This window comes from Chionomys nivalis, chromosome 5, assembly GCF_950005125.1.
Source record: "Chionomys nivalis chromosome 5, mChiNiv1.1, whole genome shotgun sequence".
Taxonomy (NCBI): Eukaryota; Metazoa; Chordata; class Mammalia; order Rodentia; family Cricetidae; genus Chionomys; species Chionomys nivalis.
In genome coordinates this window covers 54,622,597-54,682,198 of record NC_080090.1, presented here as the reverse complement: position 1 = coordinate 54,682,198, position 59,602 = coordinate 54,622,597, and the positions used below count along the sequence as shown (strand labels likewise).

The window sequence follows — 59,602 nt, the reverse complement described above, 5'->3', positions numbered from 1 at the left end:
AAACAAATAACCCGGAACTGAAGTTACAGATGGTATTGAGCCACCATGTGGATGATGGGAATGGAACCCAGGTCTTCTGGAAGAGCAGCCTGTGCTCTTAACCACTGAGCCATTTCTATAGCTCCTAGAAGTGTGTTTTGATTACAAGATTTTTACCTTATAGATTTTTAATGTTCATTATATACACTTTTATGTTTTAAACATATTGCATTGTTTTCTTTTTGATCTTCATTTTAAAGATAACATTCTTCTGTGTGCACGCCTATGTCATCAGAGCATTCTGAATCTGAGTAGTTAATCCTACCAGCAAGTTTCACACCTTCTGATTCCCCACCCCCCCCGTTACTGTTTCTGTCTTTCAATGAGAAGATTCCCATTAGCATTTCTCAGAAGACTGAGTGCAAATAAATTCTCTCAGCTTTGTTTGTCTAGGGATGTCTTTACCTCTCATTTCTGATGGATCACTTTGCTGGGTAGGCTGGAAACTTTTGTCTCTCCACACACTATGAATATCTCGTTCCACTCCCTGCGGTCTGGTAGGGTATCTGCTGAGAAGTCTGATGTCAAGGGAGTTGGAGCACACATGTAGCATTTGGGAATTGTCCCTTTTTCTTTGTGCATATGCTTGTGCATGCAATGTGATCATGGGTGTGTGTACACATGTGATTATGTGTGTATAGGCATAGGCATGCATGTGTGTGCACATTTGATTTTTGTGTATACGTGACCATGTGTGTACAGTCATGCATGTGTGTGCATATATGTGTGTGCACATTTGATTGTGTGTGTGTGTGTAAACCAGAGAATGACACTGAATATCTTCAGATGCCATCCACTTTTTTTGATACAAGGTCTCACCGGCATACAGTTCCTCCTGTAAGCTGGGCTGACTGGCCAGTAAGCACCAGGAAATTGACTTCCCAGATCTGGGATTAAAAGCATCTGTCACTGCACCAGGCATTTCTTTGCATGGGTCCTGAAGATTGAACTCAGGTCTTTGTGTTTAAAGGCAGCCACTTCACCAAGCGAAGCACCTCCTACGCCTGAACTGAACTAGCTACCTGTCCCACTGCGCTGTCTAGGTGTTTGCACTCTCCTCTACACTTGGGAAGTTTTCTGCCATCTCTTTGCATGAGCTTTCCATCCTCTGGCATTCTCAAAGCCCTCTTGAGAATTCCAGAAATTTGAATATTAGTTCTTGTATTTTTGTCCCGTAGCTCCCATAAGATTTATTCAGTCTGCCTCCTTCATTTTTGTTTTTCAATTATGTGTTGTCAAATAGATTGTCTCTGAGCTCACTGATAGTCTTCTCCTTGAGTCTGATAATGGTGTCTGATGTAATGTTTTTATTCAATTTTGAGTACTTCTCTGCTTGAAGGTATAATTTAAAAAATTGCTATCTGATGTCTCTGATGAATGTGTGTGTGTGTGTGTGTGTGTTTTATCTGCATGTACATAGGTACACCATATGTGTGCCTGGTGCATCAGATTCCCTGGAACTGGAGTTACAGATGGCTGTGAGCTGTCATGTGGGTTCTGGGAACTGAACCCAGGCCCTCTGCAAGAACAAGTGCTCTTAAACCCTAAGCCATGTGTTTACTTAACATTTGTTGAATTTATTATAAAATAGCCATTTAAATTCTGAGTTTGCACTTTCTGATCTGTTTTTGATGCCTCGTCTGTTAGGTAGGGTCATGGTCCTGTGAGAGTTCTTCGAGAAGTTAGGAGTCTATTCCAGAGTCCACAGTATGGATTTATCTGTGCCTCTAACCATCCAGAAGCTCTACAGACTGTCCCCTGCCTCAGTTTATTGTCACTGCTCTTTCTCTAACACTAGATGGTGTGCTCAGTACAGATTTCCTAAAACCATGGTTGGTGTATTATCAATGTCCTAACACTAGAGGGCAGCCCAAATCTATATTTGTAGCAATCAGAAGTTAGAGTCGTTTTTTCAGGATACACTGGTTGCTAAAGTGATTTCTACTTACTAATTTAGACAATTTTAAAGAGGGAATTCCTACGCTGGTGGGATGGCTCAGTTGGTAGAGGCTTTTGCTGCCAAACCTGACCACCTGAGTTCCATCCTGGGACCCACATGCTAGAAGGAGAAAGAACCTACTCCCTGAGGTTGTCCTCTGATCCCGCCCCTGCTCCCCCTACAGACGTGCACACATGTATACACACACACACACACACACACACACACACACACACTAAGTGATTGTAAAAGAAATTAAAAGAAGGGATCTTCAACTATTAAAAAATGACGCCTTGGTTTCTAATCCAGCTGTCACTCAATGTGAGAAGCTGTGTGAAGTGAGCGGCCCATCACCAGCTTATCTGAAACAAGCTCTTCAGAGGATCGTAGGTAACTCTCTATCTAAGAATCCCGGCTCTTCTCTCTTAACCACTCATTTTCGCCTAAAACATTTTTATAGTTGAGCAGTGTTGTTCTGCGGTGTCGACAACGTACTGCCAGTCTTTAAGTTCTTGTAAATAGCAAAAACTCGTTGTCAGGCGAGTTCTGTTGGACTCACAAGTGGCCGCGGCTCTTTGCAGAGGCGGAGGTTCCAGCCTCCTGCAACTGTGCTCTGTCCAGGGTGACAAACCGCCAGAGAAGGCGGGAGAATTGAGAAAGGAATGGTGGCATCTCATAGCCCATGTCACAGAGGCTGTCATCATCACTGCTTTACTGACAGGAAATGGAAACAGAAACAGGAAGTAACGGATCTGGGCTACTGATGGCAAGATTAGATTTATTCAAAGAAAGTTTTGTTTGCTTGTTTGTTTTCCATTTCTCTTTTATAGCTGAAATTGGCACATCACTGCTTGCGGGTGGGGTGACTCAGTAGGTGGCTCTTAAATCCTCCTTGTTTTGGGTCCTTGTATTATCATCTTAAATTTGTCAAGACATTTTAGGCTCCTGAAACATTGCCGAGCAATGTAAAGTACTGAGTTTATGCAGGATATGACATCCCTGCTTCCCCTGCCTAGGGGTTTTCCCCATGTTGATCCTGGTGAGTCAGATGTACAAAGGCTTTGAAGCTTTGAAGTCTTAAGGCATCTCAATATCCAGGGTTTTTTGTTTTTGTTTTTTGTTTTTTCTACTGTTACAACAATCCCACAAAGTACGTGTTACTTTTGCTGCTTTATGGATAGGAAGTCTGACATGTTGGTAGATTATGTGGCCTCCCTGTGGTAACACCAAACAACACGAGGCCAATGTGGAGCTGAAATCCAGTCCCCTGGCTGCCCTGCCCCTCAGGAGCTGCTGCTCTCCCTGGGAGGTGATGCTTTCTGCACCTGGGGTCTCCTCTCTCTTTCTCATACCCATTTCCCTCCTTTCTGCATCTGGGGTCTCCTCTCTCTTTCTCATACCCATTTCTCTCCTTTTCTAGGTTTATACATTTGAGAAAGGCGCCTTGGAAAACAAAACAGCACCATTACCTGAGCACACGCCCCTCAAGCAAGGAAGATGGTTGAGGGTTTCATCTGCTTTGCAAACAAAGGCTGGGTCTGGGAGCTAGATGGGAAATTCATAGTAAAAAGGAAGGAAACAAGCGATAGAGAAACTCTATTCCTTACTTCTTTTTGTAACCCCCTCCTCCTCCAAATAATGTGAAAATTAAAATGAAGTTGTTAAAAATAATAAGGATATTATTAATAAAGTGCATAGTACTTACAATAAAAGGCTCTGGGTTTTAGCATCAGGTCCACCAAAGGTCTAATCCCCACTCTGAGATTTTGGTCGTGGGGAAGATTACCCTTCTCCTTTTAAGCTTCACTTCTCTCTTTTGTGCAAACACTAAATGAGTCAGTGTGTCCAGAGTGCTAAGCTTCTTTCACACTCTGCAACACATGGCTACTCCCTGGGAAAATGCAGGAAATCAAGAGTAAGATACAGGGGGCATTAAAAATGTCCACCGAGAGGCTGCTTTAATGGGAACTATGTCCACTCTATAGTGAATGACGTAGTTAACTATTTAACATGTTACCCTGAATTTTGCTACTTTTATATTTTCAGACGCATCTCAATTATTTAAATTAGTGATTTTTCCCTTGAAAGCAATAGCCTGCAACACTCCACAGTCATCAAGAGGAAATACATCTTTCCCACAGAAGAGGAAGTACACATGCCTCGTATGTGAGCTCCACACAAAAGAACACTTTCTGTCCTTGCTGCTCTTGGTCTGCAGACGGCTCAGCAGAAACAGGAGAGCAGGAGAGGCTTCTTGATACAGGTGGGGTTTGGTATGGATTTGAGTGCAAACTGCACGAAGACAGAAATAAAGAGAAGGAGTGGATGAAAACATCTCTACTTATCCTGCATTCAGATCCGTGATAAAGGTCTATGGCTATCGGAGCCTAAGACAGAAAATACTGTCAGCGAGACCTAAGGATACCTCAACAGAAGTACTGGAAAAGAGGCCATTCAGTGTGAACAATGACAGTTACATTCAGTATGAACCGTGATAGTTACATTCAGTGTGAACAGTGACAGTTACTACATTCAGTGTGAACAGTGACAGTTGCATTCAGTGTGAACAGTAACAGTTACTACATTCAGTGTGAACAGTGACAGTTACATTCAGTGTGAACAGTGACAGTTGCATTCAGTGTGAACAGTAACAGTTACTACATTCAGTGTGAACAGTGACAGTTACATGCAGTGTGAACAGTGACAATTACAGAGCCATCAGTAATGTTTGAAAGCTTAGTTAATACAAGTGTTGTAGAACTCTGTCCTCTGGGCATGACAGGGCCACTGCTCCTTGCTACGCCTAGCACAGCCTGGATGCCGAGACTGGTGGTGGGTGCCGGGATTAAGACATGGAGGCTTCTTTACAGGTGGAAGAACAGCAAGCTTTATTTTGCCTCAGCTAAAACCTTTTATACCTCTACCACTTCTGTGGAGACCCACTGGCCAGGAAGAACACAAACATCTTTGTCAATTACAGACCACAAGGAAGTTCTGCTGTCAGTCGTGGGGAGTGAGGGCGGCTGGATCACAACACTACTGAAGTCAGATCAGCTTTGATTATCATGATAGACCCTCACAAGAGTGGGCTCATCAACAACATTTCATTGTGGAAGGGCCACATGAGGCCTCACAACTCTCAAGATACAGAAATAATTAACAATTGTGGGAGGCAGAAGTGGCTGTTCTTTGGGGACATCAATCTACAAGTTGCTTGTGACTTCTAAAGAAACCCTAATAAACTCATTGATTCGTCAAGCTAGACTTGATAGACGTCACTTTTTAAAAGTTTGTTTATGCTGGGCAGTGGTGGTGCACGCCTTTAATCCCAGCACTCAGGAGGCAGATGCAGGCGGATCTCTGTGAATTTAGGCCAGCCTGGTCTACAAAACAAGTTTCACAATAGCCAGAGCTGTTACACAGAAAAACCCGGTATTGAAAAACAATGAAAGCAAGCAAGCAAGCAAACAAACAAACAAGTTTACTTACTATTTAAGTGTGTGTGTGCTATGCACGTGCTCACGTGTTGCAACGTGCTTGTGGAAGCCAGTGGACAACTTCTCAGAGTTTGTTTTCTCTTTCTACTATGTGGTTCCCTGGTACTGAACTCAGGCCATCAATGGCAGCAAGCACTTTCTCCTGCTGAGCCATCTCACTGGCTCTTGAGTGAAATCATTTCTTTGGTCTATTGTGGTTCTGTCTGGAGTGTAAAAATAATGTTTATTTACATTGAGCAATGTCATAAGCCCGTGAGCCATTGTGAAATTCACTAGAAATGTTGAGATAGGGAAATAAAGTGTGTGTTGGGTAGCTCGACTGCAGCTTGACTGTTTCAGGGAATGAAGTGGGAGCCTCTAGTTTCCGTTAATAATGGATTAGCTCAGGGAATTCTCAGGAGCTGCACAGCACCACTGTTACCCTTGAAAGGAAAAATGGAGAATAAGGTCAGCCCCCAGAGAGAAACATGCCTTCTGGGAATTCTGAGCATCTTGGTGACTGCGCTTTGCTGGGTGAGTGCAAAGAGGGCTGTTAATGGCTACCACCCAGCATCCTGAGGGGCAAACTCCTGAGGGCCACATGCCCCACGCAGTGACAGCAGCAATGACGGTAGCAATAATGGTAGCTGACTGACGGGAGCAGACAGCCCCCTCCCGACTTCCCATTTCTCCTGTTCTCCTCCCTACTCCTGAGATGGTCTTGTCCTAACTAGCAGGTGACTTAAAGGCACAGATAACTTGACTAGTCTAAGAATTATACCTTACGTACTTTATTTCATTTTAATTTTTAAGTACTTTGACAGCCGTGGCTCATCAGTTTGCTTTCATGGCAAACCATGGGGGTGAGAATCAGGTGCTTGGACATCTATAGGAAAAAATAGGTTTGGAGTTATCCAATGGGAAAGGTTCGCTAAGAAAATAAATACATGACTTTTATTTAGCCACTTAAAAAAGAAGAAAAATTATACAAAATCTAGTTCCTCTATACATGTTAGGCTAGTGGTGGATATCTTAAGATCTATCATTGACTACATTGTTTCCCCGCAATGAAGTTGAAGAGATGTTTTGTGGAAGACAGATTTATATTTATATTTTTTTCTTCAATATACGGGACAACCAAGAGACATTTATTACCAAGTGGTTTCCTTTAATATTAGCCCCAGACTGAAGGTGCAGAGAAGAATAGAAGGCAGATGGAGCCGTGTCTATGGATTAGGAATCCTAGAATTCACTCTTCCAATAAAATAACCGACTCTCCCTGAGATTCAGGAACTGTCATCCATCACCCTCTGTGAGCAAGGGCAGTGAATAAACAGTGAAAATGGGACACAGAACAGAAGTTAACTAGGAATATATATGCGTATATATATATAATGTATATGATGTAATAGAATATGAATAATGCTATACAAATGGAACAGGTTATATATACATATATTCCTAGTTAATTTTAGTTCTGTGTTTTATTCTCTCTATATATGCATTAAAATAAAATTATTGTTCATTATGGTTTGCATGTAAAATATCTACAGAATCTCCTGAACTTGTTTCCCAGATAGTGGCACTGTTTGGGGAGGTTGTGGGGTCTTTGGAGGAAGTGAATCTCTGTGGGTAGGCATGAGGTGGGAATGTAGTGAGGGTAGGGATGGTGGGGAGGTATACCTCTCTCTGCTTCCTGACCTTTCCAGATGTGATCCAGCAGCCTCATGTCATTGCTAATTTGGTTTTGGTTTTTGTTCCTTGGTTTTAGATGTATTTACTTTTCTTAGTGCTTGTGAGTTTTTTGACCGCACGCACGCATGTGCGTCGTGTGCATTTCTGTTGGATCGCCATGTATGTTCTGGGAGTCACACCTGAGTCTCCTGCAAGAGCAATGAGTACTCCTAACCTCTAAGCCACCTTTCCTGCTCCCAGCATGAGGCTAGGCGAGAGCTATTCTAGCCACCATGCCTTCCCCTGAAGAGTGAATGCAGATAAACCCTCTGTCCCTTGAGTTGCTTCTCATGAAATCCCTTACTGTAAGAAGGAGGACAACGAGTCTTAGTTTCTCAGCATTAGTGGTGAAGTGGGTACCTTGGTCTACAATAATGCGTGTGGTATCGTGTCCTGATACATCATGTATCCTCTAAGCTCTAGGAGGGATGGTGGGACGAGGAAAGTAAACCACATCCAGACAACTCAGCAAGGACAGTCTACTGCCTCTTCTGCAGACAACAAGGTCTGATGTCATCAATTCGCTCGCTTGTGAAGAGCTTGCCCTCTCCTTCAGGGGTGGTGCCACATCAAAGCCGAGGTTGGCCTCTGTTACCAGCACACTGAACATCCAGCAGGAGCAGGAACTAGACCTGTGTGTATGGAAGGGGCGCCACTATTAGGTGAATGGGTAGCACCCAAGCCTGACTCAGTTTTCATCACAGATCCATTGTACTAACAAAAGGGTGGATAAGGAAGGAGCCTACCCAGTGTGTGTGTGTGTGGGGGGGGGTTTGCACACATACCTAGTTTGTCATCATGGTTTTTAGAACTTAGCTTTTTCATACTATGGGTGTGAAGTGGATTCCATGAGGAGGTAGAGGAATAGAGGGGCTACAAATGAACATGCCAGACGGGATGGAGAAAAGTCCACAAGGCCTCAACACTACACAAAGAGCTAGGCAACTGAAGAACTCTGGGAGCAGGAGAGTGGTCTTCCCCAGGGAAGAGCACACCAACTTGTTGTCCAGTGCCAAACAGTCAGCTCTGAAAACATACATATATATAATAGTATACAAATGGAACAGATTATATTTATATATACATATATGCATGTAATAACTAGTGAAAAAAGGAGGTCATGAACTTGGAGAATGGGAAGGGGCTGAATGACAGGGTTAGGAGGGAGGAAATGGAATAGAAAAATGTAATCAAATTATAATCTCAAAAAGAAAAAAAAAGGATGGTTATGAAATACTCTTACCAGGGGAAAATTCAGACAGATTGTAACAATATTACAACCCACCGCATTCCTGAAGCTTTCTTCCACCCCTCCCCCATCGTTATCTTTTTCAACATTACCTGCCTTCTACAATGTACAATTTGCTGCATAAGTATAGCTTTTATACTATTTGATATATATATATATATATATATATATATATATATATATATTTCTCTTTCCAGTACACTGAAAATACGATGCTTTATATTTCCCTTAAAATTCTAGCGCAGTGCTAAAAGTTTAATAAGTGACTAAATGATTGATAGCATCTGCATGATAGGATCACTAGCCACAGCTTCCATCGGCAGCTCCATGACGCCTGCAGATGTGGAAGGACACATTTGCCCATTATTATTTTATTGACATGAGAAGCTGCCCTTTTTTTTGTTTGTTTTTTTGAGAATGTTCTATAGCCCAGACTGTCCTTGAACCCCATGGTCTTCCTAACTGTGCCTTTGAGTGTTGAGATTATGCACAAACATCACCATGCCCCAACTGAGCGAGTTAGTAAGTTCAGAGAACAGTTAGTTCTTAGAAGATGAAAGAAGGCTCCTTGATGCATTCAGCACATATCTGTGACATGCATACAGACACCCCTCCTGCACAGAGTGCATACAAATCCTGGGTGTATTTAATTATCAGAGAAAAGACTTAGCTATGATCTCAGTTTTGGGAAATTGCATAGTGGGAAGGCTACCACAAGCGTATATCATCTGATTCTGTCATAATATTGGGGTGGAAAGTCAGCTTAGATTTAGTCACCCGGTGTCAAGATGCTGTATTCAGACTTTGTGTTTATCAAAACTTCCCAGTCAGTGGTGACCAACAGGTGCTTGGCAAATGAGACCACTGGGAAATAATTCCATTGTTTTTCCACCACTGGGTATTTCTTCTTCTTCTTCTTCTTCTTCTTCTTCTTCTTCTTCTTCTTCTTCTTCTTCTTCTTCTTCTTCTTCTTCTTATTCTTATTCTTTTTGCAAAGTGCATTCATGAAAGACTAGTTTTTCGATATAGTTATTAGAACTCAGCTTTCTATTATGTCAGCTTGTAAAACAGCCTGTTAATTAGATGCCAATGTTGGATTTACTTCTGGTGAAGACAGTAAGGGTCGGGAGCCCCTGAGCTGCTCAGGTGTCCTAGGACCACAGCAGGTACTGTACATGCTCCCAGAGGGGTTGGCGAGGCCTCTGAGACTATCAGAGAGGATGCTGGAGCTCTCAGATCTACCTGACTTGCTCACTGACCTTCAACAGACACAGAGGAAAGATAAGTGTGTTTCCTTTCTCATACTCCTCTCTCTAGTTTCATAACTGACACCCACATTCACAACCACGTGTATAAACATGAATTATGAGATGGGATCAGATGTGAGAAAATACATGCAATTCTTGCCTTTCTGAGTCTGGGTTACATTACTTCCTATAGTAATTCCTAGATCTATCCATTTCCTGAAAGTTTTATAGTTTCATTTTCTTCTTGGATGAATAAAATCCAATGTGCCAGGTTTGCATTATCCATTAATCTATAAACTATGATTTCTGAGGTTTGATCTGGTCATTCCTTCCTCATCTATCCAGTCCATATGGAACATGGGTAATAATAACAAAAAGATTTGGAATTGGATCCAGGCCCCTCACCCTTTACTAGATGCAGGGCTTCAGGCAAATTACAGTTTCCTGTCTGCAATATGGGTCAATACCACTTTAACTGCCAAGGGCTGGCCAGTGGCTGAAGTGAAATGCTGTTTGTAACTCTGCTTCCATATCCGTGAGGACATCACCTTGCAATGACAGTCAGCTGATAGTCCCCTTACTTTTTACACCAATCGCTTTCCTGGACAGGCCAATCTTCTTGCTGTTCTCAGATATGGTTTCCGCATTCACACCTTTGGATAGCGAAGGACTAGGAACACATCAAGGAGAACGAATGTCCTTTTCTCAGTCTTCATCTATGAGTCCACAGGACACCGGATTATGTCATGGACTTGAAGTGAATACCCCAGTGAATCTAGCCCAATACTAGGCATATGGAGATTCAGAATATTTAAGGATTTGAAGTAGAACTAACTCAGATAATGTGTGTGCACATACATACACCTGTGCGTGTACATGCACATGCACTCACACACAGACATTGTTTCAGTTAGCTATAATTATCAACGTGAAAGCCTGTAGTTGTCTGAGAGAAAAGCCTTGGTTGAGAAATTGTCTAGGTCAGATTGGCCCATGAACATGTCTGTGTGTGTGTGATTGTCTAATACTTTTTTTATGTGTATCAATGTTTTGCCTGCATGCATGTTTATACACCACATGTATGTCTGGTGTTCACAAGATGTCTGAGGCCATAAAAGGGAGTTGGATCTCCTGGGACTGGAATTGCAGACAGATGTGGGCTGCCAGGTGCGTTCTGAAGATTGAACCCAGGAACTCTGAAAGAACAGTCAGTGCTCTTAACTGCTGCTGACCGTCTGCCCCTAGATGTTCACTCCAGACCCCACCTTGGTTATTAATTCACACAGGAAGTCCTAACCCACTATGGGCAGCAACATCCCTAGGCAAGTGGTCCTGGTAGCTAGGTAACCATGAGCCTGTGCATGAATGAACCAGAGAGGAGACAGCAAGCAATACTCCTTCGTGGTTCCTGCCTTGAGTGTCTGCTCTGACATCCCCAAATGATGGATTGAAAATTGGAAGTCTAAGCCTTTTCCTCCACAAGCTGCTTTCGGTGAGAGTGTTTTATCACAGCAACAGAGAGGGAGCCAGAGTATACACACAACAAGTAAACAGACAAGTAATAACAGCACAATGCATGTCAAACAGAATTTGACAAGGCAGACTTTTTTCTTTCTTTTGTATGTATTTATCTCTTTTATGGTTTTTGAGACAAGGTCTCGCTCTATAGCTTAGGGACCCTGGAATTCACTATGCAGCCTAGGCTGGTCTTGACCTCCTAGTGATTCTGCCTCAGCTTCCTAAGGGCTGGGATTACAGATGCAGTCGTCACCACCATGCCTGGCTTGTACAATGTTTCCTATAAAGCATTTGATTTATTTTAGCCATTAGAATACACTCAGTGGGCTTTCATTATGCTTTTTGAGATGGTTCAATTTGTCCCCTTTTCAGCCATGATCTCGTGTGTCAGAGAATAGACACTCAGAGACAGCAGACACCACCACTGGCCAGAACTAGCAATGCTTGCCAACTTAGAGCTGCCAAGGGGGATTCGAAAATAGACTATCTGCTGTGCACCCTGGTGTCCTTCCTCCTCTCACCAGGTCTCAGTGATATTTCCTCAAAATGGTGAAGCATGTTGAGATACTTATTCAGGATCCTAAAATCAGGAAGATTTGAACATCCCCTGTATATTCCAATATCCGTTTACCGTGACATTGAATTTCTCAGTTGCCACACCGTAAGCAGCATCTGTCTGCCCAGCTATGACAACCGAGTGAGCCATTCTTAGCTCGCTTTCAGAGGAAAGAGGAACAGCTGTGCAGATCTGACTCCCTGGCCAGCCTAACATCCCTAAATGGCAACAAAATGAGTCGACATGTCATGCTATACAGAGCATGTTGGAAATTTCTGAACTCGAAAAGCTGCGGTGCAGTAATATGTTAGTAACACATCCGTTTTCTCTTCATCTTTGTAACCTGTCTCTCTCATTCTGTCTTTCTTCAAAGTTTTATAACTCTCAGAAAATTTAAGTCTGGCACCTGCTGATTTAAACTGAATGGCTTTTATTGCTTTCTGTCACTAGGTTTCAAAACTTGATCTAATGTTAAAAATGAAGCATTGCCGTTCAAGTAAAATCAATACCACTTGCATTTATGTAACTGTTTCAAAATAAAATTTCCTTCAAATGTCAGGTCTTGGCATAACAGATATATGGATAGATAGAAATGGACTGATATCTCTCTTATGTGTATATACATGTCTATATAAAACATAAAATGCTTTGGTTATATTTTATGTGGTTTATTTTTTATTTTTTTTTATTTTATTTTATTTTATTATTATTTTTTTTTTTGGTTTTTCGAGACAGGGTTTCTCTGTGGTTTTGGAGCCTGTCCTGGAACTAGCTCTGTAGACCAGGCTGGTCTCGAACTCACAGAGATCCGCCTGCCTCTGCCTCCCGAGTGCTGGGATTAAAGGCGCGCGCCACCACCGCCCCTATTTTTATTATTTTAACATACACACACACTGTGGTTTGAATGTATTCTCTTTTCAAAAATTCAGCTGTTGCTTAGGTGATAATGTTCAGAATTGAGACTTTTAAGAGTCTATTGAAGCCATACAGTCTTTTTTCTAGTTAATGGGGCTAAAGCCCATGGAAAAGACACTTCATTTAACATTTGTCTGGTTGGCCCTTCTGCCTACCACCATACAAAGGCACAATATCAAGACACCATCTTGGACGGGGGAGAGGCTATCTCCAAACAACTGTATCTGTCTGCATCTTACCTTGGATTTCTCACCCTTCAGAACCATGAGAAATAAAACTCTGCTGTTTATGAATGTTTCAGCCCATGGCACTTCTGTTAGAGGAGCCTGGGCTAAGACAATACATGTATGATAGTCTTTAGTCATGGCATTCCATAGCCAGTGAGCTGAATGTGTCACTGGCCCTTCCCCACCGGGCACAGAACTCATCATTGGAGATGTCATCATCTGTGGTCTTAGTTTTGCTCATAATGCAGAGGAATCCATAGAAGAATGCTCAGGGCTTTGTGGTCAGACAGCTCTGTTCATAATGCTGACTCTGCCTGTTACTAAAAGCCTTGTTTTTCCTGTTAGGAATGAAATGAACTTAGCACTCCCTATCTATTGCACTGTTGTGCGGACGAAATGAAATATTCATGCAGAGTGTTCGGTGCAGGACCTGTCACCTCTGGTAGTAATTATTAGTAGCATTACATCACTGTATCTTTGTCTTTCCTTTCAGATAATGTATCTTACAATTTGGTGATGGATTTTCTATTCATCTTTTCCATAATTATTGTGCCCTTTCTTGCCTTTTGTCCATTAGGCAGTTTTCTGATATTCCATTTTCTCTTCTCTGTCATATTTTGGTCAAATTGGTCTACATTATTATTTTAGTAATTGCAGTTGAGATCACAACTTACATTCTTGAATTTTATAGTTTACCATTTGTGTCTGCATGTCGTGTCATGTGTGTATCTATGTTCTAATGTATGTGTGTATACATGTATGTGTATGCACGTGGAGGTCCAAATTTGATGTTAGATGTCTTTCTATACTGCTTTCTATTTTGTTTATTGAGGCAAAGTTTCTTGATTCACCTGGAGCCCACCAATTCTGTCTATTCTTGGTAGCGAGCTTGTTCCAGGTATTCTGTCTCTACCTTCTGAGTGCTGGGGTGGTTAACTTCTCTGCCTGCCTGGCTTTTACATAGGTCCCGAGGATCCGATTCCTGGTGCACATGCATGCACAGCATCATTTTAGCCAGTGAGTCATGTCTCCAGCTCCATTCTACCTTAAATTAGACATTTGTCACTTTCTAAACAAAGGGATGATTCTATAGTAGTTGATCTGTTTCTTTCCCTTCCACACTTTGTGTTACTTTTTCCTTGCCTCACTTCTGTCCTTTTTATTAATACCACAAGAAATAGTTACTCTAACCGCTTTCCACGGTATTTAGTTACTTTTCTGAGGATGTAACAAAATACCATGACCAAAAGCAACTTATTAAAGAAAGCGTTTGTTTTGGTTTACAGTTCCAGAAGATAAGAGGAGGGATGACACCAAGTGGCAGGCGTGGTGACAGAAGAAGGGAGCTGAGGGATCGCATCTTCAGTCACAGACATGGAGTGCAGAGAGAACTGGAAGTGGGGCAAGGCTGTAAACTCTCAAAAGCCACAACATACTTTCTCCAGCAGGGCACTATCTCAAGATTCCTTATTCTCCGCAGACAGTGCCACCTACTGGGGACCAAGTGTTTACTACACCTGCCGGTGGTAGACGGTTCTCTTTCAAACCCTCACAGGCTTCAATCAGAATAGCATTACTAAACTAATGAAGTGCAGAGCAAATACTAGGATCCAGCTGATATCTTCCATCAGGCCAGACATTAGGGGTTTTGCAAAAATGTAAATCAATGCTAATCTTTTCATTAAAGTTTCTTTGTTCTGAACAGGAAAGTGTTTTCCTAAAGTATGTTATTTATGCCCACATACATTGCACTATTATTTTTAAATGAGCAAGTACTAGAAAATCTTTAAAATGTCCACTTAACTTCCAATTATAGTACATATCAGTGGGCATAAGTCACATAAAGAATGTTCTTTTATGGTCTTTGACAGCTTCAGGAGCATGAAGGAGTTGGAGAGATGTCGTTTACTAGCTGGCTAAAAGTTCAAATTGGTTTTTATGTCATTTAGAAAACTTAAATAGGTATATATATGTATATATACATAGAACATTTCCTTTGTGCAGTAAATTGCTCTATAATTAGTTTTGTAAGAAATATTACTCATTAGGGATAGCTTCTTAAGAATATGTTTAAATATTGATAGCGAATCACTACAAAACAAAACACATCAAAGCTAGAAAGGAAATAAAGTAATTTTCTACATTTTAGACAAAAGGGAAAATAGACACACAACATCCATTACCAAATTCCCAAAGGCAGAAATTCGGATTTCGATGACTGCAAGGCAGGAAACGCTAAGAGGGGATGCATGTGTTTTATATAAAGTGAGCCTCTGTGCTCATCGAATGAAATCTGGGACATTAACAACAGTCGTTTTACTGATTGTAATTGCTGCGAGGCAGAAACAGAGGCAGAAACTAGGAATTTCTCGTCGTAAATATTCATGCTGTAATGTGTTACCTGCAGTTCAACTGTGCCAACTGCTCTCATCTGAACTGTAAAACTGGATTCCAGTTAGGGAATGTTAATGGGAGTAGCACCTTAAACTGGAGCTCAGTGGGTTCTCTGATATCCCAGGAGTCCAGCTGCTGTTGACACCGTCCTTATGAGTCATTGGTTAATAATAACTAGGTGAAGGGGAAGGTTTTGATCTTCCTTTATTGCAATGCCATAAAGCAAACACATTTATGATGCGAACTGTAAGTTCCACATTTACTGCATTTACCACATTGTCTACTTTTAGATTTTTAACACGATTTTATTTTTATTTTTATGACATGTATGTGTGGGTATGGCTTGTGAATGCGGGTCCTGTGGAAACCAGAAGAGGGCATTAGACATCCTGGAGCTGGAGTTGAGGCAGCTGTGAGTCGGCTGATGTGGGTGCTGGGAACTGAGCTTCTTTGTGCAGTAAATTGCACAAAGAGCAGCATGCTCTCTTAACTGTGGAACTACTTCTACCAACCCACACATATAGATTTTAAAAATCTCTCCCTGTCTCTCTCTCTCTCTCTCTCTCTCTCTCTCTCTCTCTCTCTCTCTCTGTGTGTGTGTGTGTGTGTGAGAGAGAGAGAGAGAGAGAGAGAGAGAGAGAGAGAGAGAGTGAGTGTAGCAGTCAGAGGAGAACTTTCAGGTTTCAGTTCTCTCCTTCTACCATGTAGGTCCTGGGATGAGACTCAGGCTCTTTCTTGGCAGATGGTGCTTTTACTACTGAATCATCTTGTCGGCCCTATGTTTATATTTTAGAATGAACCCAAACCGATTTGGGGTGACTTTGTGAGTGTAATTCATCTAAAATTTCCAAAACCTTTTGGAAACATGTCTACACAAAGCTCATTTTTACACCAGGGGCATCATGCAATTAATCTTGACTAGAAGAGAAATGTACTCCATTGTATTCTATTGATAAAGAATTGATAGGAATCGGAAACAAAGGGCTGAGGAAATGAACCGCATCCACTGGGTGATAGCATGTGTGAAAACCGTTTAAGCGGGCATTGGAAAGTTACCGTTCAGAGAGGACAGTGTGGCTGGGGGTGAGAAAATGTAGCCAATTTTAAGAAATCTTCCTCTCTCTTGCAATGTACAAGTCATCTGTCACAAACTAAGTAGGAAGGATATTATACAACTCGAAACAAATTATATCCAGTGAGTGATATATTACCCTTCCATTTTTATAGCTAAAGATACTGAGACATAGTGTGTTTAGTTCGTATTTGAGGGAGCTGCTCTGATGGGGTCGAGTAGGGTTGGTTTTGGAAACTTATGTTCCAGAGTTTCTCCCTGGGAACGTCTTTATTGATATATTACTCACACAGCTCTGTGATAGGGAGCTTCTGAAGAATTAAGGACACGTCAGGGTAGATGCCCAGAAAGAGGATGAATGTGTAGTCAGTCCTCAGCTGATGGGGCAGGAAGTGGTTAGATGGAGTTCATGTATTCGGTGTCGCAGTCTCTCTGTGACGAGTGATGGAACCAGCAGAGAAGATGGCTATTTTTTTCCCGCAGGTATGTTCTCTTTTATTATATTTTTATTTTTTAAATTTAAATATATGTTGATTATATTCTTTCCCTACCCCAACAAATAGCTCAGGAACCTATTGAAAAACTAAATAATACTGGCCTAAAAACATATTAATAAGATGACTTATAATGATATTTCAATATACTCTATGGATCAGCACCTTGTTCAGCCACCATCAGAGAAGCTTCCTCCTGCAGTAGATGGGAACAAATACAGAGACGCACAGCCAAATAATATGCAGAGAGTGAAAGACCTTGGAACACTCAGCCCTAAATGAGATGTCTCCGTAAAATTCATGCCCTCAGAGCTCAGGGAACCCCTAGAAAAGGAGGTGGGAATTAGTATAAGAGCTTGAGGGGCTGGAGGACACCAGGAAAGCAAGGGGAGGACTGCTTTTAAATAAGAATGTAGACGACGCTCTGGCTATATAAATAGAAATTTATTCCAATAATGGTTAGATGTGTAGTTTTGCCATATTTTCTCATTTGTTACCAGAAGTATAATTAGTTTTATCTGAAAGAATTGAGATTTTTATTTAAAACGACATCTATGTTTTTGGATGGTTAATAACAAGACCTTTAAATTATTTGCTGGTCTTTGGGCATGCTCTAGGACCGGGCTGTGTGCCCTTTGTTGTCTCTCAATTGCACCGAATGAACTTTCACTAAATGAGCATCCAGGTACTGGGCTAGGCGCTGGAAACACAAAGAAGATGGTGATTCATTCTTTCCCATTTGTAATGACATGACTATTTGGCTGTCTTATAGCTGCCCAAGGGAGGAGACAAATATGTCCGGGAGAAAGGGTTTATTTTATCTCAATTCTGTCAAAGCAAAGAAGTCAAGGTGGAAGGGACGTAAGACAGCTAGCTGAACCACAGGCATGGTTAGGAGAGGAATGAGTGCTTGCATGCTTCTGAGTCAGCTCACTTTTTCTGCTCTTGCGCAGTTTGGGGAGTAGTGTCACCCAGTGAGGCCTGGTTTTCCCCACCTTAACTAAGACAAGCAAGACAATCCCCTACAGACACGCCAGCAGGCCAGCCTGAGCTAGGCAGTCCTACACTGAGACTTCCTTACCAGGTGATCTTTTACATTCTGTCAAGTTGAGAGTTGAAAGGAACATCACAAGAGACTAGCTCTAAAGAGCAAACTGTCTTGCTTGAGAGAAGCTCTGACACTGGAGGATAGCCTGACTGCTGACAGGTTCCCATGTCGTTAAGACACTCAGACCACGTCGGGAAAAACCGAAGGCTGCACAGAGAGACAAAACAAACAACAGCCCTGTTCCTCCAGCTCTGCCCACCATCTGACTGTAATCTAATGAGAAACTTTAGCCAGAGCCTTCTATTGAAATGAGGAGAGGTAACACAATTGTTTTCAGGTGCTAGGCCCTGGGTTGATTTATCATATAATAGCAGCTAACTCAAATAAGCACTACTCATTTTTCAAACCTTGAATTATTTGTTTTTGTTTTTAATCCACTGGACTAAAGATCATTTAGGAGAATCATTTTGGTTTCCGTGTCTTTCCCTTCCCTTTTTATTTATTTACTTTTATTGTACCTGAAGAGAGGGTACCACACGGAGGGGAGAACTGTAGGGTGCCCCATGTAGGATGCCCCACATAAGTTGTCCTTATTGCCTCTGCCATCGACATGTGAAAGTGACTAGCTGGCTGCTGTCCCTGTCCTGAGGCTGACATGATGAGTCTGTTATGGTGAGAACGTGATGTTAATCCTCGTGCAGCTGTGAGTCATTGTGGCTCCTGAGGCCAAACTACTCAATACGTTAGTTTTATTGCTTCTGAGATGATAAACAGATACCAGAGCTTGTCAGCATGTGAGGTCTATGATACAGGACAGTCCCTGGCACCTCACGCGTAGGAGCAGACTCTTTGGCAGAGAGGGAAAAACCACAAACTCACATTAAATCCAATGAAAAGGTTAGTTCCTCTAGGCACACTAGTCCAGCTAGGACTCATTTGGGCTCTTGGTGTCATGGTGGGAGCATATGGTATTGTTACCGTGTACATAACAAGGGACCCAGAGTTCTGAGTGGCCAGCTTGGAGAAGAAACCTCAGCACCCTCTTATGGAAATAATAATCACAGTAAAGACTATGAGTTCACAGTGTCTGGTGGGGTGAGGCCCATTCCACAGCAGGGGAACACAAAGGAGAGGACTTGGAGGTAGGAGGGGGACTCTTGGAGAGTGTCCTTTCTTTCTTGCTCTTGTTTCCTGTCAGCGTGAGGTGAGCAGCCTCTGCCTCTGACCCTGCTGCCCAGATGTGCTCACCATGGGACCAGGGTTAGTGGAACTGAGGACCATGGGCGGAAACACCTGAAACCGCGGGTGAACACGTCTTTCGGCTGTAGTTGTTTATGTTAGGTCTTCTGTCAGAGGGATACAGTTTGACTAATACCTCTGCCTTTTTCGAAAGTGCTCTTTTCCCGAGGCAGTGCTAGCCTCTCTGAGCACACAGAATGCTGTAGTCAGCAGGTACACAAGTAGAAATTTGGTCTTTGTAAACCTGTCAGTTTTACCTAAGTAAGCTCCCATCAATCATTTTTCTTTTCACGCCAGATTTTACTTAAACATTGTAGCTTTCAGATCTTTCTTGTGTGGCTAAAGTTGTATTTTTTTGTTTTCTATTTACCATGCCCTTTTGTGGTTGTATTTTCCTACTTTAGGATGGTTAATTTTTTTAAAAAAATTAAACAAATAAAATACAGCCTTTTTTATTCTTTGAGAATTTCACATATGAATACAATATATTTTTATCATACCCCCAACATCTTCTGTCTCCTCTCAGACCACTCAACATCTTGCTTCCAACTTCACACCATCTTTAAAAGCAGTAAACTATTGATTCTGGTTAGAGTTATCCACCTGTCATCCATGAAGAGTGGATAATCTAGAAGAGTCCACGCCCTAAAGAAAACTGACTCTCCCAGAAGTGCGATGGTTAAATTTAATTGTCAGGTAGACTTTGAACCACCTAGAAACCATACCTATGAGCATTTCCTTGAGAGTAGGCATGTGTGTGTTTTTAATAAGATTTATTTATTTTTAGAGTATTGGTGTTTGGCCGGAATGTGTGTCTGTGTACCATGTGCACACAGTGCCAGGGAGGCCAGAAGCCATCATTGAATCCTTTGTAACTGGAGTTACAGATGGTGTAACCAAACCTGCTGGGAACCAAACCTGGATCCTTTGGAAGAGCGATACGTGCTCTTAGCCTCTGAATCTTCTCTCCAGACCATTAAGAGTGTGTAACAGGTTTAACTGAGAAGATCCACCTTGATTTTGTGTGGTTTATCCGTGGTTTGGGGCTCTCAGGATGAATAAAAATGGAGAAAGGAGAAAAAGGCAGAAGATCAGTGTAGTTATGAGGTGAGCAGGCCTGCTTTTCATCCTGCTCAGCTCCTGCATGGCTCACTTTACACCCAAAATAACAACACACAAATTGTATTCATTTAAACACTGCCTGGCCCATTAGTGCTAGCCTCTTACTGGCTAACCCTTACATCTTGATTAACCCATATCTAGTAATCTGTGTATCACCATGGGTCATGGCTTACTGGGAATATTCTAACCTATGTCCATCTTGGGCCGGAGCTTCATGGCGTCTGTCTGATTCTGCTTTCTTTCTCCCAGAATTCTGTTTGGTCTACTCCGCCTATCTAAGCTGCTGTCCTATCAAAAGGCCAAGGCAGTTTCTTTATTTAACCAATGAAATCAACACAAAACAGAAGACCCTCCTACATCAGATCAGAGGCGTTCTCCTTTCTTTGCTTCGGGATCTATGTCCAGGTGAGCAAGCTCTCATCACCACAGGTTCACATCATCAGCCCTCTGCCATGTGTTTTCTGTCAGAGTGGATCATACCCCTAAATAATCAGACAAGACAAATTCTTCATCTCTAATGTTTTATGACAGGCATTTTATTATAATTGGAAAAACAATTAATACAGAAAAAATTGGTTTTGGGGGTGGGGGTAGGGCTATTGCAATGGCAAATTGGCTGTAGAGTTTTTAGGTCTTTAGATCCAAAAATAGGAACTGTCATCTTGGCTTAGTTTATGATCAGTATATCAAGTGCCTAATCAGATCTACTTGCATTTCAGATAGATACATTTTGTACCTAAGATTAAACAAGAACAAACAATTAATTTCTATCCTAATAAATTTTTAATGATACTATTAAAAATAATATTAAATTTTGTCTTTTATAAGAAGTACTATCATATTAAGAACTTACATGTTTATTTTTTTGTAGGTGTTTATGTGCATACATGTGTGTGTTTATATGCACATGTGTGTACTGATGTGAATGCACATGTATTTATGTGAAGGCAAGAGGACTACTTTGGGTGCTATTTCTTAGGCATCATCCATCTTCTAAAAATCATATTCTTTTTGAGACAGAGCCTCAGTATGTAGCCCAAGCTGGCCTGGAATGTGCTCTGTAGACCAGGCTGGCCTAGAACTCACAGATATCTACCTGCCTCTCTTTCCTGAGCATTGGGATTAAAAATGCACACACCAGACCTGTAATATCCATCTTCTATTTTTGAAACTGGGTCTTTCATTGGCAAGCAGTCTAGGGTGAAAAGCTATCCCTCCGGATCTCCCGGCATGCATTTCCCCAGTGCTATCCCTCAGGATCTCCCGGCATGCATTTCCCCAGCGCTATCCCTCAGGATCTCCCGGCGTGCATTTTCCCAGCACTCTGATCACAAACACATACTCGATTCCAGGCCAGCCTGGACTACATCATGAAGTCCTGTCTCAAAAACCATTTTTGAAAGATGGATAGCGTCCAAGAAATGACACCCAAAGTAGCCCTCTGAACTCCATGTACACATATGTACATTCACATCAATAGTCCATGTGTGCATAACCTGCACATGCCTGCACGTTAGCCTCAGGCTCTTAACCAACTGAGCCACCCCCAGTCAGTCCTACACTGAGAACCGATTACATCATGACTCCTTTGCACTGACTTCTGAGACGGGAGACAGCTTAGATGAGGGACTGACGACTTGGGGGACGTTAAATTAGGTATCACAATAAACATGGAGTCAGAGGGCCAATATTGAGGCTTTTTCTTTTTCACATTCTCGCTGGGTGTCCTTAGGTCAACCAATGCATCACTCTGATTCATTGATCATGGCTTATCACTCTGGGGAACACGGAAGGCATTTAGTGTACAGAGGCCCTCATGGGCTTGTCATTTCCCCTCGACCCAGAGGATTTTGTGGGTTATTGACACAGTAGGATGTAGACTTTGTGTTTCCTTCTGTTATCCTGCAGTGACTAAACTGCCTTTCAAGGAGATAGGGAAGCCGTCCTCCCACTACATCATAATGCTTTGCCTCCTTTAAGTTCAATGTGTGTTTGCAATAGATTTATTCCCAGTAGTAAGACGGGTTTTGTTCTGTTTTCCTCCTGGAAACACTGAAAAAGTGAAACACTTACCCTCTGCGCTACCAGACGAGCTTTCCCCTAGCATGTGTGGGTAACAGCTCCCGCCAACAGGGTCTTCTGAAGTAGAAAAACACTGTTGGAGCAGCTGCCTGAGGAACTCAGGGTCTGGCCACAGATAAAACCCTGTGATGGGTCCCTCCCATCCCTGGACCCCGTGTCTGTTCTCTCTCTGGTCAGATTGTTCTATACCCATGGGAAATAGCCTAAAGCCTGTGGCATGGATGAGGACATTATTTTCATGGAATCTCTATGCTGATTTTTTTTTTTTTTCGGGCTAAAGCTCACTAGTACTGCCAATGTTGGAAGAGAACAGCTTTCCCAATTTTAATCTTTTAAAGTAGTGTGGGAAGAAGGATTCTCATATCCATAATCCTTATTCAAAATGTCCTGGGCTTCAAATGATCAATAGTATCTTGGGATATAAGAATAATTAATAATTCCAAGCAGAGAATACCAACACAGAAACATTTTAATTGGTACATGGAAGGGCGCTTGAATATATAAGGGAACTAAAAGCCCAGGGGGATTACTTGTACAAAAAGAGGACTGTTCTGAAGACATGGTTTTGTGGCTTGGATTTCAGGGATATATCTACTTTTACAAGGCCTGGATCCTTGATGGTGAGAACAGAAATGTGGAGAATATAAAAAATGAAAACAAATTATGGTCAAGACAGTTCTGATTTTGTAGCTTGGGAGTGGATATATTATTCGATATTTATTTATTTATTCATTCAAAAACTATTATACATATGATACATGTAATTGAAATGGACTCATTTTTAGAGCTGTTTGAGCTCCACAGAAGGTGCAGAGATTTCCACATATTTCTTGCCTCTACACATGGTTAACTTTCCTGATTGTGACAAGCTCCCACTAGACATTGGATTTATGTATAAAACTGATGGACCACTGTTCAACTCTGGAAGTTAAAACCATAGTATCAATGTACTGTGGCTATTGCAATACTTAGGATAGTGCCATGGCACAGATGCTGTGTAAATATTGCATGTGACCCACTTTCAAAGGAGCAGTGGTTCTTGATATTTCACTCATGATGTGTGAAACAGAAATATCCTGAGGTGTCAACATTTCTTGGCCCACTCATCCTCAACATGTAATTTACAAGAATAATAAACAATAGACTTCTTGTCTCCCCATATGTAGAATAAAGCCTTGGGTTTCAGATATATATTAAGTATGTTCTCAACTTGGAATATTCTTATTACCGTATTTGTTTATTTTGTTCGAAACCTTCTGAAGGTTAATTCTTTAAAGTATTTGACGTATTTCCAATGTAAGTTTTGGTCAACGGTTGTCTTCTAACAATTCTGGTCATTTCTTTTTCCCCTGGATTATAACTATTAGTTAAGATTTCATGTATACTTGCTAGTAGAATTAGTGCAAATTTATCATCTATTCTGTTTCTATTCTAGTATGATTTTCCCTAAACTTTGTGTATATATAAAGTTATCTTATTCTTAATGCTTTCACTATCCTGTCGACTGATCACTGTGGAAAGATCGAGAGACTGTGGAATGCTCAGCCTTCAATGGGGCATCTGTCTCATACCCCTTCTACCAAAGAACCAGAGATTATAGCAGGGCAGGTGGATGGAGAGATTTTAAGAACCAGATGTTGGGGGAGTGGGGGCTGCTGCAAAGCTATTTTCTGGACATGATGGGGTGTTGCACACAGGAACTCATAATAATAGGGACATGTACTGATGTAGGGGGGGTCTTCTATCTATCTGTTGTTTCATTGGTTAATTAATAAAGAAAACTGCTTGGCCTGATAAGTCAGAACATAGGTGGGTGGAGTAGACAGAACAGAATGCTGGGAAGAAGGGAAGTGAGGCAGACGCTATGAAGCTCCAAACCAAGATGGACGTGGGCTAGAATCTTCCCCGTAAGCCACCACCTCATGGTGCTACACACATTAATAGAAATGGGTTAATCAAGATGTGAGAATTAGCCAATAAGAGGCTAGAACTAACGGAACAGGCAGTGTTTAAAAGAATACAATTTGTGTGTTGTTATTTCGGGTGTAAAGCTAGCCGTGCGGAAGCCGGGCAGGACGAAAAGCAGGCCTGCCTGCAGCTCCTTCTACACTGTACAAGATTAAACCAGCCAAAAGTCCTGACTGTGGGTGATTTGGGGTCTTCTGTAGGCCCACCTACCCCTAGCTGAAGAACCTATGGGCAGCCCGTTGCAGCTGGTGAGGGAGGGTTTCAACTGGCTTCAGGGATGCCGCTCCTGATCAGTTGCCTGCGCTCTTGCGGATGGCATCTTGCCCATCCTGGCAGCACTGAATGGACTCGGTGGGCTAAAATACAGGAAGTCAGGAGGGAAAGTGGTAGGAGGTGTGGGAGGATTTGACCCAAACATTCTATGCATATGTGAAATTCTCAAATAGTAAATAAAAAGGAAAAACATTCAATGCCTTGCTTACTGATCAAGATTCTACATTTAAATTCTCTACGTGTAGGGATATTTGCGTCTGAAGCTTAGAAGCGGTACTTGGATGTGTCTCTTTCTCTCGCTCCGCCCTGTCTTGACCACTGTGGCAGAGCTATCCCGATACCATAGGTACAATAGTGCTGACTAGTCTTTCAGGCTGCCTTTCCCTTCTGCCGGCATCCACACCCTTAGAGCAGGCAGGTGTTGCTCGGGGCTCTGTTGGGAGGCAGCTGAGAGAAGATTAAGCGATACCCTGCTGTAGGAAGATTTCTTGAGGTTTGTTTTGTTTAGGTAACCAGATGAGACCAGTTTGGGATGTTATCTCGCCTGACGATTTCAATAGGCTGTGCAAGGACACCCTTCAGGAATATCTTCAAGATAAAACATGCCTTTAGTTCTTAAAAAGCCACAGCTCCTATTTATTTTTAAGTTAGTCATTCCTTGAGCCAATTGAGAACTTATCAAGTGCTCTTTTAATTAAAATATGGTAAGTATAGATATTTCTCAGACCTTCTTACTCAGTGTGTGGGTCACTTTAGCTAAATCCCAAAATAGGGTTCCTTACAGAGATTCTTAATAAATAAACACTCCCACATTTAATGTAGTTTCTTTGAAGTATGTAGCTTTTTTTTTCTAGTTAGAAACATTTTATGTAAATGTGCCAAATAAAATCCCACATCTCCAGACCAAAAGATGTTAATACATTCAACAAAAACAATTACTTAACTGCTATGAATTTTACAGAGCAATAACCCAGATCCATTTTGATTAGATGGTTGATGATCCCTCCTAGGTTACATTTTACAGACATAATAAATCCCCTATAATAATGTAAACAAAATAACTTTTCCCTAAAGGGTGAACTTGAGAACTTCAGTCCATTCTTTCAGGACTTGCACTTCTTCCTGAACTTCCTGATGGGGAACGACTTCTTTTAGGTGACGGAGATCTGGAATTTGATCGGCTGCTTCTTGGCCGTGAAATAGACCTGGATCTTGATCTCGACCTTGAACGGGATCTCGATCCTTTTATAGAACCAGACCTAGGTCTTCTGAGTGAAGCTGATCTTGATCTACGAAGAGACACAGACCTTGATCTTCGAGGAGATGCTGATCTTGACCTCCTTCCCCGACTCCTGCTGCATGAGCGAGAGTATCGCCTTCCCCTGGAACGGGAATGTGATCTAGACTGTGACCTGCTTCTTCTTCTACGACTATAGCAATGACAGTCATAAGCATAATGTCCCTTTTCACCACACTCATAGCATCTATCATTAGGATCAAAGGGACGTCTTGCAGGTGGCCTATCAAAACGAGATCTCCGAGGCATGCCTGTTAATATTTCAACCCTCACTCGAGAACCACAAATCACCTTCCCATTCAATCCTCAAACTGCATCTTCTGCATCTCTAGGATCTTCAGATTCCACAAAGTCAAATCCTGGAGGATTTCTGGCAATCTACACGGTTTTTAAGGGCCCATAGTAACTGAATGCCCTTTCTAACTCGCCTTTACCAGCACCAGTTCGCAGGTTACCAACATACACCTTAGTTTCTCCTCCATACCGCTCATAGCGTGACATGATGGCGGGTCCGTGTACTCGGCTCTTGCTCGCACTGCCCGCAGCTCGAGTAGTAGCACGAACGTGGCTGCACTGCTTCCCTCGTCGACACTCCCAGTGGCGCTACTGAAGTATGTGTCTTTTTATATATATATATATTTTGACAAAGCTATTTGAGTGACTTTTATTATCTTTTGGTTGAGAAGAAGCCAAGAGCTTTGGTCTCACCTATGGCCTATTTTCTAATGTCCTAGAAACTTCGGGGCAGATAATGCACAAACATACACCGTCTTCATATCATCATTATTATCACTGGTGGATCTGAAAAGATTTGGCCAGTGCTCTCTGACTTCAGAAAAAAAGCCATCAATCTTTAAAACATTTAAAATCTGTGCCAGTTGGGAGCCTGCTGTCTCAAGACAAGCTGCATCTCAGCAGGTACAGTGTGAAGGAGAACTGTTTTCATGGAAGGATTTTCCTGTTGACTTCATGCTCATTTGTTATAGTGCTTGATTATGTTTTAACTATTCACTTACACACATCTTTTTCCATTGTTAGTCATTTGATGAGCCACAGCCCTGCTTAACTTTGCTTTAGAGGAGGTAATGCAAAGTGAAATTTTATTGATGTTTCAGTTGAAGCTATATAAAGGTTCTAAATTCAATGTTTGAATCCTGATGGCTGTTTAGGTTTTGATTTTGGTTTATCAACCCAGTGTAGATGTGTGTGGTCACGGATCAGAGGGTTCTGGTCCTCGGAAAGTAGCCTTCAGTGCCTTTGAAGACTTGTGCTCCTGAAACAGTCTTTTGTCTTACCTTTTGGAGCCAGGGATATTTTAAGCAGCTGGAAATTAAAGTGGGCGAATTTTCAGTACTCATTGGAATTTCCTCCCGATATTCTTTTATATGTTTCTATGTTTTATTGTTTTTATTCTTGTCTTCATATTCTTTACTATATTTTTAATTTCCATGCCTTTGCCCTGGTGAGAGGTATTTTTGTCGAAGCTGGTCCCCGACAGCAGCCACCACTAATCTCTCTAGTGTATAAGACAGGTATGCCCAAGCACTCTGTGATGGCAGCGATGATGGGCTACAGGTTGGTCCTGTGTGCCCTGGGCTCACAGAAGTTCTAAGCTAAGGCCTCTTCCCCACCCTCATGTTTATACACAGCTGTTTTTTCCTCCTACCACCGTTCTACCCACAGCTTCCTCAATGTGCTCCTCTGTGTGGAGTGCACTTCCCCATCCAAGCGTATCTGTGTCTGGGAATCCCAATTCAAGTGAGGACCAGGTTCTCAGTCCACTCTGAACCCCAGGGTGGCCACCCCTGTCCAGCATAGGGGATGAGGTCTTTGGGGTTTGAAGATGTAAAAGCACATATCTTTCTTTCATTGGCCCAAGTTTTGACTATAAGACCTCTCTTAAACGGATCTCCATCTAGGGCGCCAGTAGCAAGCTAGGAAGCACAGAGGCATCCTTCTCCAGTTTCTGTTGGTTGCTTGGGAGGACCTCTAGGTCCTCATGTATTCTGGGCTGACTTCACACTAGATAGCCAGTAAGGAGAACCTGGTACACATGAGAGCTTGCTTGAATGTCCCAAGTGTTAGGGCCACAGGCATGCGCCACCATGACTGGCCACATCCTGTCTCAAACTTTACTTTTTCGATGTGTCAGTGTGGGTCGAAGTGCCTTGGGGATTTCCTTTTCCCTTTTGCCTGAAGCCATGCTGGGAGTTATTCTTCTCTTCCCTTAATGTTTTTCTCAGTGCTTCACTAGCGCCTGTAGTTTCTCTGCTAAAGGCAACCTGGTTTCTATTTCCTGTTGACTTTGTCTCCAGACTATATGCATCTCAGGTATAGTGATGCCTTGCTTCAGACTCATGGAGGTATAGGAAAGTAATGTTGTCTCTAATCCACGATCTAGCCCCTTGTTCTCATTCATATTTTTACATCTCCATTTTTTCCACCTCCACGCTTCTTTTTTTTTTTAATATTTATTTATTTATTTATTATGTATACAATATTCTGTTTTGTGTGTATGCCTGAAGGCCAGAAGAGGGCACTAGACCCCATTACAGATGGTTGTGAGCCACCATGTGGTTGCTGGGAATTGAACTTAGGACCTTTGGAAAAGCAGGCAATGCTCTTAACCTCTGAGCCATCTCTCCAGCCCCTCCATGCTTCTTTTATTTTGTCCATTTTCTGTGTAACAGCTGAATCATAATATGGCATGTCCCTATTTGAACCCCTTCAAAAAGTTTCCATCAAAATTCAAAGTGTGCCTACGTGATCCTTCTGTCTGTTTGTTATTACCTCATGTAGCTACAAAGTCCACTCCTTATTTTAAGTCCTAGCAGGGAGGCCTTTTCTATTCGACGACTCTGCTATTTTGAACCATATGCTTTATCTCTTAGTCCAACCACTTTGGTGATGGTATCACATGGACTCACCTAGCCTCAGGTTGACAGAGTCTGCCTTAAATCCATCGACCGAGTCTCACTTTATCCCCAGGTTCTTCCTAGGACTCTAAGCTTTAGATGCACACCCACATTCTTGGGAAGTATGGGAGTTGACACCCCCATGGATGACTCTCATCTAGATGAGAACCAATAGCTAATCTAGTGTCTCATGCTTGGTGAAGGTAATTACAGTTACACAAAGCAGGTGACTGGAAGCCCTGGGACCCTGGCAGCAATAATGTACACTTACACTGGCATCTTCTGCCGTCTTTTGTCACTTCTGTTGCCTTACTTCCTTCTCTTTTTCCTATTTATAAACTAATTAACTAAGAGTGTATGAATGTGTGCATGCATGTGTGTGTGTGTGTGTGTGTGTGTGTGTGTATGCACGTATGTGCATATGGGTGCATGTTGGGGGCAGAGGTTGCTGTTGGGCATCTTCCTATACTGATTTTTTTGAGACAGGCTCTCTCGCTGAACCCAGAGCTCACTGCTAGGTGAATGGCTGGATGTTGGTCAGAGAGCTCCAGGGATCTGCATGCTCACTGTTAGGTTTGCAGTCCTGTACCACGGCCCTCAGCTCTTATGTGTGTGTGAGAGATCCAAGTTCAAGTCCTCATGCTTGCACGGCAGGCATGTTACCAAATGAGCCATCTCGCCTGCCCTCCTGTTCCTCCCTAATTAACCACCTGCATACAAACCCTTGTTTTAGCCTCTGCTTTTGAATGGATTTAAAGTAAGGTATCTTCCATAACCACCTCATGTAAATTATATTTAATTCTGTTTGCCCTTACGTTGGTTTGTTTTTAATCTAAAGTTAATGCACATTGCTGCTTGATAATATTTTTATTTCACACTTCAGCGGTGTTTCTCTTGTGAATAGCCTTCATTTTGTCTGGCAAAGGCAATTTCTGAATTAACTCTAATTTAGTCACTGATGTATGACAACACAATGCACTTGCACGGACAGTGACTCTGGTTGGTTAGTTTGACAGTGTAGACTGCAGATCCAGTTAGTGGAGACCTTGAATAAAAAACTGCTTCATGTTCAGATTCCCTGATTGAACCTCCCTCCTGTAGATCAACTGTATTTGTGTAGTCTTTCATAAATGGCTGTTCCTAAAAGCTAGACTTACCACTGGAGTGTTTGATTTGAGTGTGAAGTATTTTGCTATGTGAGCAAAAGCTCAGATTAAAAAAAAAATGGTTGGAGAGATGGCTCAGTAGGTAAAATTCACACAAGCCTGGGAACCCAACAGTTTTTACTTTTAGATATTAAGTGTAAAGAAAGAGTTAAGGATGGTGTCATTAAAACTTTATTCAATGAAGTCGAGAACAGAGTGGCCAAAAACATTTCAAGATATGCCACATACTGCGTTTGCTGTGATATTTAAATATTAAAACATTAACTTTTGGATGACTAAAGACATTAAAATGAATAATATGAATTTAATTTAAATAAATTATATTACCAGGGTTGAGAAATTAATAACTTGCCCAAGGCCTCTTGGAATTTGATGCTGGAATTGAATTCCTGCTCTTACTCAGAGCTTACTCATTCTCCTTTTTGACGCACTGGCCCAGAGGCCTGAACACCCCAGCAGCCCCGATCTTGTGTCTTTGAGACACACTTTCCTTTGTCTATACTGAGTCAACAATAGTGGTCCTTGAAACTGGTCCCTGGGGTGTGTAAAGGTGTGACGTCAACTGGAATGGGGATGGTAAAGGGTCCACATAACTCTACAACATGGGAAAACAGAAAGTAATGTAGGCATTGAGGCTCAGCTCATCAAGGAACTAGATACAGAGGTGCAAGCTCCTCGAGCCATGTGGCCAGGTCCCTCCTCCACGACTTCTAATTGCCAGGTTCCACCCATAGAATGCTCTAACTGCCATTACTGTTGGACCCTGGCCCCACCCTACACTATTGCCCAGTTGTGTGTGAGACCCAATGTAATATTGCCCAATTGATGGACATGAAATCCCACCAGTCTCCATCCTGAAAAGGTCCATCCCCTTCCCAAGAAACTCTGTTTAGCCCTGTATCCTGTATCCACTGCTCTGTTTTTCCCCTACCAATAATTCTCTTGTTTGTTGTGTGTTGCAACTGATATTCCTTGCCTCTCGGCTACCAGGATGTCTTTCCATTCAATCTGTAATGTTTACAGGAGGTAGAAGCAATGTGTCAAAGCAACCTGAAGTACAGGAGGATAGCCAGAAGCTGGGCCACTAACAGGAAACTGTAAACCTGGAAACTGTTTCTCAGTTCTTCAGTAGGGCTGGAGCCCCAGTCTGATATATATTGAGACAGGGAGATCAACATTTAAAACAGCAACCACATTCCAGAGATTATGAGACTATGATCCTATGTTTATTAAAATTTATGTTGGTTAAAAAAAGATATATTGAAAGGTGTGTTTGTATTGGCCCACTATCCTAAAAACATTGATCATAATTAAGGTCACTGTAAGATGAGAAATCAGGTCACAATGGATGTGAGTGGCTTCATATGTCTTCAAGACATTCTTGCTAGACAGAATGGCTCATGAATCTCATCACTTATCTGTCTATGTTTCCTTTTTATGGTTTGGCTAATAAAAACAGATGCTGAATTTGTGGCCTATGTGTGGCACACACATACATCATCACACGGGCGTGCCTTTTTATCTTAAAATGGCTTTAATTTTGAAATTCTCAAATCTACAAAAGAGCTGAAGGGATAATACAGTGAACATTTTATAACCTAGAATCACCAGAATCGCCATATATTTCAATTTTTACTTTCCTTTCACACCCCACAAAGACTTTTTAAAAATTAATCAACCATAATCGCCGACTTGTTTGGCACATGGCGTCTTCTGCGTATGAGAATCTTCATCTATAATCTTAACATTCATCAACATGATCATTAATCCAGTACAATCGCGTAAAACAGTGCCCATGAAGATCTGCCCAGTTGTCCTAAAACCGGCCGCCCATATTTAAACCGTGCAGGTGGTCTATGCCTCCTTAGTCTCCACTATTAGAGTCACTGATGTCTTTATTGGATGACACCGACTTTCTCCTGGAAGCCCAGTGAGATGCCCTGAGACTGCTTTGCTCTCTTTGTCTCTCTGATTACCTTTCCTGATCACATTCAAGTCTGTAAGACCACGCGGTATTGACCTCTTATATTGGATGGCAGTGAGGTGGAAAGCGACAGACTAACTTTTCAGCCTTGTTTGACCAGGGAAAGTGACTTCTGTCAGATTTTCTGCTGGAAAGACACACTTCATCATGGACGGAGGTACACTGAGGCCATGTAACATACTTCTGAGTGTTACACCTGGCCTAGCCTTTCCCGAGCCGTTGTTTATTTATTGGATCGCACTAATTATTCTCCATACCGTCATGTTTTGGGTAAACATATAAGGCCTATCCCTTTCACCTCTGAAATAAAGCAGAAATAAGCTATGATATATATAATAAAGAAAATAGGTTACCTTCAAACCTCTTACCTATAAAGCTCTTAGGAGATTCATAACAGAGTAATTTTGTTTTCACTTAAATCTTCATGTGTTCCCTAGTTAGTCTAATGAACATTTTACATGCATGTCAAATAACAATGATTGGTTCTCTCACGCGCTTACCTCTCTCTCGAGTGTGAGCTTAGGAATATATCACTTTCATGATAACTAACACGGGAACAAAGAGAAAAATGACAATACAGATACATCTGACCCAAAATAGACTAGAGGGTGATGCTTCAGATTGTTTGAGAACCCGGGTTCTTAAGGGTTTGAGGATCCGGTCTCTCTGAGTGAGGATGGCTGCCCGAGCCCCAGCCCATTTCCCTGGCCCCTGGAGACGGTACTGGTATGGGGTGCAGGGTCCCCAGAAAATCTCCTTGGCCAGCTTTGTATCCCAGAGGAAGAGAGAGAGCAAGTTGGGTTTGACCCCTATCTCCGAAGCAATTTCGTCCATGTAGTCGATGTACTGCACTCGATGTACGCCTCTGGGACTCTCCACAAACCTGGAACGAGAAGAAAATGCTCAAACGCCTGTGGTAGATTTCACCCCTGAGTTTCCGGTGAGTTTTTCCCTTGCTTGGTAGCATGTTAATTCTCTTCTGTTCACAAATCATCTTCATTTTGTACATCTATGCGCTTTACTACAGGTTGTGAGAAGAAGTCATATATTATCGACCTCATTAATCCTCCCACAGGGCCCAGCAGAAATTGTTGAATGAATGATTAGATTAAGTTTTGAAGAGAAATGGGTCCTTTTCCCAGAGAGAGTCCAGTTCCGTTATAGAAAAGTCATAGGCAAGAACCCCGAGCTGGGGAGAACGCTATGATAAACTCAACTGCCCATTTAACGCTTCCTAACTATACACAGCATCTTGACACATATTAATTTCTGGACACAAATTATGCCCTGGAATACTCTTAGGCATTGGCAACTTGTCCCACAGTCTTGGAAACCTAGAAGCCCTTGGCTAAATTTTTCTTGAGTAAAAGAGAAACAAAGCCAATATTATAGACAATTTATAGACTATTAAAACTTTTCAAAATGTTTAGAAGACACTACTGAGTATTTTAAAAATACCATAAAATGTGAACGAGGCATCTAACTAAAAGAAAAAGTAGTTGGGAACACGAAACAAGGCTTAGGAGAGTAGCAATAACCCACTAATTAAGGCAAAAATTAAATTCATGAAATCAGAAAAAGGAGAATTGATATATAATAAAGGTAGTTTCTTGAAAAAGAAAATCAAACAGTAAAATAAGTACATTTCTTAAAGTTATGAAGTTGTGATAAGAATATTTTATCACGTCTCCTGGTTTTTCTCGGGGTGCTCTTGAGGAACGTGTCCAGAGAAGCCAATAAAAAAATTCAAAATAACAGTGCATCTAGCTACCAGCTATTGAATTAAAGTGTTTGTTTTCCCCCTAGGTTTTGAATTTAGCTATTTATCAAGTATTCTGTTTGACCATAGTTCTTACTAGGAGTCAGTGACTGCTTCCTGGTTTTTTGTTTGTTTGTTTGTCTGTTTGTTTGGACAGTGCTATAGACTAGGGTGTTCCGGGGTGGTTCAGTTACTGTGGGAGCTCACGATCCATTGGCTGGGCATTTTTACCATGCAGGCTTTGTGTTGCTGAGCAAAAGCAATTAGATCGGATCATGGGCAGAAAGCCCGTGAAGAGAAAACTGAGTAATTCCCTCCAGACAGATTTCAACAACAGCAACCCAAGTCCCCCAAACCCCCAACCAGGCTCCTTACTCCTTCTGCATTTTCTGCTTCCTTCTGTTGATGGCTGCCACCATGTCGCTCTGTGAGGGTAACTTTTTCAGTCCTGAGGAAACAAAACAGGCTTTGAAAGACCATCAGGAGGGCTGGGTAAGAGAAGCAAACAGGAAGGATGGCTTGGAAGTAGAACGGGTACAGCAGTAGAATCTCCATGGAATGCACAGTGCAAACCATGGTTAGAAAACTTCTCAGAAGGCCATTCTCTTACAATCAGTTTTAGGCTGTCAGCAAGGGGAGTCAGTTTTCTCTTAAGAAAAATAATTTTTGGGGGGTTGTTATTTTTTAGTTTAAAGCTATGCTTAAAATTCATGATTATAAACACTCATCTTAATATGGCTTTTTGAAAAAAATACATAATATTTGCATATATTTATGAAATACGGTATGATACTTTGATTCATGTATATATGGGGTAATAATAAGCTTGGAATAATTAACTTATCCATTACCTTAAACCTTTTCATTCCTTTAAAAAGTTTTTAGTTAACTTACAGAGTAGCAGATTTTCCTTATGGCAGAACAGCAGAGAGAAAGTAAAGTTGGGCTCATGGTGCCATAGTGATCGTGGGGCATGTATGCAAGTGAAAGCCAGAAGAGGAGATGAAAGGTGGCTCAACAGTTAAGAACACTTGCTTCTCTTCCAGAAGATCCAGGTTCAGCTCCTAGCATCTACATTTGGCCAGTTGTAGCCATCTATAATTCCAATTTCAGGGATTCCAAGACACTCCTCTGGGTTCTCTGAGCACCCTCATGTACTTGGCACACATCCGCACACTCAGGCACACACACATACATATAATAAAAGAAAATAAAACATTAAAATAAAAAAGCCACACACAAAATAGTTTGTCACTATGAATAAGATACATGGCTCACAGGAGGGACACCTAGAATGTTCCTTAAAGTAAAGGGACACTCCCATGAAGGATTGTAACCCCCAGCTCCCCTTTTCCAATAGAACAAGGCTATTAGCCACTCTGACAACAGAATCCCAAGTCAGCTGAGGGATTTCAATGTTAAAGATCAACCAGAACTAGAATCACGGGGAACCAGGCAAGTGCTCTACCCCTGAGTTACACCTCTGGCCTTGGCAGAACATGGAGGAGGTAGAAGAGAAAACCACGTGCCCTCACTACCTGAGTGTGTGGCCGGGGCACAGTTGCTCCTGGGAGGACCATCGTACCTGTGAACACACGCACAACCCATCGGCTTTGGAGCTCTGATGTGGGAATGGTGGCTCCCACTGGCTGGAGGATGCCAATGAAAGCTAGTGTTGGCTTCTCTAACTGAGGAGGGAAGACAAATTTAAACATCGTGTGTTTGCTGTCCAGGATTTCAGAGTTGTCGTCCAAGAAAGGGAAAGAGAAGGTGTAGCCCGTGGCAAAGACAACAACATCCACAGGCTCCTCAGTACCATCCTCAAAGATGGCGGATGTTGAGGTGAACTCTTTGACGTTTGTCTTGATCACCACTTTCCCGGTAATGATGCGATTTGGCAGGTCGTCACTGAAGATAGACTGATGGCTGAGAAATCTGTGTGTTCAGGAGCATAATAGTGCAGAATGAGAGCGAATATTTCCATAAGGAAGCTGAGGTTGTAAGCAATTAGAAAACCACAGCAATATTTCAATCATTTTAATATTATTTACTACCCTCCCTGGATACCTGATAGTGCTTATTCGTGAAGAACCAGATTTTGGAGGCAGAATGGACTTTATACTTGTTCTGCTATTTCTCGCTGTGACTTTCTGGACAGGTCATAAAAACACCTTATCATCAGTTTCCAAATTTGTCAGACGGTCATAATGACTTGATCAAATTAGACCTCATTAATCAAATCATGATAACACTATATTTAGATAATGGGATTTTTACCAGAAGTAAAGTTCTTCAATGTTGGCTTTGGGCATTTGTGATTGGGATCATGTAAAAGTTGACATAAATTGGTTATCAGTCTCCTTCAAGGGTCTGCAAAGTGCACCTGAAAGACTTTAATATTAAATCATCACTGGGAAGTACTTGCGCTTAGTGACACACTAATATTTGGTAATTGCAAGGTTTGAGTTACACATTCCTTGCAGAAAGCCCTATTCTCAAATTGCTTCATAGTTGCTACATCTGTCTTATTTCTATCTTCTTTTACCAGGATTACACACCCAATATCATAAAACTAGGCAGGTTCTTACTCTATCGCTCAGACTGGTCTGGAATGCACTGTATAGCGTGAGCTGCATTTGTACTTAGGATAATCCTTTAGCCTTAGCCTCCAGAGTGCTGAGATCATGGCATAATCTACTCTGCCTGGTTTACTTATCTTTTTTTTTTTTTTTTAAGTATAGAAACTGATGTCATGTGAGAAAGGAAGATACTTGATGTAGGAAGTCCTTCTGTCTATGTGTTGCTTTTATTGGTAAATGAATAAAGAAGCTGCTTTCGGCCAACGGCTTAGCAGAACATAGCCAGGCTGGAAGAGATATATAGAGAGCAGGCAGAGTCAGGGAGACGCCATGGAGCTGCCAGAGGGGAAACACATGAGCTGCCAGCTGGAACCTTGCTGGTAGACCACAAGCCTCATGGTAAAATGTAAAATAATAGAAATGGGTTAGTTTAAGATATAAGAGTAAGCCAGAAATACGCTTAAGCGATTGGCCAAGCCGTATTGCAAATAATATAGTTTCTGAGTGATTATTTCGGGTCTGAGCAGTCGGGAACCAACGAGGGTCCTCCCTCTGGTAACAGATACTATGGGAGATGCTCCTGTACATTGTAAAAATTTGTCACTCATATTGGTTTAGTAAAATGCTGGTTGGCCTGTAGCCAGGCAGGATGTATAGACAGGACAACCAGACTAAGAGAATTCCGGGAAGAAGAAAGGCTCAGTCTGCAGTCACCAGCCAGATGCAGAGGAAGCAAGATGAGAATGCCTCACTGATAAAAGGTACCAAGTCATGTGACTAATATAGACAAGAATTATGGGTTAATTTAAGTTGTAAGAGCTAGTTAATAAAAAGCTTGAGCTAATAGGCCAAACAGTTTATAAATAATATAGGTCTCTGTTTCTTTGACTGAATGGCTGTGGGACCAGGCAGAACAGAAACTTCTGTCTACAGAACGAGGGCCAAGAAAGACCACGTGGATGACACCAAGCTCTAAGTGTCAGTTGGGGTAAAGCATCGAGAAATCAAGTGAAGGAAGATATCTGTGGAATTGGAAGAACCAGTGCAGAGTGAGGGGTGAGAAGACTGGGTTGGGTGGAACGGGTGTGAGGAGGAAGAGAGACTGGATCCCCAGACGGCATCTGAAACCACGATAGCCCTGGGATGTATGGTTTCATGTGGTGCTGAGTGTGAATGGTGTGAGCGGTTGACGGGATGATGGAAGAGTAGACCAGATCAGCTGAATTCAGATATACCTGCACTGCCTGAGTACAGAGTGGTCAGAAACATGGATAGGTGCAGTTGTCCTAGCTGGTAACAGGCTTGAAGGTTACTATGGAACTATAAGTTTAAATCTAAAAGATGAATAGGAAGCTGTGGACAGGTGATAGTGCAATAAGTGATGGTGTAAAGTGACACAGTGAGACAGGGTGAATAAGACTAGAGATGGAACTTAACTGCTTCACCAATGTATTCCCCACGGACATTCTTTCCTCTCTCAGTAGAATCGTCTCAATTCCTGGTTCTCCGGAAATGGCTTCAGTATTCCCAATTAAAGTCAATTCCATTGAGACTTAGAATGCCACCCTTTACTTACTATTCCACACACCTCCCTTATACAACAACTGACTGGCATGGTGATTTTTTAAAAATAATTTGTTTTAAATTGTGTGTGTTTATGTGTTGAGGGTTTGGGGGGTAGGGGGTGCAGTGTCCTTGGGGACCACAAGAGGGCATCATATCCCCAGGACCTGAAGCTACAGGCAGTTGTCAGCCTCTAGATGTGGGTGCTTGGAACTGAATTCTGGTCCTCTGTAAGAGCAGTAAGGGCTACTAACTGCTGGACCATCTCCTCAGCCCTGCTGTAGTAGCTTAAAAAATATTTGCTTGTCTCAAATGCTGTCTGGATCTTACCTGTGTTTAGCCTGCAGTCCATAATTGGCATGGTTAAATCTTGCATTTAGTTTATTCTCTGCCCATCTATTTATCAAGAATGTGGGATAGAGCCTTCCCATGATTCTATTATAACGAGTGAAGAGGGTGGTGTCCAGAGGGTTCCCGTTATCCCAAACTCGGTTCCATATCCACGTCCCTCGTCTTGTGCTGAGGAAAACCTGCATAGAGGGGTGGTCGCCTAGTAAGCCTTTTGTTTCTAATCATATTGATCTGTATTGATAGTTTTGCTTTTTAATTACCAAGGAGGTAGGGTTAACTGCCCACATCACCTCACCCGCCTGCCTACTTCTCTCCTCTCACGCCGTGAACAGGCCCAGTAACTTCGCCCTTTTTCAGTTCACTTACAACCCGTCACGGGTCTTTCTTCCCCTACCTGTGCCTGGTGTCTGAAACGTGTTAGGCCCCAGATGTGAAGACTTTGTCCCCAACAACTGATTACCCTGGGAGTTAAAAGTTCACCCACCAGCTCCCTGAAAGCTATGCCATTCCGTAATCCACAGCGATGGAGAGAAAGAATACAAAGAACACGGTAACAACAGCAGTGAAATGGGGAAATTAGCACTGCAGATGTTCTCCTATTTGCAGATGGACAATTCCATGTAAATAGTAAAAGGTCACAAACCCAGAATTATGAGAATGAGCTCTGCTCCCTACTTTGAGTCATTTAACTGAAGAAGGCTGCAGCTTTTTAGCGAAGACACAATTGCTCTCTTGCAAGGTCATAATCACAGAGATTTATGATTCATGGCTCGTATTATATACACAAAGCTTGGTGTGAGTCAGTAGACCACAGAGTGGGTGATTACAGTCTGTGTGGGCAGAAAGCATCCGCTGTTTGAAAACTCACGTGTTCCCGGTAGCTATCTTGAATGAATCTCAAAGACTAATTTTGAATGACAGGAGGCGACCTTGCACACTCTTCAGAAGTCAGCAGCATTTGCAGTTGAGAGGGCTGCTTGCTTCTTCTTCCTCTTTATAGTCTTAGATGATAAGATCTCATGGGATTGCTGCTCTGTGCTTAGCTATTCATTTATAAATCAGCAGAGTACTTTATTCATGTCTATGCATACCATTCTCTGTAAAATCATGTCCACTAGGAACACTTGAGATTTTTCTGTAGATTTAATTTCAGTTTTTAAATGCTTTTCTCCCTAGTGTAGCTACATGCAGATAATGCTGGTAATTGACCCTAGTTTGTTATCTTTCACAGCTCATTTATTTTCTTCATATATATCCAGAAGAAAATAATGCATAATTGCCTTTCTCATCTTTCAGCCCAAATGGGAACACCACCACTAAAGCCAGAGAGAAAGCCTAGACTCACGTTTCTCTGCAGGTATCAAGGTTACACCCAGGAGCGGAAGCAGGGTAAGACACCAAACCTGGTCAGCGACGCGACTGATCTCGCCTGCCACATCTGCTCCAGAATTCCCAATGCCAACCACGACCACTCTCTTGCCCATGAAACTGTCTGGGTGCTTGTATTCCCAGCTGTGAATATAGCGGCCTTGGAACTGGGTGATTCCTGTGAAGGAAGAGCCAAATCCCCAAAGTCACAAGCGGAAGTGGTAAATGGACATGGGAGAAAATCTCATTCCTAAACTTTAAGTTCTTATTATGTGACCCCTTTCTCCGTTCTTGGCCATTTATTACCAATATTACAACATGAGGTTATCCAAAGAAATAAATATTCATTAGCAGCAGCTCTGTAACCAAGTTCAGAATCAAAGCACAGGAATGCTTCTCTTAGAATGTCTGATTTTAATTTGCCTAATACGATCCTCACGTAGCAAGAGGAGGCCGTTGACTTTTCATTTCTCTCTGTCTCTGTATGTACAACTGTTCGTCACTCTTCTGTGACTCTGATTATGCATTTCACAAATAAGTCAGACCCTTCCCATATGCAACAAAAACTGTTGTTCCAAAGAAACTAAATGCAAATCACATAATCGACTTTGTAACAGTCACTTAAAATAGAAACGATAATTTCTATTATTATTTTTAAGTTTTATTGTGTGTGTGTGTGTGTGTGTGCACATGTGAATATATGCACATAAGTTCAGCTGCCCAGGGAATTCAGAAAATTGTGTTGGATCCCAAGGCGCTGGAGTTACAGACAGTTATGAGCCACCTGACATGGGTTCTGGGAACCAAATTTGAGTTCTCTATATTTATGTTATAAAAATATGATCAGGTATCTTCTCCACACACAGGCAGTCAGTCAGACTGATTGACAGACAGACAGACAGACAGACAGACCGACACGCATCACTTTCTATCTCCCTCAATTGTTTTCCACAGACATTCCATACTCTTCTTGGTGAGCCACCTCAAACGTGTGTCATTCTCTAAGTTCACAGTCTCCCACCCACTGCTTCTCATATGGTTTCTTTTCTAGAAAGCCCCTTCTCCAGGCTTCGCTTGCTGGAGGAACTCTAGTTCCCAGTTTCATTGTTGTTTCTATTGCCAGATCTTTCCTGATTTTTAAGAAAGGGCCTTCCTCAAGAACCATCCTGCATAAAAACAAAACAAAACCAAAGCCCAAAAACCAAAACAAAACCCCATTCACCAATGTTTGTGACCATGTAGGCAATGCAATGCTTGCAATATCCTTGTACCTCATTAGGTTAGATACCTGCAAAATCCTGTAAGGGCAGATACTTCTCAGTGTAGTGACCACTGCAGACCATGACCCCATCAAAGATGTAAGCTTTCTGCACCCCATCAGCTTCCACCACAACGTCCCATTGGCCAGAGGATGAAAAGTCAGGGCGCTTCCTCACTGTGCACACCTTTGTCTAGGAAATGAGAAGCAAGTGGAACAGCTAATCCTACAACACTGCTTCCTGTCTTCTGCTTCTTTCTTATAACCCTGACATTTTGTGTTTCGATAAATAAAACCATTATTACTTCTGCTCAAAGTTCCTGGTTCTTTAGGATTTTAATACAAAATCAATAAAAATATTCTTTCTCAAGAGTTGGGAAATGTTGAGAAAATATTACACTGACTCCCCATCCCCCAATCCTTCTCACATTTTACTTTTTGTAAAATTAATTGGAAACAAGACTTTAGGGACAACCCTTGTAGCAAGGCTTCTATCCTAGGGAAAAAGTAATATTGAGATATAGCTTCACTCATCATATGAGTGGCAGAGACATGGATGGAAAATGCAAGTGAAGCTGTGCCCCAGCTGGCTCTGGCAGTGCAGACTCTGCCTTGACCATTGAGCAGGCTATCAGTGGGGTTTCACGTCTTACCTGGAACTGGATATGTTTTAAGAGCCCGAAGTGCTTGGCGTACATCCTGAGATACTCCATCATTTTGGAGTTGTGCATGTAGTTGGGGTAATGGTCGGGGATGGGGTAGTCACTGAAGGCTGTCATCTCCTTGGATGTATTGCAGGTCAAAGATTTGTATATCCCAGGCTTTCCACTTTCTGGTATCTCCTAAAGGAAACACACCAACCCTTGGCTTCCAGAAATTGAGGAAACAGTACACACTGAGTTTAGGGATGATGATAGTTGTGATGTCGGGTTTATATGCTATTGAAAATTCTTGTCATTGTTGGGTTTTGTAATACTGCTCAATTGTATGACGGCATTAGACTCTCTTAGAAGGAAGCCCTTAGAATTTTTATGACGACAGATCCAAAGTGATACCAGTAATTCAACCATTCTAAAAATAAGATAATCAATTCTTGAAACGCAAGAAATAAAATGAAACCTATAGAAGGGATTTGTGGTAAGAAACTTGGAAAGGATGAAATGAGTTTGATTGGCTTAGGAAGAACCTTGGACGTTAATAAAACACATCTATGGTTTCACATGTGAAGGCATATCCAGAGAAGTTTAGCCAAGGGGAAGGCCTACCATGGATATGAGTGGACCTATTTAATAGGCTGGTAGCCTGATTGGAAGAAAGGGGGAAAGAGCAGAAAGCCCTTCCGTGCAAGCATTCCTTTTGCTTTCTGCCTGCCTTGATGTGAGCTGCTCAGCTCAGTCATGGCATCCCTGCCCTGATGGACCATAGCACAGGAAATCATGAGCCAAAGTGCATCTGTGCTCTTAAGTCGCTTTCCTTGGTTATGTTGTTGCACGGACTAGAAAGTCACGGGAGATGGAGAACAATTCTTCATGTACTGGAGAAGTTTCAAGTTTATCTGAATAGAGGAAAATGCTACTTTGTAAAGAATAGTTACATTGTTTAAAATATCTGTGGCCTAATTTGTGTTAGAAAGTATCTTTCTCTCTCATGTACAAATATCATTATACTTTATAAGAATATAACCTATAAAATTACCTCGTATCTCCATAGTCCTCCGATATCACTGCTCTTTTCAAAACATGTAGGCTCAAGTCCCTCCTCCAAACAGCTCTTAATGGCGCCCAGTCCGCTGACTCCGGCACCAATGACCGCAATCTGTTTTACTTTCATGGTCTCTGGATGAAGAAGAGTTCTTTCAGTTTTGACTGAGGAGCAAAATCACGTTATTGACAGGTCAGTTCTCCCATTAGTTTTAGCAACATTACCATTTGTTTTGACAGAGGTTTTATTTTTTGTTCTACCATGGCTTCTATTGTCTTGATTTGAAACACAAACACACACACACACACACACACACATACACCCTCACACAAATACTCCTCTAACACCAGATTGTTTGGTCATTTTATTCTCTGGATTTCTTCAGTGTCTGTTGTTATGCCCCATTTCTGAAGTTTGTGAATTTGGAGGTTCTCTCTCTGCCTTTTAGTTATTTTGGATAAGGATTTGTCTGTCTTGTTGATTTTCTCAAAGAACCAACTCTTTGCTTCATTGATTCTTTGTATTGTTCTCTTGGTTTCAATGAGTTTGATTATTTCCTTCTGTCTGCCCCTCCTGGGTGAGTTTGCTTCTTTTGTTCTAGATCTCTCAGGTGTGCTGTTAAGTCACCGGTATGAGAATTCTCTAATTTCTTTATGTAGGAACTCAGTGCTATGAACTTTCTGTATCACGATTAATAAAAACCCAGAGACAGATATTGGGGTTCAATCTGAAGACTAGAAAAGCAAAGTAGCCAGCCACTGACTCTTACCTCTACCTCAGTCCAAAAATGGTGATCCTTCCTCCAGGAATTCTTAGAATGAGACTGAGCCTGAGAGCTGTCTCCTCCCACCTTATATTCCTCTCTAGTGCTGGGATTAAAGGTGTGCACCACTACCTCCAGGTTTCTATGGCAAACTACTGTGGTAACTGGGATTAAAGGTGTGTGTCACCACTGACTGGTCTGTAAGGCTGACCAGGGTGGCTGTTTTACTCTCTGATCTTCAGGCAAGCATTGTTTATTAAAATACAAATGAGATATCACTAGACTTTCCTCTTAGCATAACTTTCACAATGTCCCATAAGTTTGGATATGTTGTGCATTAATTTTCATTGAATTCTAGAAAATCTTTAATTCCTTTCTTGTGTCTTCCTTGACTCAGGGGTAATTCCGTAGAGAGTTGTTCATTTTCCATGAATTTGTAGGCATTCTGCTGTTATTGAAAAGGTCATTTTATTCTTATAAATTTTTTCTAATTTAAACAAAATAGAACTGCATGTAGTTACAGATCACTGAAAAATACCTTCAATAATAGAAATATGCAAGGTTTTTTTTATATTGCATTACATTTTGTCTTAAAAGATTTTATGCTGGCCGGGCGATGGTGGCGCACGCCTTTAATCCCAGCACTTGGGAGGCAGAGGCAGGTGGATCTCTGTGAGTTCGAGACCAGCCTGGTCTACAGAGCAAGTTCCAGGACAGGCTCCAAAGCCACGGAGAAACCCTCTCTCGAAAAACCAAAAAAAAAAAAAAAAAAAAGATTTTATGCTGGGAGGTGGTAGCACATGCCTTTAATCCCAGCACTCAGGAGGCAGAGGTGGAGGATCTCTGTGAGTCTGAGGATAGCTTGTCTACAGAACAGAACAGCTAGGGCTTTTATGTAGAGAAACCCTGTCTCGAAAAACAAAACAAAACAACAAAATTATGTATATAATGGAAGTGACTATGGTATGATTTGCTTACTCAGGGCTGGCAGAAGGGTACATGGGGACACTGTAGTTTGTCTCAAGTCAAGAGGAATATCTATCTATCTATCTATCTATCTATCTATCTATCTATCTATCTCACATATATACATATATATGTATGTTATATATACTGACGGAATATTTTGGAGAGTGGTCTTTTAGTCTTGATGATATGGGGAGTAATGGTAGAAAAGACATATTTATTTCTTATTTAGTCAGATCTCTGGGCTGAGATGTCTCCAATGGTAAAGGAACTTTTCAGACAAGCCCAGTGACCTGAATTCTGTCCTGGGAATCTACGTAAAAGTGGAACAAGAAAATTGGCTCCATAAAGTTGTTCTCTGACCCCATATGGTGCTGTGACATATGGCTAATACTAATAGGTTAAAACAATGAAACCAGCCCCCATGTGTCTGTCTCGCTTTCAGAGGCTCCACCCTGCCATGCTTCTCTCACTTTACCTCTTCCTCTTGCATGCTTTCATTGCCTGCACAGAAGATGGTGACCTCCCTAGTCTGGAATTTCCTTGCTCCTTCCTCCTTTCTTCAGAATGTTTTCTCTTTCCCAGTGTATCCAAGTATATCATCAAGACTTAGTTCTGAGAGAAATATTGTCACTGGCTACCTTTTATCCCCTCTTTGACATCCTTTAGCTAGCTAACTGTAAAAACGACGGGACTGTGACATTTCATATACACACGAAGCATACTTTGTTCATATTTGTCCCCATTACCCTCTTTTATTTCCCTGATTTCATCTGGATCCCCCTCATCTTTCCTAACAGTTGCCCCTACACTTTTTTTTTATCTCCTAGATTTCACATGTGAGAGAAAGCACACAATACTTGACTGAGTCTGGCTTCTTAGCTTAAGATGATAGTTTCAATTTCCTTCCAGTTTTGGACAAATGACCTGATGTCGCTCTTCCTTGTGACTGAATAAAGCTGTATAGGACCTTTATCTACCCGTCCATCTATTGACCACCCAGAAGGCTGACTTTGTAACTTGGCTACTGTGAATGAATCTGGACATTCTTTGTGCTTCTCTCACTCACCCTCCATTGTCACATTTAGACTTTCATTCTCTTTGGCACTACGTTTTGTCGGACACATCACATTCTTCTGCAATTAGATGGTGAGGCATGATGGGGACATCATATTCCCTGCATCCCAGTGCCAGGGGACAGCATGGAACTCAATGGCAGAAATGTGCTCAGTTCTTTTAGGACTAAGTCTTCCTTATCTTTCTTGGTTCGATGGGAGTGGGGTTCCAGATTTACTCCCACCGGGGAAAATACAAGGGACTTTGCTTCTCGTTTTTCTGCCTAGTACACTGCTGTCATGATTCGTGGGGAAGGGCAAATGCCTCCTCTGGAGAAGCAGATTCTGGTACCCAGGACAGGCACTATAGCAAGCCAGGGACTCTGCCCTCTCTCTGAAGTTCTTTCTTCTGTCCTGGAATTGTGCAATGTGAACTGTGGTCACCCATCCTGCAACATAATGTGGTCTCTGAGAAACCCATTCTCCCAGGCAGTTTCCTGTCTAGACTCGAGAAGAAGAAATAGGAATTTTACTCAGGTTGCTGGGTAAGCTGCATTCTCCAACACAGCTTGAATAGGAAGCCTTGCACTTTTGGGCAACAATCCCACACTGTTCCAAACAACTGCAAAAAATTCATTCTTTCATTTCTCAAAATACAGATTCTATGATTATGTCAAAGCAGTGTTTAGAATTCATTTACTATCATAATAAATAAACTCATACTACTTAAATTTTTATATCCATTTACCCTCTAGAATGTTCATAGACAGCTATTATAGTTATGAACTGTTACATGGACTCAATAATTTTGTTTATTCCCTTTTCTATCTTACAATTAACTTTAACATGTTAATTTTGAAAAAATTATGAGATATATAACAAAAAAAAACCAGAGTTACAAGTCCTATCAAGAAGTTATCCAATATACTCCACATGGGTTTAGACTGCTATCTTATGAATATGCTCATATGTGTATCTATGCATTGATACCCCAAAACTTTAATATGCTACATGCCACTTAATTTTCAGTAAAGAATATTGTAAATATATTTCTATTTATGTGGAGGTTTTCAGGAAATAGTTGGTAAATGAATTGGTGAATTTTAATAGGTATAGGATTTTTCAATCGTGTGATATTCTGCTGCAGTTTAGAATCTTCTTGTTTGCCACTGTTGCAAAGAAACAAAGGCTACCTTACTTTTCAAAAGATTTTTTTTTCTGGTTGCAAAAGTTTGTTACTTTATTTTCTTTCTATGAAACTAGAACTGTTTAATAACCAGGTTATGAGACATAATTGCCTCTCTTGGATAGCGCCTGGAAGGTAGTGCTTTCTCAGTACATGGGAGTTGGCATTTTAATGAGTACTTGGAATTTTCCATTATATAAAAAAAAATAATGGAAATGTAACAGTTTGGAGGAGAAGGTATATCTGTTAAATTCTTGTCCAGTTATTGGTGGTTCCCTACCTAGTTTTACGCAGTGTTACTCCATTTTCTCTAGTTTCTGCCTTTCCCTATATTTTAAAGTCACATGCCTATGGAATTTTGATTCCAGAGGAGCATTGTTTTATAAGGAATAAAATTTGAATCTTCCCAGGAATTTTTTTTTGTTGTTGTTGTTTTTTGTTTTTTGTTTTTCGAGACAGGGTTTCTCTGTGGCTTTGGAGCCTGTCCTGGAACTAGCTCTGTAGACCAGGCTGGTCTCGAACTCACAGAGATCTGCCTGCCTCTGCCTCCCGAGTGCTGGGATTAAAGGCGTGTGCCACCATCGCCCGGCTCCCAGGAATTTTGTATACACTGAGAGGACAAAACCAGTATAGTGAAGATATGACTCATGACTCCACATGAGTGTTTAGATTATAATTAGCATCTTTCTGAATATAAAATTTGCATTTATTCTATTTATGTTTCAGTCTATGACAAACTACTTAAAATAAAACATCACCGCACAAAGCTCAGTCAAACCATTTGTCCATAGTGCTGTGAATATTTAAGGTCTGGTTCAGGACCACGATGCTACCCCTTGCCTTTAGCTTCTTTAGGGGCTCACAGCTAAATGGCCTCAGACAAGTTGCTTGATATGCTAATTAGTCCTGTGGAAACCTAAGAAAAAACAAAATAAAGCTAAACCCAATTAGAATGGAACTGTATATGTTCCCTTGGTTAGATACAAATATTCTTTTTTTCCACATAAGACCAAAATGGGTCCCTAAAAATGAAGTCAATGTATTCTATTTCCATCCTTGATTTCTATTAACTGGATTCAACACCCACTTTACTGTTTATTGTTTATAACCATTATTTACAAATTGACTTGTAGTAGCAACTTTAAGTTTGTGGAATAATATGAGATATATATTTCTTCAATATGTTATGCTAAGAAATGTCTTACCTTAGGCAATCTATTGTAAATTGCTTCAATATCCACTATATTATGTGTTTCACATTGTTTAGCCTCTTTTTGTTTTTTTAAGGCTTGGTCTCTTGGAAAATTAGGAAAAAAGAAAGAGAAAGAAGGGAAGAAAGAAAGGAAGGGAGGGAGGGAGGGAGGAAGAAGGCATAAAGTAAGGAAGGGAGGGAGGGAGGGAAGCAGAAGAAAGAAATCCTCGTACTTTGGGGCTGTATCTCTAACTGCTAGAAAAGGGTGGTCGCAACCAATGAAGCAGAAGTTTAGGAAGGAAAGACAGAAGGAAGCAGAAGGGACAATTGCTTTTGCGAGCCACAATCTTTGCATGTCCCTGGGGACACCAGAAGCCAGAAGAAGGGCACTCCAACTCACCGCCTTTGAAAGGAAGTGTCCTCCTATTTCTGGATTGAGCTGTGACTCCTGTGCTGCTGGTTCTCTGCGTTTGGGTCCTCAGGCAAAGTCACTTACCACCAAGAAAGGAGATGCAGCCACCGTTTTTCTGCCGGGGTTTTCGGTGGGTGATCTTCTCCTTAGATCCTGTCACTCCCTAGAGGAGCTACAGTGCTGTTCCTCCCTGATCTCTTTTATAAGCATTTGGTCTCCCCTTGCCTGCCCCCCCCCCATGACCCAATCGGAGAGCTGCATCTTCACACCTGCCACTAGAAGGACGCACCCATACTTCTTAAAATGTGTGATCACTGCAGTTAGAAGCAGTGTTCCCACATAATCCACCACAAATCCCTTCTGAGGCTATAAGTCTTCAGCTTCCTGCCTTGGGCTCTCAAGCACAGAAACTTGCCTTTTACAGATAACATCAGGACTTTTTCCAGTGACAATCTAGTGCTCACATTTCCAAAGCAATGTGTTCCATACTTCATGGATTATTTAGGGTTCTTCAGAGAGACACAATCCATATATCATCAAGACTTACAAATATAAATACAGTAGAAGAGATTTATTAGAGAAATTGAATGACAACCAAGAAGTCCTCAGGGCATCGGTAAGCCTGAGATTCTGTAGTGCAGCCAAGGTCTGATGGCTTCAGAAACAGGGACATTGATGGGAAGGAGGCCTCTGCATGAGGCCAAAGGACAAGAACTGAGGGAGCTGCAGGCTTACGTCCTGAAGTCCAGGCCCTCTGGACATCGGCATTCTCACGGACAGAGGTAGGAGAGGATCCTAGTTGCATAAGCGCGAGGAAAAACTGCATTTCCTATGTCTCTGTGCTCTGCTCACACACCACCAGCCCACTGGATGGTGGCTGTGGCTGTCCATACTAACCGTGGTTTTTTTCCTTGCTCACCTTCTTGAATTGCAGCTTGATCTTTGGACACATTCTTACACACTTGGGTCACGACAAGTGTTCTAACTAAACATCAAGGTGCCTGGGTTTCCTTCCAGGAAAAGAGGAATGGGCTCAAGGCCCACTAGATTTAAGTATAATGAATGTTTTCCAAGTCCTTCATCCAGTGAAGTTGACTTTTACAAAGAAGCATCACAAGTCCACTTTTGTTAACATGGTACCCATACCCATCTCCTTGAAGCACACTTGATCTCCTAATGAGGCAATAAGAAAGAGCCAACAACTTGATGCAGGTATCTGGCATACAACTCAAAGGCCTAGCCCCTTTCCCACAGAGGAAATAAAAGTCCCAGGTGATGCTTTCCATCTTTTGATATGCTAAAACTCAAATATTATGGTGGAAAGTTAATAATACTTACATACCAATGTAAATTGAGTCTTTTTTATATGATAAAAAATAATAACTGTGAAACAAATGTATTACACACATGCATACAATACCAAGAAAGAGTACAGAGAAAATAATATTCTACCATAGCCTCTATAACATATTCTCAATGAAAGAAGTAGGAAATATTGATGACGATTAGGATATTAATTTCTGTAATTAGCCACATGTTTAAAACTGGTAGGGATTGATGGGTCGACTAAGACAGGCTGGGCTTGACTTCACACCGCTTTTCTTGTATCTGTCTCCTAAGCGCCGGGCTGACAGGCATGTGCCATCATGCCTGGGTAAAGCTGGTAGTTAAAACTACCTTTTTGTTAATGGGGTCTTTTATTTGCCAGAGAAAACATCCTAAGTATTTAAAGATAAGTTTCAGATCCAAGCCCTAGTCCCTCTAACCTGTGTGAAGCTGGTTTGGACGTGTTCAGACATTCACAATCCTCTTGGATTTTCATAAGCTCCACTCTCACCAAAAAAAGACAGGGATGCATCTGTCACTCAAAGCAACAAAGATGGAGTTGTCTTACTGAATAAATGGTTCCTAATTTGGAAGAATCAACCTCAGATGATGTTAATTCAAAGAGAACCGGCAAACTGACGTCATGTTTCAGAGTTCAGTTGTTAGAGACACTGACAGAAGTGTAGTTTCAGGTATGGGCAAGCCAAAGTATTTCCCTGTGATTTTGGTTAGAGGATGGCATTTATAGAGCATTCAGGACAAAAGTGACCAAGCTTGAATGTAGCCATTTTATGTCATGCTAATGTCAAAGAGTCATGTGCATTTCCAGTGCCATAATCAACTCATAAAACTCCACACACCACGGCTTATAGTCTGCTGGGTAACTCTGCAGGGACAACTGACTAGGTTTGTTACTCAAGGGCTGGTGGGGCAACCACAGTGGTCATATATCAAGATGGCCACAAAGCTGAGTCAATGCTGGCAACTAGCTCTTAAAATCTTACAGCGTCACTCCCTACCACACACAGTTTTTGCAATACTCCCCAGGCCTGGAAGGGGTTTTACCTCTGTGTAGTAGAGTTCTGTGAGACCATTCATCTGGCCTGTCATCAGAGTCCATGTCAACAGGAGAGGCTCACGCACCAAAACAGACAAGAACCCTAATGCAAGGGAAAATATCAACCTTCGCTTTCCCACGGGTAACAAATTAATGATCAACATCTTCCCTTTATAAGGATACAAGATCAGACAAGGAATCAATTCGAGTTTGACGGGTTCTAGAAAAAGTAGTATGAGATATGTGTATATGCATAAATATATATACATGTAAAAAAATATTTAGTAGGGATCCCATAAGATACTATTGGCAGCTTTCTCAGTACGCTAGCCATTAAGTGAGGCTGGTTCCTTGAGGGGAAAACCTCTATTTTAATGTACCTTCAAATGTCCTTTCCTCCTGTTTTAGCTAGAACATTTTTGGGGGAAAACTGAATTCACCCCGAGGCATTTCTTGTATCCTTTATGAAACAAGATGAATATTTCCTAAGGAGTTCCTGTCTATCATTTCAACCTTCTGAACGTGTGTTCCATCATTCTAAGCAGAGCAGACCTCACAAAGGTACCTACCGTCTCCTCTTGAATTATGTCCTGAAACTGAGCATGCTCACAAATGTGTCCATTCCTAATGTGCTTCCCTACAAGAGTACACATAAGATATCTAAATAAACACCAACACTTCTTTTGTTTGGAGAGGTTGCTGCCCCAGAGAGATCACCTATGCTCGCCTTCCTTGCTGCAGTATATGTGTTTAAAATACTGTCCAATCCTGACCCAAAAAGAGGAACATGGGATGTACTCACTCATAATTGGTTTCTGCCCATAAATAAAGGACATTGAGCCTATAATTCGTGATTCTAGAGAAGCTAAATAAGAAGGTGAACCCAAAGAAAAACATATAGTCAACCTCCTGGATATTAACCTTCATCAGGCGATGAAAGGAGACAGAGACAGAGACCCACATTGGAGCACCGGACTGAAATCCCAAGGTCCAAATCAGGAGCAGAAGGAGAGAGAGCATGAGCAAGGAACTCAGGACCGCGAGGGGTGCACCCACATACTGAGACAATGGGGATGATCTATCGAGAACTCACCAAGGCCAGCTGGACTGGGTCTGAATAAGCACGGGATAAAACCGGACTCGCTGAACATAGCGGACAATGAGGATTGCTGAGAAGTCAAGAACAATGGCACTGGGTTTTGATCCTACTGCACGTACTGGTTTTGTGGGAGCCTAGGCAGTTTGGATGCTCACCTTACTAGACCTGGAAGGGCACAGGGCAGGGAACGCTGACTGCTCTTCGGGCTGATGAGGGAGGGGGAGTTTATTGGGGGAGGGGAAGGGAAATGGGAGGCGGTGGCGGGGAGGAGGCAGAAATCTTTAATAAATAAATAAATAAAATACTGTCCAATCTTAAGAACAACTGGCTAGTGGCATGGATCTTATGACACGCATAGCCTATCAACTGATCTGCTTGCTTTCCACTTCAGAACGGCATAAGTAACAGATCATGCTGCAGTAGTGGTACAGACATCTATCCTACCCTCCTCAATGGATCCATGTGTTCACCATATATTTTCACGTACGGAGTCACCTTCTCTTGTAGTTGTAGAGTCAAAGATACTATACAGCATCCCGTGCTGTGAGATAGTTTTGTAGGTAACCAGGAACCGTCACATCCCCTAGCTCAGGAGTCAGTATGTTACATGGTTGTAGAGCTTATACCACTGATTAGAGTAGGGCGATACACCATGGTGGATTGTACTGACAAAATAAAATATCCACACATCCCTTTATAGACTGGCTTGTTCCTACTGTCACCATGTAAGTACTGGCCAGTGGTTCTAATTGAGGCAGGACATTGCATACCAGTAGAAGCTGGTGTTCTAGGGAGGTCATCTAGCTTCAGTGGCTGATAAAGTTTTGGCTAAAATTTTAGTCATTAGGCTATCTTTTTGTCGTTATTCTTGCCAGAGAGTCCACCTCATGCCATCTGTTATGCTGGTGACATCTAACTGCACAGCACTCCTGATATCCCAGCTATCCCAATCCTTGACTTTTATATGCTCCTTTCTGGGAGAAATCCTGTGTGCCTCCATCTTTAGTTGGCTAATGTACTGGGTGTTGACATTGGGCTGACTAAGGAATAAAGGTCACCACTAACACAGAGGGTCCTACAAACCCCTGTACATCATTCATCACATGCATATGGGGATATTTTGCTGTTGTTGTTGTTATTTTAACCTAATGCTACATCTGGAATCAACTATGTCTTCACACAGACACTTCTAGGTACTTTTTGTGTAGTCCGCAGCCTAGGACCTCATTGGGATTGAAAGCCCATTCTAGCACGCATGGGTGAACTGAGCTGATGCTCTGTTCAGTCCGGTAAGAGAGTCTAATTTTCACAAATTACCATACATCTGGATAATTGGACTAGAAAATCAATAGTGAATAAGAACAGAGAAGGACCTGGGCAACCGTGACATGACAAACAGTGGCATTGTGTAGAGACCTGGAATGCCCATTGTTTTTTCTCTCAAATAAAGGCAGCTAGTTTTGTAAATTTGGCGGCAAAAAGAATGCTTAAAGAGGCATTCACTGAATCTAGAACAAACAGAGTTAGCAAAGTCAAGGGAGGCCTTTACAAATATCTGAGTGATGTTAGGCACTGTGGGACAACAGAGCCTTCCTACTCATCCTAATTTGGCAACCTGTAGTCAAAAGTCAACAGCTTTTGCAAAGCTCGCCAAGGAGTTACAGACAGGTAGAATTACAAAATGTTCTTATTTCTGCGTACTATCTCATGTCTCAATATGCCTATCGGGCAGCTTGTATCGCTTGAGGTTCACTCATGCAGGGCCAGGATGGCCAGCAGGCTGCCACACACCCCTTTAACTTTACCCTTGCTATTCAAACATGGAGTCTATATTTTTTCCTCAGGAGTCTGTAGTGTTTCTGAGTGGAGCAACCTTGCCCAGAAAGTTAAAGAAGGCCCAGAAATCAGTACCAAATATTGACTAGGAGTCCTTTGTCTTTCCCCGCATTTTTTCTTAGTTCTTTGGGAATCTCGTTCAATGTGTTTGATCATCATCTTGGTCACTCCTCCCCAAACTCCCCTAGATTTGGCTTCTCTTCCCGACCCATCCAACTTCCAACTTTGTGCCCTCTTCTTTTGTTTTGTTAGAAATGTCTTTAGATTTATCTATCTTAAATGTATTAGTGTTTTGCCTGCTTGGGTGTGGGTGTCCTGTAAATGCGCATGGTGCCTTTGGAGGTTGGAAGAGGGTGTCGAATCTCCTGCAACTGGACTTACTGATGGTTGTGAGCCACCAAGTGGGTGCTGGGAACTGAACCTGAGTCCTCTGCAAGAGTAGTCTGTGCTCTTAACTGATGACCCATCTCTCTAGCCTTCTCTTTTTACATTTTATTTTAAGCATATCAAGTCCAATCGGTGCAGCCTATACACTCTTTGGTGTGTGACCTTCCATGGGACTGTGGTCAACTCACCAGGGACCACCCCTGTGAAATAAAGTGACTATCCTCCTAGAAGCTGTTAATTGTTGATAGCTCCTTAGCTAGGGGTAGGACTTCCTGCCCACCTTCCCTCTCAGTGCTGGGGTTTGGTCTGCCTGGAGCCTGCTCAGGTCTTCTGCCTGCATCTCAATTGCTGTGAATTCCTGTGTGCAACTGTTTTTTGTGTCCAGAAGACAATTTTTTTCTACTCACTGACATTTTCTGGCTCTTATAGCCATTCCACTTCCTCCTCCAAAAGGACCCCTGAACTTTGAACGGAGGTGGGCTACAGTTCTTTCCCAGTTCTGGAGGGGGCAATTCTGGCTTCACTTTGTTGGTCTCATGGTTCTGGGAAAACTCGTACAGTTTTTGCTCTGATGGTCTTTTTGCTCTTGAAGGATCAGTAGCAGTGATTCTCCAGAGAGACTTCTCTTAAGCCCCTGTGTCCCTCATTCTGATGTGACTTTGGCCCCACCTTAAATAGGAGCAGTGGGGAGAAGCTGTTCCTCACAGCTGTGGAGGCCAGCTTCCAAGCTCTTCCTCTAAGAAGCCCGTATGGGAAGGGCTAAACTGTTGCTTAAGCTAAGGGGCCTTCCAGGAGTCTACCAAGCTTGCATAAATAAAGCTTTTAATCTGACTTTCCTTCAGAGGGCCAGCACGAAGCAGGCCATGTCATGCACCTGTTTCTTATCTTAACCATCTTCTAATTTCTTTCGTTCCCCACTTTAAATTTCTTTCTCTTATCAGGTTTCGTGACAAGATACTTCCTAGCCCAAACATGCAACAGCCTCACCCCTGTGATAAACATGATCTCCAACATTTTAACTGAGGAAGGAGAGAACGGGTCATATTATTCTTCAGGGGTGTTTCATCATAATAGTTTATTTTTATTTTCTATCTATCTATCTATCTATCTATCTATCTATCTATCTATCTATCTATTATCTATCTATCTATCTATCTATCTATCTATCTATCTATCTATCTAAGGTTGCTTGTTTTGTGCCAGCCATGAAACAAGTCTTTTCAGCTCCTGGAAATACTTGGGGATAAATGACCTCTCACTTGCCTCCAGAATACTCTGCCTGTTTTTTTATTTTCTATGGAGTCCCTGTTCTGGTGGACCGCCAATGTAAATTTAGAGTCCAAGAGATGTAGAGTTTAGTGTTAGAATATCTAAGGGCACAGTTTGAGAGAGGGGAAGAAGAGAGAGAGAGAGAAAAGGAGAAGAGGAGGGAATCAGAGTGGAAGGGAGGAGGGAAGGAGATTATCTTCTGTCTGCTCTAAGTATCAAGGTGCCTGGAGAATGCCTCCTCTTTCTGAGTATGGTTCTTCCCCACTCCATCCGCCTACTAACACCAGTTTCCTCGGGAAACATCTCCACAGACTCACCGAGAAATCCTGCCCCACCAATCCTCTCAGATGCTTCCATATCACAGTCAGGTTGATATTCCAAATTAACCACTGAAACTGAATGGATGACACTGAAAACCCTCACAATCACCATGGACTAGGTTATTTTACTGATTCTGGGAGTAGAAGCATGCTCTAAAAGGAAACATGCTAGGTCTTCCTCTTTCCCGCATGCGCAAATGGCCAGGTGATTGTGATGAAGAAGGCTGTCCACGACACTGACGAGACCTCCGCAGCCCCCAGCCACACTCATCCGAGAATGCTGTTTTCTCTTCTCCTTCTATTTTCTTTCAATCATTCATTGTATTACTAATTAAAGACAGGACAGTGGTTACATTACTTAATGTTTGTGTACAGATAGCCCACCTTTTAATTTTATGCTGGCTATGAAACTATAATCAATATCACCTTTTTTGAGAAAGGATTTCACGTTACCCGTGTGGCGCAGGCTGGTTTCAAACTCCTCAGGTAACTGAGGATGACTTGAACACCATCATTTTCTCCGTCCTCCACCGCCTGAGTGTTTGGGATTGCAGGCACGCACCATCACGCCAGTTTTACACAGTGCTGGGGATCACACCCAGGGCCTTGCGTGTGCTCGACAAGTACTTTGCCAACTGAAACACGCCTCTCACTCTCATGTTGACTTGAGAGTAACATACTGTTGCTTCTGTCTTATTGAAAACTGTGGTTACACAGAAATTTGGAGAATTTTATATCTTATGGAATTAATAAATGATCTTTTCCCCTTGACTCTTCCAACGTGAACTAAACATTTTACTTGGGTATCTTACTAAAGGGGTCTGTGCTGGCTTATTTTTGTTTTTTTTTTTCTTTCTTTCTTTATTAAAGATTTCTGCCTTCTCCCGCCACCGCCTCCCATTTCCCTCCCTCTCCCCCGATCTATTTTTGTTAATTCAAAATGGAGGAGGAGGAAATGCCTCCCTTAAATTGCAGGCTTGACTCTGGCCATTTTCTTGATTGTTGATTGATGTGGGAGGGCCCAGACCACTGTGGGCAGCAACACCCAAGGACCTGGTTGTTATAAGAAAGGATAGAAAATGAGTGGTGGAAAGCAAATCAGTAGTAGCATTCCTCCGTGGTTTCTGCTTTGTTCCTGCCTAAGCTCCAGGCCTGGTGTACCTCAATGATGGACCTCTAAGCTGGGGTTGGGGTAGTGTTTAGTCATGGAAACAAAAAGGAAATGAGGGCAGGGTCATTTCTAATTTACCATTAGTTACAATTCTCTCACTGGCATTGCCATGCAAAGAGCAAATCTTTTAGTGTGAATGGCTTGTGACCTCCCCTGCTTTCAGCCTTTGAGGTGAACATGGCTTTAAGCTTTAGGAACTCAGGTTGCTTCTGAGAATGTAAATGGTTGATTTAGAAATAAGAGGAGGCAGAGGCAAGCTGATCTCTGTGAGTTTGAAGCCAGTCTGGTCAGCCTGGTCTATAAGAGCTAGTTCAGGACAGGCTCCAAAGCTACAGAGAAACCTTGTGTCAAAACAAAAAACAAACAAACAAAAAAAAATAAGAAAAAAAAAGAGAGAGAAAAGATTGAGCTGCAAGTGTTTACAAGGTAAAGAGAGAATGGTTTTTATGACACCTCAATTCTGCTCACAGCAGGAGAGAATTCCTAATGCAGTAACCCAGATGGATGATGTTAAGGAAGAGAATCGATGTGGGGCTTCAAGTAGCAGGAGGAGATGGACACCATAGCTTTCACAGAGATGTTGTTTTTGACCCTGAGGGGAAGATGGGAGGGAAGGACTTTGTGAAGGTAGGTTAGCCAGCAGTTTGAATCAGCTTATATCTCACTGCTTTAATTATCTGAATGATGTAGGAGACAAGGCTGTGTTCTGTGGGAGCTGAGGCTGGGGTCATCTGGGATGTGAGAAAAATTTGAATGACTAGTCATTGAGAGCAATATCACAAGGGGAAGGTTGGTAGTCTGGAGTGGGGCTGGTCCTGATAACACTAAGGAGTGTGCAGCGTCCTCTGTGTCTGCCTCCAGCTTGATCTTTTCTAATCTATCTATCTATCTATCTATCTATCTATCTATCTATCTATCTATCTATCTATCTGATATGTATATATACATGTGTGTGTGTGTGTGTGTGTGATGTGAGATGTCCTTCTATATATGTGTTGCTTTTATTGGTTGATGAATAAAGCTGTTTTGGCCAGTGGCTTAGTAGAGTAAAACTAGGTGGGAAGCCCAGAGAGAGAGAGAGAGAGAGTGGAGTCAGAGAGATTAGCCACCTAAGAAGCAAGACGTGAGGTAATAAGCCGCAAGCCTCATGGTGAAATATAAACTATAGAAATGGGTTAATTTATAGTTAGAGCTAGCCAGCAAAAAGCCTAAGACACTGACCAAACAATTGTAACTGATAAGCTTCAGAGTGGTTATTTCATAAGCAGCTTTGGGAACAGGCGGGGGAGGGAGGAGAAAAACCGGTCCAGGGGGACCAGTGGGACAGAAACTGTTCATTTGCATGTGTATGCATGTATGCATATATGTATACATGTATGCATGTATGTGTATGCATGTATGTACATATGTATACATGTATGTATATATGCATACATGTACGTGTATGTATGTATACATTTATGTGCATGCATGTATATATGTATACATGTGTGTATGTATATATGTATGCATGTATGTGTATATGTATACATGTATGTATGTATGTGTGTGTGTATGCATGTATATGCATGCACAGTTTTTATCACATTGTGTTTAACATCCTACTCATTTCATTCTAACACTCATCTTCCTCTCTTAGAACTTAAGCTCCACATTGTTCTGATGTCTAATGCAGTCCTGCTGCAGACGGGTACAGAATAGGCCCAGGTGCTCTTTTGTTCAGTACATGACCTGCTAAGTAGCGGTGAGAGTGAAAATGGGAGCCTCTTAGAGATCCCAGAATGCAGAGATGTGGTTTCCCTTATCAGTACTTAAAGAAGGAAGTGAAGGGGGCTGGAGAGATGGCTCAGAGGTTAAGAGCACTGCCTGCTCTTCCAAAGGCCCTGAGTTCAATTCCCAGCAACCACATGGTGGCTCACAACCATCTGAAAAATGAGATCTGATGCCCTCTTCTGGCTGCAGACACACAGACAGAATATTGTATACATAATAAATAAATATTTAAAAAAAAAAAAGAAGGAAATGAAGACTGATCTGAGTCCTGGGTAAAGAATTTACTAAGTGGATACTGCAGGAAAACAGGGCCTGGGATGATATTGGAGTTGTTAGGGTCAAACCTGGGCCCTGGTGGCCTTAACAGGCTACGCTTATAGTTTCTTATCCTCAATAGGCCAATGAAAGAGACAAACGACAGTGAGAAACAGAATGGGGATTTAGTCAGTGCAGACACTTTAGAAATGGGACAAAACAAAGAGGCCCATTGACCTTTCAAGTCCATTCTCAGGACCTGGCGTGAAGATGAGGTTTAAATAGTGGGCAAGCAGTGTGCCTAAACCGGAAGCGCTGGTCAGTGTTTGGTCTGACTCATCACTGTATGCTCTCCAGTCTCCCCCACAAAGTGGTCAGGACTGTAAATATGTCTTTGTGGCACCTTTCTAACTTATCCGTCTCCCAATCCCTGTTCTCAAAATAAGACAACTAAACTCTAAAGCAGCTTGAGGAAAATAGAGAGGAAATACTTCAAGATGCATGGATAGACAAGAAGACTTCCTGAGAACCCCAGTGACTCAGGAAACAATCTCAAGAACTGACCCGTGGAGGTGCATGAAATTGAAAAGCTTCTGTATAGCAAAGGAAACAACTAAGAGAGTTAGGAGCCAGCGTGCAGAATGGGAGATCGCCTTTGTACATCTGAGGGCGGCTAGTATCTAAATATGCAAAATAATAAAAAGGTAATATCAACAAGAACAAATAATCCAATGACATGTGGAAAAATAAAATTACAGGCCCTACTTAAAAGATAAAGAACAGAGAACCAATCAACAAATTAAAAGCCTCACCATCAGGCACAAGTGACACGCAAGTAAAAGCTCTATTGAGATGCAATCTCATCTCTGTCAGAATGACTGTCATTGCAAACAAACAGCAGCTGCCAAGGCTGTCGGAGATACAGCACTGATTAGAATGTAAAGTAGTGCACACACCACGGAAACCAGCTTAGAGGTTCCTCAAAAAGTTAAAAATATAACT

General features: G+C 41.9%; 1 protein-coding gene and 1 pseudogene across 1 annotated transcript; both read right to left on the bottom strand.

Moving 5' to 3' along the window:
* Positions 1–25,567: 25,567 nt before the first annotated feature.
* On the bottom strand, positions 25,568–26,390 carry LOC130874940 (serine/arginine-rich splicing factor 7-like; annotated as a pseudogene).
* Positions 26,391–32,473: 6,083 nt separating this feature from the next.
* LOC130874132 (flavin-containing monooxygenase 5-like) lies at positions 32,474–42,662 on the bottom strand. The gene is made up of 8 exons (XM_057769125.1): positions 42,528–42,662; positions 41,486–41,674; positions 40,863–41,025; positions 39,610–39,752; positions 38,186–38,385; positions 35,299–35,648; positions 34,089–34,161; positions 32,474–32,837 (listed from the first exon to the last, which is right to left on the bottom strand). The coding sequence occupies exons 1-8, from the start codon at positions 42,660–42,662 to the stop codon at positions 32,474–32,476; spliced, it is 1,617 nt and encodes a 538-aa protein (XP_057625108.1).
* Between the last annotated feature and the right edge of the window lie 16,940 nt (positions 42,663–59,602).

Coding starts and splice junctions, on each gene's coding strand:
- LOC130874132 (XM_057769125.1), bottom strand. CDS start 42,662: ATGAAAGTAAAACAGATTGCGGTCATTGGTGCCGGAGTCAGCGGACTG. Junction 39,753..40,862: donor GCCCTTACAGGATTTTGCAG/GTATCTAACCTA, acceptor CTTCCTTCACAG/GAATCACCCAGTTCCAAGGC. Junction 38,386..39,609: donor TCAGTCGCGTCGCTGACCAG/GTTTGGTGTCTT, acceptor CCCTCTATGCAG/GTTTTCCTCAGCACAAGACG.